Below are 56,345 nucleotides of genomic sequence, written 5' to 3'. Positions count from 1 at the left end.
AATGTTGTATACCTCACCTCATGTCTTTCTCTCTGTCCTCTGGTATTTCATCCACCCCATCATGGAGCATTTACCCCCAACTCATTTCTCAGTTGCAGACTCATACACTCAAGAATAACTATCTTGTGATATGTGAGAGGTCCCATGCCTTCCACCATCTCATATGTCCTTTATCTTTGGTAAGCACAGAACCTTCCAAATTTATTTGGTTACCTACCCACTACCATAGGTAGCAAACCAATACCTGGCTTCCCTTTTTACCTCCATGTTTGCTAGTTGATGCTCCAATAGCATCCTGAAAGTCCTTCTCTGCCCCTGTCTCTCTCTCACATCTAAGAACTTGGAGGATTTTCTTTAGATGCATCTATTACAAGCAAGCATTGTTTAATTTACAAATACCAAATATGATCCATCAGATTATGTACCAGCTCAGTTTTTTTGAATCAGTGCAGTTTCCTTGTTCTTTATTGATATTTTTAACTTTTCTGGACAAACTCTGCAGCTCCTGTTTTATCAGTTTATAGATTTACAGTGATGAAATCCTAGTATTATTTCTTCACTGCAAAACTGTTTTGATTTCTGTTTTACAATTTTTCTTCAGTTATATCACTAATAAAACTCAAAGTAAGAATAGGGAAACATTTTTATTCAGCAGTTAATGTGGCCTGGTTGCTGAGGACTTAGGATTCAACTGACATTACTGAGCCTGACCAGATTATTTCAAAGTTCCTCTGCTCCATAGTGTACGCATCTTAAAGCTGTGGTATACAGTATGTGATGTGATTTGGAAGGGAGATAAATAGGCACTGTGTATAGCTTGCTTATTGATAAAGAATTTTAAGTTGTTTAATTATTTTAGTTAATTTCCACTTTTACTACAAAGTCTACAAAGTAATCAATTGTGGTTTTGAACAAGTGAGGAAATAAATAATTAAGCTACAAAATAACCCAAATCTTTGCTATAAATTAAAGTCTTATCAAATTACTTTATAAGAGAATAATTAAATATACTGTATGCACCAATTAATGAAGCCTGTCTAGTCTAATTTAAGGCCACATTGGGGTGGAGCCAATGGCAGATGAATACAAGACAGAAAACAGTCTAGGACAGATCATACAAAATACATTCACACATAGAGTGCCTGTTTAGAATAATAAGCCAAACTGGGATGTATGAGGTAAAACTTATACATTTTGGCAGAATGTGCACAGTGCCCAGGGTAAAATTTGAACCAGGGTCTCTGAGTCTATGAAGCAGCACTGTAAAACGCTGCCAAACCATACTTGAAATTAAGTTACCTGTGGAGTTTCAAATAAAAAGTTAATAATTTAAAACTGCAAAAAAATGAAAGCTAACCTTCATAAGAGGTAATATTTCTTTGCACTGGAATTACAGGCTTTACAAAAAAAACACCAGTAACATGGCATAATAAACTTTTTTTTTAATTTTATTGATTTTATTGTAATCATTCCATACAAATAGATCAATTTTTACAAAAAATAGGATTGAAAACAAAAAAAAAAATGTTCCAAAATAATTGTATGCTTTGCGCATATGGAACTCGAGTGAATTCTCTGCATTGCTACCTGTGGCATAATAAACTTTATATTGTTTCCAAATAAATTATTAACCAGCAACCTCTTTTGCAATATTGAACTAGATTAGGTTCACCCAGCAATGGTCAATAAATTCTGCATGGCAAAGAAAGCATGACTTTCCATGAATGTAGTGAATCACATTCATTATAGTAATTTATTTTCCAGTTGGCAAAGCTTAGAGAACACTGAGGATATTCTGCATTCTTGGGACAAATTAGAGAAAATCAATTGAGCAAACTTTCATTATAAAGGGTGACCTGAAATTCTTAATAAAGCTATTTTTTATATCTTTTGAACATTGTTTTTTTATTTTTAAGAAACATGTGGATAGTGCTTATAGAAATTCTTGGTTTTGAGTGAGATAGTATCTAATATGCCATCATGTGACACATGCTGCGATGGTAATATGTCACCTTCCTTGCAACAAATGCTTCCAAGATATCCTTTAGGTACAAGCAATGCTGATTTGCTCTATGAATGTTTGAAAAAAAGAATGAGCAATGTTGGGCATTCTTTCAGAATATTCATACAAATATGTGTGTACAGCATATACATCTAAACCATAACACTAGTATACCTATATTTTTTAAACTTATTTTACATTACAGGATTGTTGGAGAAGAAGCCAACCTCAGTATAGGTCAGGATCAAAGCAGGAACCAGACTTGAATGGAATCCCAGTGCAGGTACAATCACATTCAGCAATCAACTTTAATCTAAAAAAAAAGAAATTACAGGTGTTATCATAAGTCTTTTGTGTTACAATATTGTAAAATGTCTATCACATACTGTATGTGAACATATGGACTGTTATTAACTGTGCAACAAAAACTACAGAAAAGTGGTGGAAGAATGTGTGGAATAATATAAAGTGCATTTTAAAGTATGAACGTCAGAAAGTCAGTGCTACTTTTAACACTTCAAGAATATAAACTACTGTAAATAGACATCAGTGTGGATAGGCAAGTACAGGAATTGTTTAGTTCTAAACTTAATTTAGTACAGACTGAAAACAGAACTAGTTCTTCTGCATTACATTTGCATCCCAAAGATGTACATGGTAAACTGAACGGCAACTCTAAACTGAACTTTTGTGAGTATGCTGATGGTCTGATGCACAGATGCTGCCAAGATAGGCTCCACCCTTTTAAAACCCTGGATTAGATTATGCAGGCTGCAGAATGAATGGATACATTTAACACATCATACTGAAATGATTGAAAAATGTTATGTTACATTTTGTAAAATGCAACCTGAAATATCTTTAAATTGTACAATTTGCTTCCAACGAACACAGATTTGCCTTAAACAGCTTCACGGATTAGAAAACAGGGAGGTGAATTTTTATACAAAAGAGCTGCAGCCGCAAGTAATAACCGAGAGACGCTAGCCATTCACTATCACCTAAAAGTTCAGCCTGAGTCCACAGGCTAAGGAATTCCTAAATAAAGAGGCGACTTCGAATTTGCGAGTCTATGACTGGTGCGCTTCTATGTACGTATTTGACATCCTTGAGTGCGATTGGTTTTCGTAGTTGTCACTTTAGTGTGACGAATTTGTCCAGTTATGTCATCGTTGCAGTTCGCCATTTTAGACAGTCAAGAAACTGAGGCGAGGCGATTTGTGATAGTGTAGCAGAGGGGTAATTTGTAAAGCCCCTTTGTTGAGGTTTTTATAAGAACCGTCTGGCGTTGTATTGTAAACAGAAAAAAGATGTCCTCGGAAAACCAAGAAACGGAGACACAACAGGAATCCGGGGAAGAAAAACAGGTATGAAATGCAAACACGTCGGGAGTTGCCTTTATTATTCTCGGTCTGTTGATGCTCACTTTTCTTTCTAAATATATACAACAGCAAACAATGTGCATGATATAATTTCAGGTTTGTATGTTGCTTTATACTTTTATTTCTGGAAATGTCTTATTTGGTTACATCTTACAGAGTGTTTCCGCGGAAATCCCGCCCTCTTCTCAAGGCTTTCCCCGTTGTAACTGGCTAGCACCCTGTCTGTCACCTAGCCAACGCGTTGTGATTGGCTACGGGGAATCCGTCTTCGTGAGGCCCAGAACCTTTCCGGTTCTAATGATGCGAGAAACATAAATAGGGAAAATATTAAATGGTTAATCAGTATGTAATGAAACTTAAAAAGTTAAATTGAATAACAACCTGTGTATGTGTATTGGTTGACTGTTACATTTGAGCATATGACTGTGACAGTAGTTAAATAATGTTTTGGAAACTTAATGTAGGGGAGTAGTCGCCACAGGTTATTAAAGTAGGCAGAGTCGTTACTCATATTCAGCACTTTATTATGCAGCAGATGTATGAACCGTAGTGTCCAGTTAATCGGATATCATCAATTCTTTTGACTTTTTATCGCAGTTTGCCTAATCGTCGAGAGAATAATCGCTGGGTTGCGATATTCGCTTAAAATTGACATTTGACCTAGAGGCCATTCGCTTAAGCAATGTGAATTATGTAAAAGAGCAAGTAAAAATAATGTGTCGGTGAAGAGTAGCGCTGGAGTATTGTTAACGTGTTCTTCAGTGTAGATTACTTTTTGTTAAATATTTTTTTTGCAGTGTATAGTTAATTACTTCCCAATACAGTCTGTGTACGTACATTTATTTATACATGTATTTATAATTTATATTTATAAACTCCAGTTGTGTTCCAACCTTGTGCTGGATGTTGTTTAATAAACGTAAAGCTCTGCAACTCTCTATGGGACTAAGCAAGTTATGGACAGAGTTGTAAAAGTACTCAAGAATGATACTTGAGTAAAAGAAGAAGCACTTTGTCAAATGTTTACTTTCACAGAAGTAAGAAATATTACAGTTAAAAAAAAAAAAAGTGTCTGCTTTCAAAAGTACTCAAGTACCAAAAGTAAATGTACATTTTATAATAATGGGAAAGTGCAAGACTTTGTTTAGTGAGCACAATAAATTTATTTTAAAGAACACTCAAAATATTTTTGCCTTTGCTCAGCATATAACCACAGTCAGTGTCATAGTGATGACCTGAAGTGTAGTGCCAGTGAGTGTGGATATGACTTGCACGGTGCCTCCTCTATTGGGATACCCGGCAGCAGGAGATGAGGCATCCCTAGTTCAGAGAGAAGAAGAGATAACAATGAAAAATTAAGTGAACAGCTCACAACCTTATCACTTGCATAGATGCACAATATAAAAAGAAGAAAATGAGTGAAAAGCAACACAAGTTGGGTTTATTTTACTTCACTGAAGTAAAGGTAGATTTTAGAAAGTTGAGTATTACATTAAGTAATATTACAACAGTTTCAGAATTGGTTAATCTTTAACACAAATTCTAATAAAGAAGTTGAGGATTTGTGGACAGGCACAGTTTGTCCTGGATGTACTGTGTGCAAGGTATTAAATAGCTGTATAGATGGTGTCAACCCATAGTAGGGCCCACACACACTCGTTTTTGAATCTCTTTTAAAGGTATATGCAGGTTAGGAAGGAAGTACTGGACCTGAAGGAAACACTACACATAAGTGAGGAGAAAAATTCAAATTCGGGAAAAGGTGCAGGATTTGAAGCCAGGATCTAGTATAGAAGATGTGGAGGCAAAACACCCTCTTTGCTTTTGTGTTGTTCTCTTAAATGTATGGTTCTTTTTATTCCAAACCATCTTTTAGCACAAATTGTTTAATACACCGAATTAGTGTACTTCAGTACCCAGATTTATTTCTTTCCTGAAATTAATACTTATACTACCAATTAATAAACCAATGGACATACGTTTTGAAAATAATTAGTGTGGGTTGATTTGGAAATGCTGATAATCGAGTAATTCATGTTCAGTTCAAAAATAACTTGATGAACAAGCAGTTTGTCCCAGTGATGTCTTATTTTTAAGTTAAGCTTTGTTTTAATTTCAGACTGGACTAGTAAGGCTATTTTCTTTAAATGAGCTTTAACTCTGCTGCTACTGTAGCACTGTTACAACTACACAGGTATATATTTTTAAGTGTTGTGGTCCAGATGCTATCTTCAAAATTACACACAAATATAATTCGATTTAATTATTCTTAAAGGCTTGGATTTCTTTCCTGCACACATTTAATGCAGAACCTTCACCAGATTGTTGCACAGAGAATTGTGTATTCTATCTATAATACAGTGAAGCATATGGCAAAACAATACACATAATATATGGATATGCCACTGGGCTTAAAGTAATTGTTTATATTGTCACACAAGTATAATTTATTTTATATCACAAGTAAAAGGACCTTTTGAGAACAAACGGACCTTCAAACATTGGTACCATTTAAGTTATGGCTGAAAAAGCAGCTATTCATTAAAAAGACAAGTGCTGTTCTTTTTTGTAATTCATCATTATTGTGCTTCTCGTTTCTCTGTGACACTGCAGCAGAACATTTTGGCCTATGCTAAAAGTTACATGCTGCAGACTGGGCAAAGAGAGAGACAGAGTTGGATGGATAGGCCCTTAATTGTATATTCCCATAAAGATACCACTTGCCACATCAAAGCTAAATAGATGACAATAGGACTGCAAAATTAACTGCTGGGGAAAATCAAGTAATTGACAATTCTTAAGTAAGTGGATATACTTTCATGGTATTCTTGGAGAGGAATAACGCTGAGGGATTTCAAAAAGATGATGATTTGTGTCTGAGCAGCTGACATATTTTAAATTGATTTTAACTACGTTTCACAGTTTTTTATTTTAATGTACACGATGTCTTTCACTGAAGTGGATAAATTTACTAAAATGTCTTGTCCATTGAAATCTGAGAATTATGCCATTTGTTAAAAGCAAAATAACATTCTAAAAAACGAAAGCTGTTCCTGGTAGCAGTTAGGCACAAGACAGGAAATGTACCCAGACAAAGTTTTTCTCAACTGCAATAGGGATGCACCAATACCAAGGACTTGAACAAGTAGTGTTATTAAAAAGAAAATAACAATACAGTACTACATTTTCAACAAAAATTTATATAAAAATACATTTTTTATATTTATTAAAGTATAGACTAATTGTAGTAAATTTTTCTTATTTAGCAAGCAACAGATGCAAACTCAAATTACAGTTTTAATTTTTTTAAAGGTGGCCTTATTGCTATTCTTAAATACAGAGATAAATTTTAACTTACCTAAGCTTTCAAATGTTAGAGGCAGATTCTTTGTAAGAAATCTCTTTTAGCTCTACTACAAATCATCATGTTTCTTCTCTTATGAACGAAATCATTACTAAATCAAGGTATGCTTATGACCCATGCACTGTTGCTTAAAAACACACATAGAACAACAACATTTATTTATATAGCACATTTTCATACAAAAAAATGAAGCTCAAAGTGCTTTACATAATGAAGAATAGAAGAATAAAAGACACGGAAAATAAAATAAGTCCGCATTAATTAACATAGAATAAGTAAGGTCCGATGGCCAGGGTGGACAGAAAAAACAAAAAAAACTCCAGACGGCTAGAGAAAAAAAATAAAATCTGTAGGGATTCCAGACCATGAGACTGCCCAGTCCCCTCTGGGAAGTCTACCTAACATAAATGAAACAGTCCTCTTTGTATTTAGAGTTCTCATGGAAGGACCTGATGATGATGGTCACGTAGAATTCTAGCTTTTAGTCCATCAATGTTGGAGCATCATGATGCTTTCAGTAGGTGGAGGTGGCGCAGGCTGCCACCACAAAAAAAAACGGAAAAAGAAACAAGAGAGAGAGCAGGGGTCAGTACAGATTTTAGAGCCACCATGAATAGTTATTATGATGAATTGAACATAGAGTATTAGGATTAAGTTAAAGTGAAGTTATGAGACGGCCATGTTAAAGTAATGTGTTTTCAGCAGTTTTTTAAAGTGCTCTACTGTATTAGCCTGGCGAATTCCTATTGGCAGGCTATTCAAGATTTTAGGTGCATAACAGCAGAAGGCTGCCTCATCACTTCTTTTAAGTTTAGCTTTTAAAATTGTAAGGAGACACTCATTTGAGGATCTAAGGGTTACGATTTGGAATATAGGGTGTCAGATATTTCCGATATGGAGCAAGATTATTTAAGGCTTTATAAACCATAAGCAGAATTTTAAAGTCAATTCTGAAAGACACAGGTAACCAGTGTAGTGACATCAAAACTGGAGAAATGTGTTCGGATTTTCTTTTCCTAGTTAGGATTCTAGCAGCTGCATTCTGCACTCGTTGCAAATGATTTATGTCTTTTTTGGGTAGTCCTGAGAGGAGTGCGTTACAGTAATCTAGTCGACTGAAAACAAAAGCGTGAATTAATTTCTCAGCATCTTTCAGTGATATAAGAGGTCTAACTTTACTTATGTTTCTTAAGTGAAAAAATGCTGTCCTAGTGGTCTGATGAATATGCGATTTAAAATTCAGGTTACAGTCAACTGGTTTTTACTTCCGTGTTAACTTTTAATCCTAATGCATCAAGTTTATTTCTGATAACCTCATTGAATCCATTATTGACAATCACTAAAATTTCAGTTTTCTCTTTATTTAGCTTAAGAAAATTACTATTCATCCATTCTGAGATACCAGTAAGACATTGTGTTAGTGAATCGAGAGAGTCGGTGTCATCAGGTGCTATTGATAAGTACAGCTGTGTGTCATCAGTATAGCTGTGGTAACTCACGTTGTAACCTGAGATAATCTGACCTAATGGAAGCATGTAGATTGAGAAGAGCAGCAGACCCAGGATAGAGCCTTGTGGAACACCATATAGGATACTGTGTGTTTTTGAGTTGTGATTACCACAACTAACAAATAATTTTCTGCCTGCCAGGTAGGATTTAAACCAATTTAAGACACTGCCAGAGAGGCCCACCCATTGACTAAGGTGATTTCTAAGAATATTGTGATCAATAGTGTCAAATGCAGCACTCAGATCGAGGAGGATGAGAACAGATAAATGGCCACTTTCTGCATTTACCCGCAAGTCATTTACTACTTTAACGAGTGCAGTTTCTGTGTTGTGATTTGTTCTAAAACCTGACTGAAATTTAGAAACTGCAGCTTTAACAAAGGTCACACTTGAAAACACATCCTTTCAGAAAAGTGTGAATCTCTGCAAGCACAAAGTAAATTAGCCGAAGAGAAAGTGTTTTGACATTTTATCCTCCTTTACTGGCTCATCCTAAACTGTTAATTTTACTCTGACATAAAGTGACATCAGTTATATGTGCACTAGTAGTGCTGGACATGTACAAACATTGACAATAGGCTTATTTATGTAAAACAAGACACCAGATTTTTATAATTGAAGCATTTTACGTACGCTGGAAGTTGCATTGCGAAATAAGCTAACCATTCAAAAGTACAAATAAACATATTGTTAGTGTTAACATATACACATATGCTAACATAGTGGTTGTATTGTCATTAATGGCATCTCTGCATAAAACAAAGATTAAACACTTTAGGAAATCTAACTTATATGCAAGTGCTGTGTGTTTAACAAGGATTATTTTGTACAGCTGGTGTCCTTTTTCTACAACAAAAAAACAATTGTGTGTTTTTCCACAGCTGCATACACTGCACTTCCCATTTGTACGAGAATAAAATTCTTTCTTTCTTTCTTTTTTACTTACAGCCACATTACAGTTGTACAACATTTTGTATTTTATGTTGGGTCCCTTATTACATTTTCTCCTGCCTAACCTTCAAGTCCAGTACTTGTTTGAAGTACTTGTAAAAAGCCATACTATGGAACTAATATTGATTATGAGTACCTAGTGGGCAAAATCAGAAAAATATGAATACCAGCAAATAGTATCACTACTATTGACAGTTATCCCCATAGACTTGTTAGTGTTGTATAGAAAAGTGGAATACTTGAACGAGAACTCCCACATGGACATGGCAGAGTGTGGAACTGGAACTAGGGATGCCAGATCTATTAGGCAGCATTGTTATCTACTACATCCCCCATTCTACCCAAAGCTAACTTTAAATCATTATAAACTCTAGTAATATGTTGTGTTTTTGTGGCCTGGATGAGCTAGAGAAAAAAAAACTAGAACTACCACAGGGAAAGGAAAAGACATAGTTGTAAATAGACTGTTAGTTTAAAGGAAGACTCCACATAGAAATTATACATTTTTTATGAGTTGCTTACCCTTAACGATGGCCGAGAAAAATATTCCCTTTCATGAAGAAAGAAGATAGCAAAGTTTCTGATATAATTGACTTTTAGCAGGAACCAACAAGGGTAAATGCTAAATAATTATGTCCATATATCAGCTATCCAATTGTATGTTCACAATGTCCAAATTGCAAGTATTCTTTTGCTAAAATATCGCCATTACACTTTTGGAAATTGAGAGTTTTGCAGGAAAGTGACACACAGTCAAGTAAATTTTAAGTTTTGAATTGAAGACTTGCCATACTCCCTCATTCATTGGTCAAAAGCCCTGTCTTCAAGTCCAAAGCTCAAATTCATTTGAACGTAAATATTGCCTAAATCTCTAGAACTTCAGTAGAACCAGATTGAAAATCATTATGATAGTATCATAAAACAAGGGTAAAAATACACAAGCAATATACATAAATCCACGCAACATAATGTGTAATTTGTTAATTGACACTATAACCTAGAAGCTGGGAAATGACAGCTTATTTAATTAAGATAGGACTCCTATTGAAAGTAGAAGTTATTTGCAATGAATACCTGCAGCAACAGAAGGCCCTAAAGACTGAACTTGAGAACTACTGAGTTAGGTGGTGAACTGCTTGTTCATTTGTCATTTGTATCTCATTGTTAATAGACAGCTGGTTAAGAAAGCAAGAAGTGCTAAAAAAAACAGAATGCATCGGTTTGTGACTAAGAGAAGCAATTAAGGATTGGGAAATTTAACAAACAAGTTAATTAAAATGAAGTACAAAAATGTTGCATGAGAAATATTTGCTTCAGCAGCAGTAATTGGCTTTGAATTAAGAATGTCAATTGAAACAGAAATCTACAGCCATGCAGCCCTCCAGGAAGTGACCATGAGGACCCATGATGCAGTATATGTTACAGCACGTGCATATACTTTAAGTAATACAGACATGTGCTGCTTCGTAATAGGAAGTGCAGTAAAACTGAGAATTTCTGCTGTAGTATAAGGCACGTACAGTATGCACATGCACTACCAGTAACATAGCAGTATATTGCTTAATAAAAGAATTACAGTAAAGTGAAATATAGTTGGGAGTGAGTGCAGGGGGGTGTTTTCCTTTTGTTTATATAAAGTTCTCGCTGGTTCTTTTTAATTAATTGTCTTGAAACACTGAGAATCTTGTTCTCGCACAGGATTGTTAATGAACCTCAGGATAAAAACATAAATTTGAGAAATGAATAGTTGCCATCCCTCAGCAAGTCAGAGGGACTATCCCATGGAGGTTGTTTTAGACCCATTCTGGAATTTAATAGTTTGGATATGGGGCAATGGCATCACTATCATACATAAATACCAATGCAGCAGTCTGAGCAACTTAAAAAGTCACTTTGCTCTGATGCAGTGTCTGTCATCATGTAGACTACAGTTTACAAACCCCACATAATGAACCACTAATATCATTGATCGGGGGGGTTGCGTTCCAGAACCCCCCGCGATAGGTGAAAATCCGCAAAGTAGAAATCATATGTTTGTATGGTTATTTTTATATATTTTAAGCCCTTATAAACTTTCCCACACTGTTTATAAATATTCCCCACACAGTTATACAGCATAAACCCTTTGTATTCTCTTAAAGATATTAGGTAAGATTAATTGAAATTATGTATGTAAACACACTGTTTATATACGGTAAAACCTAAATATTATTTTAAAGATATCGAGCGCCTCCAATATCACATATGTTGCAGCTATTACGATAGACAGGCCACCAGCAATAAATATGTACAATGCAAGAAAAATTGTATACAGTAAATGTGTGTACAGTGACACTAAACGTATGTACATGTACTATGTACTGTAAGTAGAAAATTAATTATGATTACTAACCAACAATGACACGATGACTTGTCCGATAACGAGGAGTTTAATTTTACTGCATAACAAAGGAGAGCGTTACAGCTCTTCTTAAGGAGCCACTTCAGGCGATTGTGTAGCACCGCCGTTGTTCTTCTTCTGGCAGTCTTCAATCCAAATCCCTAAAGCAGATTCTATCCGGACTACTGCCTTATTACGTCCACTTACAACTCGTTTTGCGCCCTGGTTAAAAGGACACTGAGGCCGTAGATCTTTTATTCTTTTCCTCCTTTTTAAATAAAAAGAATCGTGGACTCATTGATGCCTTAATGGCGTCCTAAAGCGGTGCAGCTTTTCCCTTCCTTCAACATATCCAAAACTTTTACCTTTTAGGCAATCGTTAGCATCTTCCGTTGGCGCTTGGGCACGGCCCCTGAAGCAGTGGCAGGAGCAGATCATTTTGGAGCCATAACGAAGGGCTTGACTACACACAAAGATAAACACAAAAGAGCACAAAAGTTAACTCTTTACACAGCGAAACACATTGATGATGAATGAGCGAAACGAGACTTCCTGGTTAACGCCGCAGAATCGAATTCGGCGCTCCGCTGAGCCAGTCAGCACACAGGAACTTAACTGCATGCTCTGATTGGTTAGCTTCTCAGCCATCCACCAATAGCGTCCCTTGTATGAAATCAACTGGGCAAACCAACTAAGGAAGCATGTACCGGAAGTAAAAAGACCCATTGTCTGCAGAACCCGCGAAGCATCTGTGTTATATATTTGCATATGCTTACATATAAAATCCGAGATAGAGTGAAGCCGCGAAAGTCGAAGCGCGATATAGTGAGGGATTGCTGTACTCTTAAACATCTCTAAAACCAAGGATATAGCTGTAGATTGTACATGTTCCCCTCCTCCTACTATCTCAGCAGTGGACACTGTAACGCAATACAAATTTCTAGAACAATCTTGGATAGCAGGCTGACCCTTAATCTTAATATAGAACAAACCTTTCTTTTCTGTCTAAGGGACTCCGTAGTTTCAAAGTGCCCAACACTAATGACACGTATTTTTTATTGAGTCCGTTTTCACATTTGCTTTTATATGAACTAAGAACAAACACGGTCGTAACACTGACAGAAATAGTAGTAAACTAGATTCTTCTTAAGGCTAAGTTTGATTAGCTGTGCAGAACTAGGTTTACAAGGACAACATATTTTTTCATTCCCAGAACATTTTGCATACCTTTTAAGGATTGTACCGAATTCTGAAATATATTGTATTCTGTTCTTACTTGTAAAAATCCTGCAGGGGTATCTGCTGATTATAACAAGGTTGTCATTTTGTCTCATGGCTTACTTTTTTGTTTCTTGTGTAACGATGTCTTAAATTTGTATGTTCTTGCAGCAAGCAGATTCCCCTGTAGAACAATAAGTCTTGATTAGCCAACCTACCTTCCTACCTGCCAAGGTTTGATCCACCTGCACTTTACACCTCCTCGCTGTTTCTGTGTGACTTTCCTCCCACATCACAAAGATGTATGTGCATGTTATGTTAATTGCCTCCATGTTAATTTGTATGTGAGTGTGCCCTGGAGTGGAGCAATGCCTGCAGAATTGTTTTGTAGCTTGCTTTATGCTGCCGTAATAATAATAATTATTTTACTGTACTGCTACAGTTCCTGCATTTAGGCCAGTAATGAACATGTTAAAAAATGGCTTGACAGGTAATATACATTTTCTGTAGCTATATTGATGTTTGTGTGTGAAGCTTTTAATATTCATTATTTTAAAACATCAGCAACAAACCATGAAAATGCGTCAACAAACTGATTTGTACATCTTATTCTGCTTTTTTATATACAGTGTATGTTAATCTTTTATGATATAGAGAGATTCACTTGACATTGTAGTATAATACACTTTTTTCTGTTTCTGCTTAGTATGGATTATTTCTTATAATTCCAATACCAGACCAGTTTGAAATTAACAGTTGGCAAAATACACCCATTTTAAGGATGACATGAGAAGAAAATGCAAATTCCACACAAGGAGTGGGCTGTATGGCCAAAGATTAAAAAGGATCACGATTATAATATTTTATAAAGTATAACTATAAATGTGTGTGTGCATCTACTTTTCAGATTGTAACCAGTTTAGGTGCTTCTGTTTGCCCATTTTCATTGGTTAACAGTGGGTAGTTCTACTGACATTTCTTTTCATAAGGAAATTAATGAATTCCAAAATATGTGTATTGTGCAAAATAATAAAATGAGAAGAACTGAACAAAAAATACATTAACATATAATGCATATGGTTCTTAAGACTGTGACTCTTGGAAAATGTGTATGTACTGTGTAGACTGTACAGTAAAAAAAGAAACAAGATTGATAATAAAAATAAGTATTAAAATAGCTATTCTTCCCAATTCCTTTGTTTTCCCATTCATTGAACATAAACAAGCGAGCCTAACTAGACCTTAATATTGCATTTCTAAAAAATTTTATGAGCATGAAGAAAAATTATACATTTTCTTTTGTTTGTTTTTATAAAGTATATATCTACATTGACGGAGTACTGCCTAATCTCAATTACTGAAATTAAGTGATCTCAAGAGCATACTTTTTCTAAATTTTCTTTTTACAGAAATCTAATCTTGAAGATATGTAGCATTTCAACATACATAGATCAAAATATGTAAAAAAAATAATAATAATAATGCTTATTGTTGCTTACTTATAACTTTATACTCTTACTATTGTAAAAAATTGGTTCCCAAAGCACATGATTATTTTGCTTAATGATTAATCTAGGGTAACCTTATTACCTGAATTTGTAAAGATGTTTTTTTTTGTTTTGTTTTTTAAATGCATCACATTTGAAACAGTTGATCCAAAGTTAAAAAGATTTTGTGGCACAGCAAACAGCACATGGGTGTTGCTGCTGGTAAATTGGCTTTTTTAATAAATAAGCACAATTTCTACTGCAGTTTAGATTGCAAATGTGCTGACTATACAGCTCAGCAAAATCCTAGTTTTAACCTTATGACGGTATAAATATAAGTACATCTTAATTAAAATGGTTCTGGGCTCTTTCCACATTCTGAAGTCAGACTGGACAGGCCAATGAACATCCAACTGCCCTCACGTCACAGGGAAGGATCACCATGTGCAAGTTATCCTGAATTCTGCTTATGAAGTGTGGGGCTTTGTAAAGGTTTTTTCCTGTTTCTTCTGTTTGCCTTTTAATGTCTGAAACCAAGTACTTTTAAGTAGGAGATGTTCTGAGAGAATTCGGTTGTGTGTTGCACAGGATTTGTGATGGATTATTAATATGCACTTACTTGAATGGTAATTACTGATTAAGACATCAAATAGGTTGCTTTTGAAAAAGTGAAAAATTGCAGATGAACATAACAGTTTTTACTTATATAGTACCTTTCTTATGCTCCAAATGCTTAGATGTATTGGGCACATGTTGGAATTCTCTGATAGCCCTAAGTATTGGCTCCTGACTGAAGCTAACCTTGTTTCTCCTAGATCTATCTCTTTCTCTCGCATATTTTACCCCTCTGAAACTGCACTCACTCAGCTGGATTCAGTGGTCTTCTACATGCTATGTGGTGGAACGTGGAGACAAATGTGCTGTAGAACTATGTCCAGAGTTTCACCCCAATGCACCCTTCTTCCGCGGTTCAGTCTTTCTTGATAATGTTGGGGGTGGGGCTATATGCAGACAATTCATTTTGTTTCCTGGTCTAGGAACGTTGTGTTATTGTCACAATTGATGATAGGTTTTTTTGACAAAGAGGGACTCGGATCATTCCAGTTGCTGGTCTCCTTGTTTTCTATAACATAGATAGATACTTTATTAATCCCAAGGAGAAATTTACATAATCCAGCAGTAGCATACTGATAAAAACAGGGGCGTAAACTATCTCCTCAGTCTGTCTGTGGAGCAGGACAGTGACAGCAGTCTGTTGCTGAAGCTGCTCTTCTGCCTGGAGATGACACTGTTCAGTGGATGCAGTGGATTCTCCAAGATTGACAGAAGCCTGCTCAGTGCCCATCGGTCTGCCATGGATGTCACCCTGTCCAGCTCCGTGCCTACAATAGAGCCTGCCTTCCTCACCAGTTTGTCCAGGCGTGAGGCGTCCTTCTTCTTTATGCTGCCTCCCCAGCACACTACCGCGTAGAAGAGGGCACTCCCCACAAGCGTCTGGTAGAACATCTGCAGCATCTTATTGCAGATGTTGAAGGACGCCAACCTTCTAGGGAAGTATAGTCGGCTCTGTCCTTTCTTGCACAGAGCATTAGTATTGGCAGTCCAGTCCAATTTATCATCCAGCTGCACTCCTAGGTATTTATAGGTCTGTACCCTCTGCACACAGTCTCCTCTGATGATCATGGGGTCCATGAGGGCCCTGGGCCTCCTAAAATCCACCACCAGTTCCTTGGTCTTGCTGGTGTTCAGGTGTAGGTGGTTTGAGTCACACCATTTAACAAAGTCCTTGATTAGCTTCCTATACTCCTCCTTCTGCCCACTCTTGATGCAGCCCACAATAGCAGTGTCGTCAGCGGACTTTTGCTCATGGCAGGACTCCAAGTTGTATTGGAAGTCTGATGTATATAGGCTGAAGAGGACCAGAGAAAGTACAGTCCCCTGCGGTGCTCCTGTGTTGCTGACCACAATGTCAGAGACGCACATACTGAAGTCTATCTGTAAGATAGTCCACGATCCATGCCACCAGGTGTGAGTCTACTCCCATCTCTGTCACCTTGTCCCTAAGGAGCAGAGGTTGGATGGTGTTGAAGGCGCTAGAGAAGTCCAAAAACATAATTCTTACAGCACCACTGCCTCTGTCCAAGTGGGAGAGGGATCGGTGTAGCATATAGATGATGGCATCCTCCTCTCCCACCTTCTCCTGGTATGCGAACTGCAGAGGGTCGAAGGCGCAGCAGACCTGTGGCCTCAGGTGGTGAAGCAGCAGCCAGTCCTTGGTCTTCATCACATGTGACATCAGAGCGACAGGCCGGAAGTCATTCAGCTCACTAGGACGTGATACTTTTGGGACTGGGGTGATACAATATGTTTTCCAAAGCCTCGGGAATCTCCTTTGTTCCAGGCTCAGGTTGAAGATGCGCTGTAGAGGACTCCCCAGTTCCAGCGCACAGACCTTCAGTAGTTGTGCCAATACTCCCATCTAGATGCACTGCTTTGCTGGCACAAAGTCTCCTCAGCTCTCTGCTCACCTGCGCTACTGTAGTTGTGGGTGGGGATGTCTCTCCTGTGCTGGTATCAGCAGAAGGATGGTTGGAGGATGCAGTACTCTGAGGTGAGATTGGGTTAGGGTGGTCAAACCTGTTAAAGAAGTTGTTCATTTGGTTTGCTCTCTCCACTTTCGATGGTGGCACCCCGCTTCGAGCTGCAGCCAGTGATGATCTTCATCCCATCCCACACTTCCTTCATGCTGTTATTCTGCAACATCTGCTCCAGCTTTCTCCTGTACTGCTTCTTCGTCGCCCTGAACTGGACTCAGAGTTCCTTCTGCACGCGCTTGAGCTCATGCTGATCACCGCCTTTAAAAGCCCTTTTCTTCTGGTTCAAAAGGCCCTTGATGTCACTTGTAATCCATGGTTTGTTGTTCGCATAGCAGCGTACTGTTCTTACTGGAACTACAATGTCCATACAGAAGTTGATGTAATCAGTTGTGCAGTCAACAGCCTCTTCAATGTTTTCACTATGTGACCCCTGCAGGATATCCCAGTCGGTAGTTCCAAAGCAGTCTCTCAGAGCCTGCTCTGCCTCAGGGGACCACTTCCTGAATGAGTGTGTGGTTGTAGGTAGCTCCCTCACTCTTGGTTTGTAGTGAGGCTGAAGCAGAACCAGGTTATGATCTGCTTTCCCAAGCGCAGGCAGCAAGGTGGCGCTGTATGCGTCTTTAACGTTTGCATACAGTAGGTCAATAGTCCTGTTTCCCCGGGTGTTACAATCCACATACTGGGAGAAGGCAGGTAATGTTTTGTCCAGCGTCACATGGTTAAAATCTCCAGCGATTACCACAAGCGCCTCGGTGTGCTGTGTTTGTAATTTAGCAACCGCGGAATGGATGACGTCACTCGCTATCTCCACGTTCGCTCGAGGGAGGAAGTAAATAACAATAACAATCACGTGTCCAAACTCTCTGGGCAAGTAATAGGGACGCAAACTTAGGGCCAACAGTTTGATGTCCCTGCAGCAAGTGGAAATTTTAACGTTTACATGTCCAGAGTTGCACCATCTTGTATTGACATAGACAGTGACACCCCCTCCTTTCTGCTTCCGGCAGATACTTGTGTCTCTGTCCGTTCTAACTGTGCTAAACCCGGGTAGCTCCACGTTAGCATCTGGGATGTTAGTTGTTAGCCACATTTTACTAAAACACAGCAAACTGCATTCTCTGTAGTTCCTGACATTTTTCACCAGTGCAGCCAGTTCGTCGATCTTATTTGGTAGCGAGTTCACATTTCCCAGGATCACAGAAGACACCGAAGGTTTGTAGCACCACTTTCTTGCTAGACGCTTGGCTTTTATCTTAGCACTGGTTCTGCTGCCCCGATACTGCCTTCTTACCTCGTCAGGTAAATAGGGAACCACATCAGCGTGCACATTTGTTCTCGGCGCTTGAAGTTGACTACTTGAATAGATGAGTCTCGGTGTGTAAAAATCCATCTCCAAATAGTAAAAAGTGTCCAGGGAACGAGTCCACATAAAAGAAAGTGGTAGGAGTTAACAGTGAAATAAAGAAAAATAGAGAAAAGGATAGAAAGATAAAGTCATACACAGAGCTGCTGGAAAGGCTGCCACTCACATCGGCGCCTGAGTCAGACATGCTCTCCCTCTTAGCTTTCAATATTATTTGTCACCTTATTAACTCTTTTAGGGATAAGTTTTTTTTTTTTCTTTTCTCCCAGTACAAACTTTTAGCACAAACATTATTTTAGTTTTGTATTGGATAAAGCAGTATATGGAAATAAGTGGGTGAGTAAAACATCCCAACTGGCTTGGAACACCTGAGAATTCTCCAGGAAAACCTGGAACCTGTAGCTGGAGACAGGGAAGTCTGGACTAACCTGCTTAACCTGCTTTGCCTGCTGCTGCAATGGCCTTCACCAGGAGAAGCAGTTTCAGATGATGACATGAAATACAATAAACCCCTTTGCAACACATTTATCACTCTATTGTGAAAAGCTAGAATTGTTCCTAAAAATACAGTCTGGGACTGAGTGGTGCAGCATGTAATGGAAACTTAAGAAGATAAAAGCAATATCTTCTTTTATGAGAATCCAATTTTGAATTGTACCGATTATTTTTTCATTGAGTGAATAAATGTAGTCTTGCACTGAAAACTTTTTGACTTATGAAATTGTAATTTTGTTTTAGAACCTCACAGTTCATTGTTGAATGTAGTGTTTATAAACATTTGTTTAATCACAATTTATTTAGTCGAGTATAGACTTGCTATTATTTTGATGATAATGACTGCTTAGAAATAAAAATAGCCATGCATTTCTGAATTAAGTATGACAACTCAGTTAAAAATTTGATCTTAAATAAGTAAGAAACTGCACTAGTTTTATTGTACTCCTTCTAAATTTTAATGCTCTAATAATATCTTGGGCATAGGTGGATTAAAAAATACCATCTTCTTGTATAGTTTTCATTGGTGGCACATTGAACAATAAAACTTTTAAAATATTGAATTTAAAGCAAGGCGCTTATGTGATTACAGTTTAGTACTCTGTCAGTTCATGTACATTAAAGTAAAAATGTATAAGCAAGAGTGATATTGACATCTTCCTTCAATAATAATTTCTTCAGTCTTTTAGTGTAAATACTTGCTGTAAAACTGTTGCTTATAAATGAATAATTTTTACAGTATTATTTTGTATATGTACAGCTTTTTAATTCATGCTCAAGGCTTTTAGTGTATGGTTATAAAAATGTGCTTCTCAAATTTGAAAGGATAAAGTCTATGCATTGTAATAGATTTGGCTGTGGCATCTGACAGTCACTGACAGTTCCTGCTACTGTGCTCCATTATACTATTGGCTACTATTGATATTTGATGGTTTCTGCCTCTAAGATGGGGGTTCGGGGTGGGAGGGTGCTGTATGTTCTGCCCTAGTATTAACAATGTTCTAATTCCAAGAAGCAGGCACAAGGGAACGATCTTCTTCACCTATATACACAAGTCATTGGAACTGTAAGAGTTTTAAAACCAGTATTAGACAGTTTTTTTAAATTGCCATCTATTATTAGTTGTATCATTAGCATATTCTATGTTTTCTTGTTTGAACTGCAGATGATGATTAATAATTTTGTAAGACCTTGGAAACATTAAATACAGGGAAAAAGTAAATACACCACGGTATAGTGAGCATAGCCTGCTATATTAGCAACTTGTTGACTAGCTGAAATTAGCTTGTGACTGTATTCACAGGACATTGCTGACATCCAAAATGAGGCCCTTTCGCTTGTAATTGACACACTGGAGGGTGGACACATGTTGGTCCTTTGAGTTGTGTTGAGCTGGAGACCATGGGGAAAGGCCTGACTACCAGGCACTCACCGACAAGTCCAACCATACCTGGCTACAGGCCAGTGCTCTGCTGTTCCTTTTGCAGAAGAGGTTACTGGATCCTTGATTTGACTTTTCATGAGTAATTGTACTGCACTTACTCTGCTGCCTGACCTAGGACCAATTTGCCATGGGTGAGCCTAACGGGGCAATTGCCCTAAACAACATAGGCTTACTTGAATACACAAGCCCTCCAGATCATCTCAAAAATACACACACAGGACAAAGCCATGCTAGAAGTGCACTTTATACATCCAGAAATTTGAAGGAGCATGGATATCCTCTCATCAGTTGATGACTGTCAAAAAGTTGTATAAAAAAATAAGTAATTTTTAGTGAACCAAGCAGTAAAATCTTGAATGTCTGTTTTGGTGTTTTGCTCTATATTTTGTTCATATCATTACATATCCTAAACTTATTTAATATAATTTAGGGTTGGGGAGAACTGCATTCAAAGCAGGAACTAACCGTAGAAAGAGGCTCATACTTGAATTGGGCCAGTTTAAAGTTGCCAGTCAGCTGATACAGACGTCTTTGGGACACTGGAGGGAAACAGTAGTGCTTATAGAGTAACTTGCACAGATATAATAGGAATGTGCAGATGTATTAAATACAAACTATCTGGGCTAGAGTTCAAACCCAGTGCTCTGGATATGCGACACTACAACACTAACAACAGCACCATTCCATCCTGTATATTTTGATATGCTGTATTGACCAGGCCAAGGGGACTCCCACGTAACACCTGGCTGTGGCAGATAGATGGTCATTTCCAGATGGTGGGACTGCACCGCGTGTCTGCCTGGGGGGTTGTCAGCCAGGATCCCGAGCTGTTTCATCGTGTTGTGGTTACAGTAACGCGCTGTACCAGTGCGTGCTCCCCAACCTGACCTGTATTGACTGCATTATTCCAGTTTTACAGAGGTTTTTGATTAAATTCAAAGCAACAGCATCCTAGTCCTCAATATTTCCAATACAGATGAACTAATTCATTGTGGATGCTTGAAGGTACAGACTGAAACAAGGCTCACTCTTTATGTCTGCAGCTATAGAAGAAGTTGTCTGATCCTTCATAGTGGTTGAGTTATAAATGACTGAGCTGTACTGGACCTAGAATTGTGAGGTCAGATCACCTTGAAAAGGGGTGGACAGTGGCAGTGGCTGCACTTTTAAAGATCCCTGTAGGAAAGGGATTTATGAACAAAAAGTAATTTGAAACTTTTTATTGTCATATAGACAATATCTTGACTGGAAGCAGCAATGCGTAGTATGGTAATCCAAACATGTCATTCAGAATGTTGTGAGGTCTTTACAGAAAATAACAAAACCTGATTTAAAATCATTTGAACTTATCTTTTTTGTTTTTTTAAATGCTGGAGAAATAAAGCTGCTGCCATTATATAAAGTTACATCCACTGCAGGACCAAACTGCCCTCACTTTTTTTTTTGTCTAGCTAACAGTACTATAACATCAAAATCCGGACCACGTTTCAAGAAAGAGTATATATTTTGTATTTCATGTGACACCAGATTGACAGGCCAGTTTTACTAGTTTATTTAAACTGCAGAATTGTGTAAATTGCAGTGATGTGTTCAGATTTCCAGTATATTGTATGATTTCCTGATTTCTTTTTTTATGTGGTACTTTAAGAACTAAACACAAATAAAAATTTCAGTATACTTGGAAAGTCCAAAGTGAAATACAGTATGTCACAAGGCAGACTGCTCCTACACACTTACCTGTAACTGCCTTCTGAACAAGCACAGCAGCTGTCCAGGGTTTCAGGTGTTCAGAATCGGAGTCCCCGGTTTGTGTCAGGTACAAGAGTTTGTTTTGGCACATTTCAGGATTGCTGAATACAAAATATCACACGTGCAAAAAAAAGAGGATTAACTTTACAGACATAGTCAGTCTGGACAGCATGTGGGACAATTAGACATTACAGGGTATACAAGACCCTGCATTAACATTTTGAAGTATAGTGCACTGTATTTATAACACACGTGGCAAAGGTCAAACCATGTATGAAAGTATAGTCTTGGAAAATATTTGCTAAAACATGATGTCAGTCCTTGAATGAGATCCTACAGGCAAGAAGTGATTCCATATTCTCCCCAGATTATCTGTTTGTTTAGATTATGAAGATTGGAGTGGCCTTATAACATTTTCACTATTTGAGTTGACCTTCCCCACCAGGTCTCTTTTTTTTCTGCTTGGGCCCAATCAACACTGGGACTTGTAGTGTTGCTTTTTAAACAGTGCCATCCTCATGATTGCTGAAAAAAATCCTGGAAGAAGTGTAGGCTGTAGTGAAACAAGAAATAAATAACTGAGATGAAGAACACAGGCAGCTCCGTTCAGAAGGTAGAATTCACAGTTTGTCAGGCCAGTTTTTCCCCTTCCATATAATCACAGTGATTTGTAAGGGAATTATTGAGTACTATTTTGTGCAAGCTACTACAGATCATTTCTCCTTATTCATCACATTGTTAAAATTCTGGTTTGTCTCTAATAATAGTTTGTTCCCAAACCACACTCCTAAACCCTCACACTGTAATAGCAGTATTAAAGTATTACATGACCTGCTAATGTAAGCAGTGCTGATTAAGCTTGCTGGCTGCCCTAAATTAACTTAAGGCAAAGTAAGAAAGTGGCTCACCTCCGATAGTTTACTGTACCATCAAAAAATTAAGGTTGTTTTTTGGGGATATAAAGTAACATATAGCGTAAGAATTATTTGCTTTTTTATTTTATAAAATGCCAAAGTTTGAGCGAAATGTATTTTTGAAGCTTTTCAATTAGGTCTGGGTGATAAAACGATAAAGATAATTATCGTGAAATAACTTTTGCTTAATAGAAATATAAGACATGGTCGGTACAACGTTGATAGAACTCATTCCATCAATGTTTTGTCAGATAACATTAAAAGCTAAACCAATCATGCGGCTAGAATAGAGTTACAGCCATGTCCAGTTACGTTGACGCACGTAGTACTGAACGTAGGATTGGCAGCTGACAGCAGCACAAATGCTTCAGCAGCCATGCATTCCAGTATGTCAGGAGTGGGTGTGACATAAAAGAGAAAATGACAACAGAAAATGTTAATGAAAACTTGGGAGGGGGAAAAAAATCAGCATTCCTGAAGAAGACACCCCTGTGGACACAGCTCAAAAGATGAGGACACTGTTGAAAAGAAGGGTCAGGGGAGTTTGGTAGTGTGGAGATTTTTTTTTTTAGTCCGACAAGAAACAGAGTAGCATGCCCTGCAAATTGTGTTGAAATCATGTTCCCACAAAGATGGGAATATCGCTAATCTTTTGTACCATCTGAAGCAGTACCAGCCTTTAGAGCCCACACAATGCAAGACTTTGTAGTCTCAGACCCAAGTAAGTGCTGCACTAATGGGGATTTCTTATGCCTTTCTTTTTTTGCCTTGGAGTAGATGTGTGTGTGGGACCTTTTTTTCTCCATCACGCACCCACCAGCTCTTGCACATACTTGGCCTAATTTGTCCTGCTCCCTCCCACACCCTAACAGTTTTGTCCTCCTCCTGCCCACGGAAACACATTGCTTCCATTAAGGGCAAAAATTCATGTATAGTTGATAAGCCTTTTTAACATGATCTTATACAAGGAGGCGGCTGAAGGTTCCCCTCTTTGGCCCAGTTATCCTTTTCACTTTTTTTACAACCATTCTGCTTCATCAGTATTTAATACAGATCTTCCGGATCTTTCTTCTTTTAGTGTTAGTTGTTACTTTTGACAGATTTGGCAAGAATGTCAGTATAGTCTGACGCTTTGCTACTGACATGCATGGCACTTTAAACCTGAGATGCCTGACTTGTGTCCAGTGTATGTTAGCACATTTATCACAGCAAGCAAATATCACTTGGTTGCCATCACTATCAATAACAATTGAAAATGACTACCAAATGTCAAACCTCCCTTCACTGAGTTTTGCAGTCTTGTACTCTCCTTTTTTTAATGCTTTTTCCACCACTGTGGATTTAACACTGTCTCTGGGCTCTACAACCTTGAGAAGGCAAGACAGTATATGCGTGCATCCTAACTGCTTAGGTAAATGACTTGTATGAAATGATATATAGAATAAGTATATGTTCTATTTTAAATTCAATTTTAATTTTCCCAGACTCTGGCTCCAACCATCTCCCCCACACATGGGTGTTGACTTCCCACTCCTGCCCATAATTCTGAAGATCAGTTACCCATCGCAAGCAATTGCATTGGGACCCACGAGCTGACTACAATTGAGTGAATATGTTGGTTTTATTTATGTTCTGATTCGTTTACATTTGAAAGCTGCTTGAATTTGAAGTGAGGATATATGCAGAATGTATTTATTTATAGATTTGTTTCCCAACCATTTAAAACAGTTTGAATCTATACAAAGAAAAGTATAGAGGTATATATTTTTTTGAGATTTTATTTTGTATTAATACCTATTTAATTTTTACTTTATGAGTACAATACATCATAATGCAATAATAATGTTACAAATATGACATTTAAAAATGAAATCCTTATGGGAAAGTGCTTGTTTTAAAGTCAGCAGTATTTATTAATGGTAACTACCTTTTTCCTTTCTTCACGCAGGACACTCAGGAAAAAGAATCCAATCCTGTCAAAGCTGAAGAAGCAAAATTGAAAGCCAAATACCCCAATCTTGGACAGAAACCTGGTGGTTCAGATTTCCTCATGAAGAGATTACAAAAAGGGGTAAGGTGTAATTCTGATTTATCTTCTGCAGAAAAAAACACCATTATGTTGTATTAGTAATATTTAAAGATTTCCTCATGTAGAGTACGTTCTTATCTTAAGCTTAGTCAATTTCAGTGTTGTAGGGAAGCCACACTATGTACAGTGGATTTACAAAGTATTCAGACCGTTTATTTACAGCACACTTCATTCTGTTGTAGGTTTAATTTTAAATATGTACATTTTTACTGGATGTACTGCCTTAGTGGCGACACAGTTTGTGTGTCTCTTGTGTGTTTTGTCTTATTTATCTTTAATAATACTTGTGAATGCTTTATTGTTAATTGAACTAGATTTATAAATCATAACTTATAAACAAAGGTGCAGATTGCTACAGTTTTTCCAAATACAAACTTTGTGACTACCTGCACCAAGTTCACAAATGGCCTGCTGGAGAGCAGCGAAGCAGCCAACCTGATAACAAACAAGATAGACATACTGCTGAATCTAAAGTCTGTAGCCTCATGTTTCGGTCACAGGGAACTTCTCAGTACATCCTTTAAACTGGTACAAATCCTCAGAGCAAGCAAACATAGCGAAAAAGGACAGTTACAGTGTCAGATGAAGAAGAAACCTTTCGATTAACCACTTCCAACAATTGTATAGGAAACATACAAAGTATTCAAAATAAATCAGATTAAGTTCATGCCTGTTTGTAACAGAAACTGACCCCAACTCTGCTGTTGACCTAGTAGGAGTCACTCTAGTTAGAATGGATCAGGATCTTAACTCAGTAAGCGTAAAAAAGTGATGAAGTGTTCATTTATGTTAACAAGAAATACTACAACCCATTAGACATCGCAACAAAACACCAGGGATATACAAATGACATTGAAATATGAGGAATTAATCTTAGACCATATTTTTTGCCCAGAGAAATCTTTCAGGTCAGACCCTTTACTGTTTGCATTCCCTTGTCTGCGGACACACAACCATTTGACAGCACCATTCAGAATCTTGTTTATTTAGTTGAGGAGCAGTTGCCAGATGTGGCCAATTTGATTACCAGAAACTTTATAATTTTTGCAAGATAGAGGAATATTTTCCAGAGTATCATCAATATGTTCTGTGTCCTATATAGAACAGTGCCTGCCTTGATTGTTGCTACGGCAACATAAACAAAGTGTATTGGGCAAAGGGATTACCTGGTCATGGTTTGGGTGGAGGCTCTGATCTAAATAATATTACAATTCACTTCAATTTAACAGTCAAGGCTGCAACAGATCTGAGCAAAGAAATCAGAAATTAAATGGCAGACAGTTGAATCCATAAAAGCACTTCACGGGTGTTTTGAATGCATTATTTGGGACATTCTGATGGTTGGAGCCAATGTCAGTGATGAAGCAACAGTCACAATTCTCTCCAAAAAAAGTATTAAAATATATCCCAATAATAAACCTTGGGTCACTTTGCAGCTGAAAAACCTTCTTAACCAGAAAAAAACACCTGTTTCAATCTGGAGTCAATAGAGAGGAAAGGAAATTGTTACAAAGGGTACATACAAAAACAGATTAGAAGCATATTTCAAGGTTTTAAAGCACCTAATTCCAGAGTTTAACCCTCATCCAGTTTGCCTTTCATGCAGGAAGTCAGGTGGAAGATGCACTTTTGGTTTGCTAAATAATATCCTTGACATCTGGAATATAGGAAAGGCTTTGCTAAGATTGTGTTTATAGATTTTAGCAGTGCACGTAATGCTGTCCAGCTGCATCTGTTAGTAAACAAATTGTTGGCACTGTGGACAAACGTAACACTTCTTATCTAGCCTTTCAATTTTCTTATAAATTGCACCCAGCAAGTTAGTTTAACAACATTGTCTCCACCCCACCAATGGTTAATACCGAAATGCCCTGAGGCTGCGTGTTATGTCCTGTACTGTACACTTTTAGAGCAAACTAGTGCCTGGCTTAGTTACCAACCTACACCTTCTAAAAATATGCAGGCAACACGGCACTGGTCTTAAATGCTGATACTCTGTCCAGTCAGCATTTAGACAGAAATGTAAAAGACTTAACTACACTGTTCTGTAAAAATTTCCATGTAATGTAAGTAACTAAAGAGATGGTAATTAATATTAGGAAAATAAATGCAAAGATCCCACATGTAGAAAATAATGGCAAACTAATAGAATGAGTCACATCCTACAGATATTTAGGGGTGAAGATTGATAACCCGATGAAGATTTAATGAAAGCACTTTGGGTACAGCTAAAAAATTAATCAAAAGAATTTTTTTCCATAAATTGAACAACTTTAGTGTTCTGTATGTATTACTTGTCTGTTGTAAAGTGTTCTTTTTTTTTGGTTTAATTTGCAAACATCTTTGATAACATGTGCCCAAGGTGAAGTCAAACCCCAGAGCCTTTTAAAGGCAGAGAGTAGGGTTATTGGGGTGTAACGAAAAACTACAGTATATGAAGTCCTGGTTCTTGAAAAGCTCCACCAAATTTTCAATGATCCTACATTCCCAATTAATATGTCCAGTCTAGCGGTGTATGGATTATTCAAGATGTCGCCTGACAACAACTAGGGCACGAAGGTGGTGTTAAGTGGAGTTGCACTATCACAACATTATATATGATATTTCTTAAATATAAATTTTTTTTAATTGGCAGGATTGATTTCACAATGGTAATATTAAAGTTGGGACAAATCTACTGTAAAATGTGAGAGAGAAATCTGGAAAATTAAAGCATGAATAGTTAAGAGAATTTTGAACTTTGAATTCTCCATTAAATATTACTCTTCAGAACTTATTAGCCAGCTAGTACCTCTTCCATGTACTGCTCACAACACAAATGGAAACGTAAATCTCATAGCAGCCTGACAAAACTTGCTGATAACTTGTTTTTTAATAGCATCTTTTTACAAAAGAGGCTTAATAGAGATGGAATGAATGAAAGTGTAGGTTTTGTTATTAGACAAATAATAATTTTTGTTTCAGCCTCCTCCTCTCCATTTTAGTATGGGTTAGAATTAAAGAAAGTTAAGATTTGATTGAAATTTCTTTGCATTAAACAACTATATCAAGTCTGTAGTTTGATAATGTCACCAAACTCTTACTTCATTTTTATTTCTTCCAAGATGTTTTTGCCAAGTGTTTCATTCAGCAATTTTCAAATGCTGTTTGCTTAGTGTTTGATTTCTGACTTCTTTTCAGCAAGTGAAATGTTTGCTTCAGGGGATTTAAATCAAAGTGTCTGACTTGGAATGTTCAAGACTTCACAGTTTTTCCTGCAATAAATACCTTAGGTGTATTGGCAGTTTGTTTTCGGTCATTTAATTAGTGCACTGTGAAATGCTGACAAAGGATGAGAGGGAAATTTTCTGTTTTTGCAGTCATTAAATACAGCAGCAAAAAAGTAAGTCAGTGCTAAAGAAGTGGTTGTGCATAAACAGGCCTTGACTTTACTTACACTTTTTTTTACACTTTTGATCACCTTTTGTCCCGTGTGCCTTGTGCTCACCTTTCCACTAATTTGGAGATTCTGTTTCTTCATTACCTTTTGTTCCTTAACTTTATGGGTTCATGTGTGTTCTTTTATTGCAAACTGGCTGTGCTATCCATCTAAGATGGCTTGAAATCTAAGTAATCAACGTAGACCACCATGTTAATCTTTATAGTGCACCATGCCTTGTATATGTCTCTGTTATATGCATTTTGTTACATGATTTGTAAAAGCTAGCTTAATAGTTGTGATGCACTGTCTGTTGAAATGACCACTGCAATGCATTTTATTACATTTTTGTCAGCAGTGTTGTTAGGCACCACAACCCACAAGCTAGACAGCTTCTTTTCTCCTCACTTGGTGGGTCTTTTCTACTTCTTGATTTGTTCGACTCTCAAGTGAATGTGCAGAATGACTTTTATTATTGGAGTGGTGGGCAGTGTAAGCAAGGTAGTTAAATATCTGCTCTTGATATTTGTGTAATTTAATTTCATGTGGAAAAAGAAGAGATGGGCACATTAGACTTGGTTAAAACTGCAGATGGCCCTGAACACATTACCTATCGAAGTCAGTTAATGGTAACATTTCAGACATTGAATAAAAGCACTCACTGCTTCCTGGATGATTATAGTCCAAGAAGTGCAGCCCAGTCACAATTTTCCTATGAACAAAGAAAGCGAGAGAAAACTATAAAAGAACAATTCTTTAGTTTTTGAGGCAACGTTTTAAAAACTTGCATAATTTCATTTTAAAAGGCATAAAAGGGAGATCAACCTACTGGTCAGTGCACCCACCTGCTTGTAAGCAGAAAAAGCAGCCAAGCTACAAACCAAGCCATCGATGCTTGTAAATGTTAAAGTAGGAAGAGATCACTGACAGCTGTTGTATATTATGATAAACAATGCTTATTGTCTTCCCATTATTGTGTACTTAATCTAAGAAAGTTCTGAATCTTTATTTTTTTCTTTTGTGTGCCCATACTAATTGCTCCAGTTCCTCAGTCACAGGATTGCTCTCTGCTTTGTTTGCTCATTGTCTGGGTATATCCTTAACATTGCTTCCATGCCTGTGTTATTTATAAATTCTCATTGTGCATTGTCATTAGAGTGGGCAAAATGAGGAGAAAGAGTTCCACAACCCATTTTACCTGGGGCATGTCGGGTACCTTTGCTACTTAAAATACTTGATTCATTTGTGCAGTTTTAATTTATGGCATTAATATGCAGTTTAACAAGAGAGGTATTTTGAAATCTTGTCTTCTCTATACAGTGCATTGCGATTGGAGGGGTATGGGTTGAGGCTTAGGTACTAACGATTTTGTAATTTTCTAAATTGTTTTTATCTTCAAATTGGCTAAACATTCAAATGTTTTTATTCACATCCCTAGTTCTTATTAACTGGCTTATGTAATGCAGTCTGAAGATGACCACACTCTACTTTTCAGTAGCAACTAGAGAAATACTTTAGAATACTGCACATTCGTATGAAAGGTTCAAACTAGCTTAGTAATCAGATCTGTCTTTTTTGAAAATTTTAATGATTTTAACCTTAGTATTTGAAATTTAATACACTGAGGTTTCCCTTACCTTTACTTTGGTGGCAGCCAATTTCAGTTAATGTTAAGATACTAGCACAAGCAAATTGCTAATTGTGTTTTTTTTTTTTCTTCACAGCAAAAATACTTTGACTCAGGAGACTATAATATGGCCAAAGCAAAAATGAAGAATAAGCAGCTTCCCACTGCCGGGCCAGACAAGAACTTGGTGACGGGCGATCATATTCCAACGCCGCAAGACCTCCCACAGAGAAAATCATCGCTGGTTACCAGCAAACTTGCTGGCTAGCAAAAGCACAAACCTCCTGTCCTCTATTTTCTCCCTTTCCATGATACAAATCCATTATGCTACCTTTCTCACCTTGTATACCTGGTCTTGCTTCACAAAGGCACAGAAGAATGAAAAGTCATATGGGGCCTAAAAGTTAACTTTTTCTTTGACCTGGACTGTTAAGGTTCAGGTGTGCTAGAATACTTTAAAAAAAAAAAAAAAAACAAACTTAAGTGCGTGCGAGTGTGTAGGGTCATTTACTTCCTTGGTACAGTGAGAAGACACCTTGGTCTTATTCACAGACCAGTTATATTTCTGTTTATTAGTATTACTATGAACACATTTCTTCCATTGCTTGATTACATGTATCCATTTTACTGTCAACGCATGCATCTCTAGGGCTCAGTGCCCTGAATTATATCCCGGCATAATTGCCGTGGGGGTTTCTTTTTTTTTTTGTCCCACTGCATTAAAATGTAGACCTGTACAGTTTGCGGATAATGGCTGTTAGCTTGACTGTTTTTCATTATATAAAGGATTAGGTCATATCTTAATCTCAGAACTGCAGTAAGCAGTCATTTTGGGTAACACGAAGTGATCCATGCCAGTCATTACACTATTTTCTTTCGTGGGTTAACCACAATGTCTTTCCCACATTCTGTTCATTTATTTATTTATTTTTTTAAATAATGGCATTGGAATGGATTGTCATTTATTACTCTGCAGCAAGGTCGTTCCCTAGTTATTGCTGCTTTTCAAATAGACAATCTAGAGCCATCCAAAATGAGCACTGCATGAGAGAGAGTTTACAGTACTCTGTCTTGCTTTTCAATAGGGCTTTGAGAAATAGAAAAAAAATCTTCTTGTTAGTTTATTGTTACTTTGTGAGCTTTTATTTTAAATTACATTAATGTAAAGCATGCATTTGCCACATTTGTAGGTGTAAAAATAAGTAAAAAGTGAACATAAATTGATCATCCCTTGCTACTCACACCAAGAATGGCAGACAATATATATATATTTTTTTTCTTGGTTGTCCCTATATAAGATGTATATAAGTATTTTTTTTTTTCCCCCCCTTGTTTCAGAAGTATCCAGCTCATTGCAATTCAGAGTTGGCAGTGGTTCTAAATATCAGTTCACCAATTAATATGAGACATATGATTGTGCTTTTTATGGGGAAAAAATGCTTCAGCCAGATGTTTCACCCTACAAGGAATGAATATGTTTAGTGCTATTTTGGTTTAATTTGTGCATCATGTTTTAAGTGGATTTAATGAGTTTATAGCTTCTGCTTGGTTTTTTTTTTCCTCCTTTTTTTGGTGTATGCAGGGACCTATGCCTATCAACACATCTTGCTGCCTTCTGTTTACTGTTCTTCTGCAGGATGATGTGAACTGCCCGGTAGCAAATTATTCAGACTGAGGTCGCTTTCAGTAGAACCTCTTGGAAACATTATTATTCATGAATCTTTTAGCAACCAGCAAGGAGCTGGTCAATTCTGGATAATACAATGTTAAAGATTGCAAAAACTCCCTCATAATTTGACTTTAAACAATGACCTGTTTTGCAGTTTTGTTTTGTTTTTTTTTCCTCAGTGATTCTTAGGATTTAAATTTAAATAGCATAAGGGACATTGAAACATATTCATGTACATAGAAAGATACATTGAATTGGTCAGTTCTGTCAGTTATGTGAAGAATTGAACAAACCCAAGCTTTATTTGTATCTGCTGCACATGAAACGTGAACAATTGCACTAATCCCAACATACCAGTGGATACTTAATTATTGTATGTATAAAATGTTACTTGACTTTCTTTGACTTTTTGTCAGTTTTTATTAAAAAGAAGCTTGTAGTTAATTGTATCCAAAAACAAATGTATCTTCTGTGTCATATGTGTGCTGTAGTCTCCAGTATTTAGCTGAATTGGTTTGTTCATGGACAGAAAACTATAAAAGCCTACTTTAAGGTTTTCAGAATTGCTTTGAAGTTTCTGTTTTACTGAAATTTGAGTTAAACAAAAAAAAGTAGTTGATCAAGTGCAAGTTAAAAATTGTCCAAGTTTATATCCAGGGAAACAGTAAGGTGTAAAACATTTTTTCAGTTGATGATTTTATTAGACCATGAAGCTTAATGTAATAATGGAAGAAATTGTGTGTGTGTGCTTGAATGTATGTAAAATATACTGTGTATATATGATATTTACACAGTATATATATTATTTTGTTTTTTACACGCCTATGGCACTGTTGAATATTTAGAGTGCAATTCATCTCCAAACAATTGTTGTTGCACTTTTTGGACTGCAAAGCATAAACAAGATAGTCAAATATTGTGAGATGTCGACTGGCTCTGCAAAACTTAAAGTATACCTTTCTTTCTCTGGGAGTGTGAAAGAGTAATGGCGTGCTTTTAATGGACCTGAATGTGTTTAATCATAGTAACCAATTTGCCAAAAAATAAACCAAATCCTCTTTGGGATTCTGCTGCAGTTTTTTCCCTTTCCAAAATTGGCCGAAAAAGTCTGAAAGCCCCCTCTTCTGTCTGTACAGCAGGGTACATTGTGACAGCAATTTTTTTTTCTTTCTTTCTGAATATAAATTAATGTGCTTGGAAATTTACAGAGTAGCTTAGTATTCTGCAGAAGTAGAGCTAAAGCTCAACTAAAGGAGTGTAAAAGAACCCTAGACTGGACATTTGACAGTGGTGCTACGTCTTGGGTCTCTCTGTTGAGGCATTGAAGGGGCTGGTGGTGGGGCTTTGCTGTGGGAAGTATAGTGTGTGTGAGACTGAAAATGCTGGGTATGGGTATTCTGTTTTTCCCACTTGTGGTTTTTAAATCTTTTTTTTTTTTTGTTTTGTACATTGTAATACTTAATAATGCAGAGTTGAAATGTAAATATCTGATAATGAGTCTGTGTAGAAGGCAAATTTTACAAGATTCCTTTATTTGGATGGTGATTTCTTCCCAAAACATTTTTTAAATAGATACAAATAAATGCTTCTGTTGTCCATAATTTTAAATAAAGATAATCAAATTTTCTGCTCTGCCTCAAACCTAGGAAGGATCGCTCGAGCTAATATGAATGAAATGCACACTGCTTGTACACCGGAATGTGGATTTTAGAAAGTATTCTTGGGAATAAGTAATGATTAAAAGTGGAGAATGTGAAAGGGCATTTTTGTAAAAGTAGACTGACAAGGCACCATAGCACATACATGAAGGTGAGAATCGTTTCCTTTTAGTGTCATTTCTAAAGAGACTGTGCATAGCATATATGTGTGTGTGTGTCTTGAATCAGAGTGGTACGTTAGCACTCCAAAACTGTTGTCATTCTTGTACATGAATCTAGCAGGTTAACGTTTCAATGCCATTGGTCTCCTTTTTAATGCTAATTATTTTTTTAAAAAGGCAGTTATTTGGAATTTTTACATTTTTGCCACAAATGCAGAAATTTGAAATTCTGTATACCAGTGAGAAGTATGAGCCCAGTAACCCTGATGTACTGTATTCATTAGCAGAGATCTACAATGTTATTTCCATATCTGTTATAACTTATGCCATAAACGTGTGTTTTGACAGAATGACTATCCAGAAGGTAGAAGCAAACGACATCCTATTTGTCAGCCTGCTACCGGTGCCAGCTCTGTGAGAGAGCTGGTGTCTGGTCACAGTCTGCTGACGGGGCACTTACACGTATGCCACCTGTAAAAACACGATGTGCACAGACTGGAAATGGAATTATTACTTTATCTCATATTTTGTACAGCATCTTGAACTTGCTTTGATCCCAGACGCTTTGTAAATAGTTTCCTTTTTTTCATTTGTAATTAATATGCAACATCTTCCACAATCCATTTACTCTTCTGTTAATTTTGTTTGATAAGATGTTGGCTTCCTTTTTATTTTTTGTACACTACTATATTACCACTCTGACTGACTTGTGCTGCAGGTCAGATTCTAGAAGATTTAATGTTAATGCTGCTGGTTTAGTTAGCAACTTTTACATTTGAGGACTAAAAAAAAAAATCTTACGGGAAATTAGGCAAATTGCCTGTTTGCAAGGAGATCTGGTAGCGCTGGAATTGTACTTTTAAGGGGTGCAAGCCACTGAGCAGAATTCTGTGGGCAGAAAAAACAAGGGTTTAATGTCTTTTGTTGTGCTTGTAGCTCCAGCTAATTTGTAACTTAAGAGATGTAGTTTTTTTCTATTTATTTAAATCTTTAAAATCAATTCAAGCTAGCATTAAATATAATCTTAATTTAACAACAGACTTTAATGAAGATTGTCTCTTACTACTCTGCATGTGACTAGGTGTGAATTTTGGCTGTGACAAAAGCTGTAGTTTGCCCATTATATGCGTCCAGAAGTTTTTAAAGCAACATCTTAATTTTTAACACACTCCAAAGTCGTCTCTTTTTCTCTCATTAAATGAGAAGAAGCTTTAGCAGTTTGCTTGAAGAAGAGAGGCTTACACATGCACTGTAGTAAACCCTAATTCTCTTACGAGGACAAAGGAGCCAAGTTTATGAGAAGAAGAAGAAGCAGCAGAAATATTGTAGACAACTCAAGTAAAAGTAACATTTCACTTTCAAAATGTCTATTGTTATTTTGTTAGCTTATTGTCTAAGCAAAAAATTTTATTACACAAAACATAAATGGGAAGGAAAGGCAGATTAGCTAATCAGAGACATGTTTTCCGATGGTTTTAATGTTAAGCTCCTAAATTTATATGCTAAATTGTAGTACCAAAATAATTTTAAGAGGTGTTGACTGCCTCTTTGAAAATGCTAGTTTTGTTAAAAGAGAATCTTCTGTGTAAAGATCTAGTAATTTGTTATTGGATATTAGGCAGTCTTACATGTGCCGTTCAATTGTAAAATAAGCAGGTTTGATTCTAGGCCTCCGCCATCTTGTCGAGTTTTGTTCAGATGAAGGTTCTCTCTCTGCATTCTGAGGTTGGTATTCTACTTGCTATTGGAAATTTGACGGCCTTTACTGGGGTTTGTTTTTTTTATTGTGATTTTTTTTTTTATTATAATGCCACACAGCATTTTAAATGGAGAGAAGCATTCCCTTTACCCTTTTCAGTCCACGAATTTGAACTGCGAAAACAAAATAAGCAAGAACACAACTATGGACATTTTGAGAAAGCATATTACAATACAGAAGAACCTTGAAGGAATCGCACAAATTTGATTTGTAAAAAGCATTGTTGATCTAGCCTTCAGAAAACTGTTCACAAAATGTGGAAATACAGCTAAATTGATGTAAAAGTTTGCAAATTGTAAAACTTTACCCTCAATTCATGGGACTGTTGAAAGGTTGAGAATCTTGCAAACCTAAAGTAGATATTTTGATGTTTAAAAAAAAAAAACTGATGTAAAAATGCTGTTTCAAAATTGTAGGAACAGTTCAGAGGGGATTTTTGTCAGTGTTTCAAATAAAGATTTTTGATTAATTTAAGTTGTCCTTTTTTGACAAAATGTCAAAATGATTCAAGTTAAGTTAATCTGGGTGGGGGGGGGCATAAAAATGAAAGGTTGTTTTATTGATTTGGGATATTAAAAGAAATAAACCTCAAGAGTTGGACAGGTATACTAGTTCACCTCCCTCATATGAGTGTGTATTCACATTGTGGGTGTGTAAAAATGGACTTGTCATTAGTTAAGACAGGAATTGCCTCACCTGACATCCAGTAACCGCCCAGGTTTTAATAGAGAATATTATATTACATTTCTGGAAATAACTTTTTTTTATTATTCTTCTTTAGCAGAGCTCAACTTTGACAGACGTCCAAAGTTCAATTCAGAGTTGTGGGTTTTCGGAGTCTACATTGGCAGTTGAAGTTACAAATTGGAAACCCCCCCTCTATGACAAGGGTCTCCAACTCCGAACCTGTAAGGCTGCAGGTTTCCACTGTTTTCTTAATTAGTGACCCGTTTTTGCTGATTATTAATCTTTTTTCCTTATTTTTTTTTAAAAAGTCCCTTCAATTGTTTCTTTTTTCCTTAATTACTGGCACACAATGAGCCAACATGTGAACAGCTAAGCTGTGGCCATCATGCAGTAGCTGAAAGTGAAATTGAATTTTTCAGTAATATTGATCTGCTCAGGTCCAAAAAATGTTTTGATGCTGCTCTTAGAAAAAAGGAAATCAGCCATGTTGGCAACTTCTGCAGTGGTAGAATGAGAGCACCAACAAGCCATGGATTGAAATTAGTTTAATTAACAAGAATTGTCTTCTAATTTAGAAAACTGGTCCGAGTGTAAAGCTCCAAATTGATCTGTTGTGTTGCTTCACGTCTCATTTTTGTTTGGACAAAAAAAAAAATCGGAGGACTTAAAAAGACGATTGAAATAAACACAAAAGAAGTCAACTAACAACAGGAATTGATGACTACTTAAAGTGGCAAGAGGGAAAACCTGCAGACACCCCTGCTCTACAGAAAACACCTTCATTGCAGGGTCTGCTCCTGAACACTCTTGCAAAGGCAGAGATGGCAGGTAACCTAAAGCTGTGTCGTTGGATTGTGAGAGGAAAGGCACCGCATTTGAAGACGTGGGGAGAGTGTGCCGCTTTCACACAGATGGAGACTGGCTGGGTATGGGGTTTCAACTCCGGATGCTGTAGTTCAGAGCGGACCATAAGCACTGTGCCTATATGTTTATGGTTATTGTCAGATATCTTGAATATGAGTTAGAGCATATGGACATACTGAAGCCCCCTTAATCGAGTTAAAGTTTGCAGGAGATGAGGGCCTGTCCTGGCAGAACTTGCAACAACCAAGGCCATCACAGGACCCCCTCATGTGCACACCCACACTTGGGCCAGTTTAGGTAAAGCAGCACATGTTCAGTAAGGGCTGTGTGTGTGTACGTTGTAACCTTTTGCAGACTAAGACATTGAGAATACGAATGGCTGCTATCGTCCACTAATTTATTACCCATTAATGTTGATCAGCATAATTCATTCTTTATGCACCCGTCCAACAGTAAATATAAAATTAGGAAAAACACAGATGTACAGTGTTGACAACAATAGCTAGAGTTGAACTAATTAATTAGGGGGGAAGTTGAGGCTGACGGTCCATCCCAGTCTAGGTGTTGACTTCCAGACTTCCATAATACTCAACTGTGATGTGAAGAAAGGCTGCTGACATATGACAGCTGTGCTCCATGAAGAGCAGTAGAGGCAAACCAGAAAACTGTCTTCACTAGAGAACAAATTACAGAAAGCGCTACTTTATAGAAGAAACAATGAGTGTGTCTGTTGAGAAAAAACTTGAAGGGGCTTTCACCCATCTCATCCTCCCACTTTGATCTTTTCACATGTCCTGCCAGAAACCTCTAAGGTCAGTTGATGTCCTGCTCAGTCTTTGCACAGAAATCAAATTGAGTCCATTTCTTCATAGCAATTAAAAGTGGGGGTTATTTGTTATGCTGTATTAATCCTCGAGGAGTGTTACTTAGCTTTAAATACATAACCACAAAATGCCATTTCTGGCTGATGTGATTTTTATTATTTTCTTTACTTTTGTATGGTTTGTTATGTTGAGAGATCAACATTATGTCACACCTTTGAGATTTCCAGTAACAGAATGTTTCCCCGGATTATGCCTTTGGAAGCAGGCACCTGTGCATTCATGTGAAATGTCTCACTGGGTAGTTTGTACCCTCGTCATAGCGTGTGAAAGCAGCAATCACCACACTTACCCCAAAAGAGTAAGGGATTCCGTTTGTATCTTTGGAAAGGTGTGCTAAAAGTATTATTTAGTTAAACTAGTGGTTCTCAACCTGTGGCGTGGGTCCCCCTACGGGGGCGCGAAGATGTGAAAAAAAGAAAACAAGAATCAAAAATATGAATAATACATCTATTGAAACCAAAACAAATTAACTTAAACTACATTCTGATACTAGAAAAATAAATCTAGAGTTAGATAAATGTCGATAAAAGTTAAGCACGTATAATAAAATATGCAACTATGATATATCATTAATTAAAAAAGAACAAATTGATATTAGTGGGCTCCTTTCAAAAAAACACTGGGGCTCAATTAAAACTTATTAAAACTCGGGTCGCAAATACGTAAAGGTTGAGAAACGCTGATTTAAACGATTGAATGTTTTAATCACAAACTCCTAAAGGAGATATTTAAAAAAAAAAATAGTTCAGCTGGCTCCAAGTAACTCATGGTTACTTTAATCCTTCCAAAATGAGAAATTCAGTATAAAATGACATGGTTCCAGCCAGGCTTACACAAGTGAAAGAAGGCCCTGCTCGAAAGGCTCAATAATTTGAGTTGTAAACTTGACAAAGTTGATCTATACTAATCAAAGGCAAAGCCCTCACTGACTGACTGACTGACTGACTCATCACTAATTCTCCAACTTCCCGTGTAGGTAGAAGGCTGAAATTTGGTAGGGTTATTCCTTACAGCTTCCTTACAAAAGTTGGGCAGGTTTCATATCGAAATTCTACGCGTAATGATCATAACTGGAAGCTATTTTTCCCCATTTACTGTAATGGAGTTGAGCTCGAAAGCCGTGGGGCTGGAGTTTCGTGTGACATCATCACGCTTCCCATGTAATCACGTGAACTGACTATCAACGCAGTACGTAGAAAACAAGGAAGACCTCCAAAAAGCGCTGAAGAAAACATGCATTATATAATTGAGAAGGCAGCGAAACAATAAGAAGCGAGAAAGTGACATATACTACCATATTCATGAGTGCTGCTACTTCGGAAAGAAAGCAAGGTGTAAACCTAAAGTGTAAATTAAGTTCATAGACGGGCTGCTGCTGGCGTTTGTCATGCCCACGGGTAATGTGGGATACAAGTTTAATGAGAGGACGCAGGATATAAACGAGAATTTTGATCACTTTGTAACAAAGTTAAAATTGCAGGTAAAGGGGGTGGAGGAGTGACGTCATCCTCTCCCGTCCCATTTACCTCATTTCGCTCTGAGCTGAGCTCCGCGGCTAATGCCGTCTTCCGAAGCAACTTCGTCACACTGCCACCAAATACTCACAGAAAAATCCACAAGTTAATACACACGCTGTCTCTAAAGTTTCTCCACACTGAATCCTCCAGGCACTACTTACAAAAGGTTACATTGACAGTTGTGTTACGTTATTTTTAAAATGTTTCCTTTTCTTAGCACAAGCACAGCTGAGAGACTTCGATGCATGTGCTTCATAACGAGTTAAAAAATCACGCATTTAATCACACTTTGCATTCCAAGCAAAGGGGAACTTCTGTCAATGCATGATTTCCTGGTACACCGATTACATTGATGCACACATCAGAGCTACAAAAATGTAACAGTCGGAAGAAAGCGCGTTGCTAGGACTGATTGGAGGAAAATTTCATTTCAAAAGACTACCCGACGGAAGCCTTGATAAAAGCGTGGTTTTGTGCACATATATATATATATATGTGTGGATGTATATGTATATATACTGTATATATGTGTGTGTGTGTATATATATGAATGTATATATATATGACAGCAACACTCATGACAATGACAATGTCAATCATGTTACGTTATTATTAAAATGTTTCCTTTTCTTTTTCATTACTTCTTTAACACACTACTTCTCCGCTGCGAAGCGCGGGTATTTTGCTAGTAGTGAATATTTTCAAAGCATGGAGCAAGAACTGTTCCTATTACATTATGAAGGAAAAACAATTAAAAAGCTAAAATAAAGGGGGAGCAGAGAATAGGAAAAGTACCACAACATTGAGAGTGAGCCGCTGGGGGTCCATTTGTGTAGATTTCATCAAGGAAATAATAAATGGGTGCTGCTGGAAAAGGCAAACATGCAATAAACATTCAGCCAAAGTATTTTTTTTTTCAGGTGCGGGCTGCTCAAAGGCAGCAGCTAGAAGACGTGAGAAGCGACTGGTGATTTAGGCAGTGGATGAGGGGAGACACCAAACAAGTTTCATCTACCACCCCGTGTGTACCAGAAAGGGGAGTGAGCTTTTTGTGTTTTATAATCTGTATTTCTCTGTTGCTTAAAATACGAGTTAGCAGTAGTGCATCTTGTGTGCGACTAATACTGTACAAGTTACGCCTATCTACTGGTTTAATGTGTTATCTGGTGAGAAGGAATATTTTTGTAATATTGCAACACTGTCTTGACTGCTACCCTGAGTCAACATGCCTTCCTAAGCAGTTTTACTTGGGATCCATCCAGTGATCTTCACGTATCCCTAAAGCAGTTGGTTTTCATGTCAGCCATTTTATTGTAAGGAGCCTCACTTGATTTTAATACTTGTTTAAATTATTTTAATTTGAACCTAACATTTAAAGGATAACTTGGGTATTTTTTCAAGTCAGTTGGGATCCTGAGGTGGTTCGTCATGTGGTGGGTATGGCAACGTGCCGTATCAGTGCATGCCCCCAACCTAACCTGTTTCTTTATAGTCCTGGTATGTATTAATTTGCTACATGAAATTATCTTCTAAAGTGATCATTTTTAATTTATAATATATATATATATATATATATATCGATCTATTATAAAAGAAAATCTTGAGACAATACTATTACCAAGAGATTTTTTCAAGTCCCTCCCTCCTCTCAAACATTTTCAACCACGCCCACGGTCCTCTCCTCTCTCATTCGTGTGAATGCTTTTGTCATACACAGTTCCTGCACTCTCAGCTCTTATAACTTTACGTTTTCCTCCCTTCAAGTTCCCAATAAAAGAAGACATTATGTCCAAATCTTATTGAAGAATTTCATCCTGAAGGGTTACCAACAAAAGAAATGAGTACACGGGCAATCCTAGCACCGAGAAACAATGAAATCAAGCAAATGAACGCAAAAACTGTCAATTGGTTACATGACAATGACGTAAAATTTTAACGGGCGACAAGAAAGGTAATGTAGTACATCTTCCGTGGATAACATTAGACACCAAAGGAGATCTTGATATGCCATTCGTATTAAAACATTTACAGTTTCCCATTAAAATAGTTTTTGTTATGACAATTAACAAATCACAGGCACAAACATCCGAAAAAGTCAGTTTATTTATAAGAGAGAAAGAAACAATATTCACTCACAGGCAGTTATAAGTTGCATCCAAATACAGAATCAAAATTCAATGCAATATTGACGAAAAGTTAATTCAAAAAATTGTTTTTACTGAAGTTTTACAGTAACCGTGTAAGTTTACAAAAGCTAAACGGAACAAAACGTATAACGCAACAAATTTCTCTAGCGCAACATGAAACATAATTTACTTTCAAATAATTAAGTTTTACTATTTTTTACTATGGTTAATTTGCTCTCTGTAATGTAAAATAGTTAGTTCTATTATGCATATGTAACAATTCCCTTGAAAATAACAATCCGCTTCCTCATACGCAAGTGGCAGATCCGTGAAGTGGCCAGTGTTTAGCTCCCGCCCGGTGGTTGGCAAGTGGCAGAGCCCCCTCGTTTAAAAAAAAAGAAAAAAGCAAACTATCCCGCTCTTGTGTTTATAAGGCAGCCAATGAGTACCACAGTGTGATTTCAAACCCTGCGGTTCTGAGTTCAAGTCTAACTACTGACACAGTGTGCCCACGAGCAAGTCACTTCACCTGCCTGTGCTTCAAATGGGGGGAAACAAAAACAAAAGAAATGGAACCAGTTACAAAGGCTTTGGCCAAATAATAATAGCAGAGTCCCAATGTGAAGAAAAGTCTCAAAACTCGCCAGATATGTCCACTATGAAGCAGCAAAGGTCTTTTGATTTTAGAAAATGTGCCTTCCCCATTTCCAAGGTGTGCTTGTGAGAACAAAAGTAAGCGGATTAATTTTTATTAGAGATTCTTGGCACAGTTTTCTCAGGACAGTGATACGTTTCTTGCTCACTTCACTTGTGTTGGTGGAGTTATGACAACTTGTGGCATGCCGTGAGCACACACAATAAAGAAAAAAAAAAGAGCCAGAAAATGAAAAAAATCAGTGTTTGTGATAGAGCAGATTGACTTGCCACAAACTAGTTGTCAATTTTTTTCATGCCGGATGAGTTCTTTTTGCTAAGGAGATGGGAATAAATGAACTAAGGACAATATTTTCAAGTGAAAACTCACCAACACTCACTGTTAGTTTTGGCAAATTCAAGTCCTTCGAGTATCTTGCCATTGTTATTCATGGAGTTTCTCAGTGTCTAGTATTGTCTGTGTATAGATCTTCTAAATACATTGCGTCTTTCTTTGAGGAATTCTCAGACTTGGTGTCAATTGTTATTATGCACTATGACACACTCCTAATAGTCAGTGACTTTAACTTTCATATCGATAATCAGTGTGACCTGAAAGTAAAAGAATTTATGAACCTTTTGGACTCTTTTGATTTAAGCCAGCACATTAATCAGCCTACACATAAAGCAGGTCATATGTTAGACTTAGTAATTACCAAAGGAGTAAAAGTTGACGTGAAGCAGATTGATTGGTCTATCAGACCATTTTCTTTTACTATTTAATATAGAAATAATGATTGGCATATTGTTAAAAAAACGCTTCTTTGATTCATCAGCAGCTTCCAAATTTACAAACCTTCTAAGCAACCAGTCCATTTGTAGTGGTTACTACAATAGTGAGAATAATGTAAATAGTAAGGTGGAAAATTTTAATACTAAGGTAAGAGCTGATGCTGACATAGTCGCACCTAAAAAGACAGTTATAAAATCTTCTAGCATTGCTATACCATGGAAGACCCAAAGAGTGTCTGATCTAAAGAGAACATGCCGGAGAGCTGAGGGCAAATGGAGAAAAACTAAACTGATTATCCACTATGAGATACTGAAGGTTAAAATAACAGAATACAACAAACTAGTCCATCTTGAAAGGCGATGTTATTTCTCTAGAATTATAAATAACAATGCTAGTAATCCCAGAGTCTTATTCTCTGAAATTGATTGTCTGCTAAACCCAGGTCACTCAATGTAATGCCCCCAGAATACTTTCAGTGAAACCTGTGAGGCTATTGCTGTATTTTTCAATCAAAACATTAATGATATTAGAAATAATATACTATATCTCCCCAGCACTGATCCTCTTAAGCCCTAGTACTCCATTGTAAACAAATTAAATTCTTTCACTAGGATAGATTTACCTGATTTATATTAAATAATTTCTCAACTGAGACCCTCCACCTGCGTCCTTGACCCAATACCAACAAGTTTTTTCAAAGAAGTATCGGGCGTGCTAATTGATAATATTTCTGACATAATAAACTCATCATTAGATATGGGGGTCTTCCCTGACTGTCTTAAGACTGCTGTAGTTAAACCCCAGCTCAAGAAAAATAATCTTGACTCCTCTGCTTTTGAAAATTTTAGACCTATCTCCAACCTGCCTTTAAGTAAAATCCTAGAGAAGACAGTCATTTTGCAGTTAAATGACCACCTCAATAAACATGCTGTTCTTGATAAATTTCAGTCGGGTTTCAGAACAAATCACAGCACAGAAACTGCACTCGTTAAAGTAGTAAATGACTTGCGGGTAAATGCAGACAGAGGCCATTTATCTGTTCTCATCCTCCTCGATCTGAGTGCTGCATTTGACACTATTGATCACAATATTCTTAGAAATCGCCTTAGTCAATGGGTGGGCCTCTCTGGCAGTGTCTTAAATTGGTTTGAATCCTACCTGGCAGGTAGAAAATTCTTTGGTAGTTGTGGTAATTACAACTCAAAGACACACGATATTCTATATGGTGTTCCACAAGGCTCTATCCTGGGTCCGCTGCTCTTTTCGATCTACATGCTACCATTAGGTCAGATTATCTCAGGGCATAACGTGAGCTACCACAGCTATGCTGATGACAGGCAGCTGTATTTATTAATAGTACCAGATGACCCCGACTCTGTTGATTCACTAACACAATGTCTTACTTGTGTTTCTAAATGGATGAGTAGTAATTTTCTCAAGCTAACTAAAGAGAAAACTGACATTTTAGTGATTGGCAATAATGGATATAATCAGGTTATTAGAAATAAACTTGATGCATTAGGATTAAAAGTCAAGACGGAGGTAAAGAATTTAGGGGTAACTGTTGACTGTGATCTGAATTTTAAATCGCATATTCATCAGACCACTAGGACAGCATTTTTTCACTTAACAAATATAGCAAAAGTTAGACCTCTTATATCATTGAAAGATGCTGAGAAATTAGTTCATGCGTTTGTTTTCAGTCGTCTAGATTACTGTAACGCACTCCTCTCAGGACTACCCAAAAAAGACATCAATCAATTGCAACGAGTGCAGAATGCAGCTGCTAGAATCTTAACTAGGAAAAGAAAATCCAAGCACATTTCTCCAATTGTGATGTTACTACATTGGTTACCAGTGTCATTCAGAATTGAGTTTAAAATACTGCTTATGGTTTACAAAGCCTTAAATTATCTCGCTCCATCTTATATTTTGGAATGTCTGACACCTTACATTCCAAATCATAACCTTAGATCTTCAAATGAGTGTCTGCTTAGAATTCCAAGAGCAAAACTTAAAACAGGTGTTGAGGCGGCCTTCTTCTATTATGCACCTAAAATCTGCAATAGCCTGCCAATAAGAATTTGCCAGGCTAATGCAGTGGAACACTTTAAGAAACTGCTAAAAACACATTACTTTAACATGGCTTTCTCATAACTTCATCTTAGTTTAAACCTGATGTTCGCATATTCAATTAATTATCATAACTGTTCATGGTGGCTCCAAAATCCGTACTAAATAGGGAACCATTCCCGAGCTCCCGATTACCGGGATTCCTGGACATTTTTAATTCTCGCATTCCCGGAAATGAAACTGCTGGAATTCCCAGGTGAACAGGAATGGCCAAGCTTGCATATATAGCATGTAAAACTCAATCAAGAAATAACAGAGTTATAGTTGAAAATAATTAAGTGGCACGGTTTTTTGGCCCACGGTGTAGTGTGTTGCTCATCAATTCATTCAACAACAGACCAGCAGCAGTCAGTCTCCCGGCTCCCGCTAAGACTGAGCAAGACTGGGGGGTGTCTGCACTTTGTAGCTCACGAATGCCGGGACGGGGCAGAGTTCATTGATGTCTGTGCTCTTTGAACAGCAACTTGAAATTGCAATGCGTCAGTGTGTTGCATCCGCATTATCTGTGCCAAGAAACTTCTCATCACAGAATGATGACAAGAAACGGGATGCATCAGTAAAAGCTGAAATGCCGATGTTTCAGAGCAATGGCAAGCGCGTTGTTTAGAACAAGTGTATCAGTATCTGATGATTGTGCCGCCTACTTCAGTGGCTGGTGTACTCTGCACAAAGGTGCGCTCTCGTCTGGACGACTGCATGCTGGACACGTGCTTTGTACGCTCTTATCACCGCAACTACCTAGATACATGTACTTCTATGACAGCATGAACTGCTTGTAGATAAGGTTAGTCTTTTATTGGTGTCAACATATTGCAGTAGTTTTATTAAAAATAAGTGTCGGTCATTCTAGAACCGTTCACATGTGAGATGCCCGTGCACTGTGTCATCCCCGGGAATGACATGCAGGATTCCGATTCCCGGGAATGGATTCCTTAGTATTAACTCCTACTCTCTCTTCTGTTCTTTTTCCGGTTTTCTGTGGTGGCGATCTGCGCCACCACCACCTAAGCAAAGCACCGTGATGTCCCTACATTGATGGATTAAAGGCCAGACGTCCACGTGACCATCATCATCAAGTACTTCCATAAGAACCCTGAATACAATGAGGACTGTTTTCATTTATGTTAGGTAGAATGCCTAGAGGTGGCTGGGCGGTCTCATGGTCTGGAACCCTTGCAGATTTTTATTTTTTCTCCAGCCTTCTGGAGTTTTTGTTTTGTTTTTTCTGTCCTCCCCGGCCATCAAAGAGAGAATGTGCAGAAACATGCAGTCTACTTGAAGAACCTGGCGCTGTGAGGCAGGAATGAAAGCTCTGTGCAACCACTTTGTCTGTTAAAGCACCTTACTAAACTTACTAAGCCTCAACCTGATTAAACTTGGGGGAATTGGCATTGCTAAAGCGGTCCATGTGTGTATGTGCCCTGCAGTGAACTGGCACCCTCTCCAGGTGTTGTTCCTGCCTTGTGCCTGATGATTGCTGGGACAGGCTCCAGCTGCCCCACAAACATGCCCTGGATAAGCAGGTTACAAAGATGGATGGGGGGACTATTATTATTATTGTGACTATAGCAGAGAAAAGTGTATAAATAGATTCATGGATTGAATACATTGAGGAAAGTAGTAATAATAATTATTATTAGTATTATTGGGCAACTCAGTGGCACAGTGGTAACACTGCTGTCATACAGTGAAGGAGACTGGAGTTCACATGTTCTTCCTAAGTGCTCCAGTTTCCTCCTACAGTCCAAACACATCCAGGTAAGGTGGATTGGCATTGCTAAAGTGGCCCACATGGGTCTGTGTGTTTGCCCTATGATAGAGTGGCGCACCATCTAGGACAGTGTTGTTCCTGCCTTGCATCAGATGCTTGCTGCATAGGCTTCAACTGCCCCACGTCCCTCCTCAGGATAAGCGTGTTAGGAAGATAGATGGATGAATGGACATCCATAATATCTGCTCAGATCTTGTCGCTTGATTATTTACTGTGTACATGCTCGATATTCTTTTCAATAAGTGTCGCATTCTTGAATGGGCGTATAAGTCAGGGTCTGATTTTATGATCAATTTTTCGGGTTTCAAGACCTGACTTATACGTTAGTATATACAGTAATGATAAACAAAATTCCAGATGGTGTGCAATCACGGTCCCTGTTGCCACTGATGGTGACTGGTGATGGAGTGACTGTGTGAGAACCCTAACTACAAAGAGGACTGTTTCATTTATGTGAGGTAGAATGCCCAGAGGGGACTGGGCAGTCTCATGGTCTGGAATCCCTGCAGATTTTATTTTTTTTCTCCAGCCGTCTGGAGTTTTTTTCTGTTTTTTCTGTCCACCCTGGCCATTGGACGTTACTCCTTTTCTATGTTAACTAATGTTGTCTTATTTTAATTTCTTATTTTGTCTTTTATTTTTCTTTTCTTCATTATGTAAAGCACTTTGAGCTACTTTTTGTATGAAAATGTGCTATATAAATAAATGTTGTTGTTGACTGGAGTTCCTGACCTCCTTGTGTGGCTAGGATTATATTGCACCCCTAAACAATATATAGTAGACACTGCTTTATGAACAGGCGGCTGGACCAGTTTAGTGATGCCAGTTAAACTAACACGCACACTTGAAGCATGGGGGGAACTTGCAAGTGTCCTGTAGTCAGTCACCAGGCTGGGACTTGAACCTTGGACCTTGCAGCTGTCATACAATAGGGCTAACTATGACACCATCTCACCTACAACATAAAGTCATTAGCTGGACAGGCTGACATTCAGGTACACAAACACACAGATGCTAAGTCATTTTAAACTGAGAAAGATATGAGCTTCTATCAGGTAACCAGAAATACAAAAAATTCTGAAACTTTTACTACCATCTTCCTGTGTAAAAATTGGTGAATCTGTGCAAAATTTGCTAGAGATGGGTTAAATGCGGTGGACTTGCATACTAGACACACAAACGCACATTCAGCTATATATATATATACTGTATATAAATATATAGGGCTGGCATGTTAAATAATGCCTGCCCTATCCACCATATACTGGGCATAAAATGATACACTTTGTCCTATATGTATTGTTATACAGGCCTTGCAATACAAATAGTCCACAAGGCTGTGCATTCTCATAGCAATGGACAGAATAATTAAATACCATACCATTTGTAAAGCCTGTGTAATCCTGAATAAGGTCGCGGTGGGCTTGGAGCCCATTCCAGCAAGCATACTGTGCAAGGCAGAAACAGTCCCTGGATAGGTCTGCAGGATAAACACACACAGATGGGCCAATTTAGCATTGCTATCCCACCCAACCTGTATGTCTTGGGACTGCAGAAGGAAACCAGAGCACCCGGAGGACGCCCACATAAACATGGGGAGAACATGTATCTTTATGATTTCAAAATTAAATGTGAAGTGAATAACGGTCCCTGTTGCCACTGATGGTGACTGGAGTTCCTGACCTCCTCATGTGACTAGGATTATATTGCACCCCTAAACAAGATGTAGTAGACACTGCTTTATGAACAGGCGGCTGGACCAGTTTAGTGATGCCAGTTAAACTAACACGCACACTTGAAGCATGGGGGAAACTTGCAAGTGTCCTGTAGTCAGTCACCAGGCTGGGACTTGAACCTTGGACCTTGCAGCTGTCATACAATAGGGCTAACTATGACACCATCTCACCTACAACTCTAAATTAGAAAAGTAGATAAAGTCATTAGCCGGACAGGCTGACATTCAGGTACACAAACACACAGATGCTAAGTCATTTTTAACTGAGAAATATGAGCTATCAGGTAACCAGAAATACAGAACATTTTGTAGTTACAAATGGCGGCCATCCTTCTGAGGAGACAATAATATACTGTATGTGGTTCAAAATGCATACCACCCAGAATTATTACGGGACACAGATGGTCCTGCAGCTCGGACAAATCCATAGACTGTCACCTGCCTGTCCTGAGAAGGGTGCGAGTCCATTAGGTCTGGTGCCTGCTTATCGTATAACATGCTAACTCAGTTCTTTCATTCCCTCCTGCCTGTTTCTCTAAAAATACTGGAAGTGTCAAACTCTGCTCTGTAAACTAAAAGCTGTCTGCCCTTTCTAACCTTAATAAAATTCCAGAAATTAGGAAAATTGTACAAAATGGCATAATTAATATGGACACAACACAATATGTAAAATTCAGGAAATATTCCACACTAACACGTAGCGTTGAAATGCACATGTGCCGTTTTGATTCCTGGATACTTGTTGTGCAGTATGAAATGCAGTATGTAAGATTTGAAATTTTAAGTGGCTTTTTTACATTTGGAATGCCAGCTCATACAAATAGTGACTCATCGAGACAGTCGTCCCCAGGCTGATGCAAGAGTCACTGCTGTTACAATATCTACAGATAGATAGATAGATAGATGATACTTTATTAATCCCATGGGGAAATTCAAATAATCCAGCAGCAGTATACTGATACAAAGAAACAATATTAAATTAAATAGTAATAAAAATGAAAAAAAAAAATTAATGTTAGCATTTACTCCCCCGGGTGGAATTGAAGAGTCGCATAGTGTGGGGGAGGAACGATCTCCTCAGTCTGTCAGTGGAGCAGGACAGTGACAAAAGTCTGTCACTGAAGCTACTCCTCTGCCTGGAGATGACACTGTTCAGTGGATGCAGTGGATTCTCCATGATTGACAGGAGTTTGCTTAGTGCCCGTCGCTCTGCCACAGATGTTAAACTGTCCAACTTTAATCCTACAATGGAGCCTGCCTTCTTAACAAGTTTGTCCAGGCGTGAGGCGTCTTTCATCTTTATGCTGCCACCCCAGCACACCACCACGTAGAAGAGGGCACTCGCCACAACCGTCTGGTAGAACATCTGCAGCATCTTACTGCAGATGTTGAAGGATGCCAACCTTCTCAGAAAGTATAGTGTGCTCTGACCTTTCTTACATAGAGCATCAGTATTGGCAGTCCAGTCCAATTTGTCATCCAGCTGCACTCCCAGATATTTAAAGGTCTGCACCCTCTGCACACAGTCTCCTCTGATGATCACAGGGTCCATGAGGGGCCTGGGCCTCCTAAAATCCACCACCAGCTCCTTGGTTTTGCTGGTGTTAAGGTGTAAGTGGTTTGAGTCGCACCATTTAACAAAGTCTTTGATTAACTTTCTGTACTCCTCCTCCTGCCCACTCCTGATGCAGCCCACAATAGCAGTGTCATCAGCGAACTTTTGCACGTGGCAGGACTCCGAGTCATATTGGAAGTCTGATGTATATAGATTGAACAGGACCGGAGAAAGTACAGTCCCCGCACCCTGTATTGCTGAACACAATGTCAGACCTGCAGTTCCCAAGACGCACATATTGAGGTCTGTCTGTAAGATAGTCCACGATCCATGCCACCAGGTGTGAGTCTACTCCCATTTCAGTCAGCTTGTCTCTAAGGAGCAGAGGTTGGATGGTGTTAAAGGCACTAGAGAAGTCCAAAAACATAATTCTTACAGCACCACTGCCTCTGTCCAAGTGGGAGAGGGATCCGGTGTAGCATATAGATGATGGCATCCTCCGCTCCCACCTTCTCCTGGTATGCGAACTGCAGAGGGTTGAGGGCATGGCGGACCTGTGGCCTCAGGTGGTGAAGCAGCAGCCACTCCATGGTCTTCATCAGATGTGACGTCAGAGCAACAGACATATACAAAAGGCACTTTGAATGATAAATAAGTAGATAGCTATGAAAGGCACTGCATAATAGATAAAAAGGCTATATTAATTACAGACAGAAGCAGCATTCTTTAAGAAGTAGGTATGTAAAAATGGCGCTATATGATATTTTCTAAAAGCATGATATACTGGGAAGACATAGAAAAGAAGTTATATAATAGGCAACTAGATATGACATACACTATAACAGACAAAAACGGTACTATACTAAATATACTAAATACTAGACATTAAGCCTGTTACAATAACGGGCACTAGAACAGTAGTGCATAAACATCAGTAGGGACAGTCTACATTAAACGGCAAAGGACCTTGACCTCATTCTGTTTGTTGTCTTAATTTTTTTTTTTTGTGAAAAATATTTTTGCAAGAAGCCCTAAGTAAAATGATAATCAAAATAAAATAGAAACGTATATGACAATACAGTAAGTATAATTAATATTGCCTTAGTGTAAAACTTTGTAAAAATCTGTAATACACAATATCTGAAGAAGATCCATCCATTTTCCAACCCGCTGAATCCGAACACAAGGTCACGGGGATCTGCTGGAGCCAATCCCAACCAACACAGGGCACAAGGCAGGAACCAATCCCAGGCAGGGTGCCAACCCACCGGAGGACACACACAAACACACCAAGCACACATTAGGGCCAATTTAGAATCACCAATCCACCTAACCTGCATGTCTTTGGACTGTGGGAGGAAACCCACACAGACACGGGAAGAACACAGGGAGGACCCGGAAAGCGAACCCAGGTCTCCTAACTGCGAGACAGCAGCGCTACCACCATGCCACCCCGTCTGAAGAAGATATTTAGGAAAAATTTTCTATTTTTTTTACCTCATGAAATGTTTCTAGAAAATTTCATTATGGACAACATTTCTTGTAAATATTCTGAGTTTGGCAACAGTTTGCCTTGTTCAGGACCATCTACAACTTTGACAACAATATCTGAAAAACTTCTAACTCTTGCTAATGCAACATATAACTGACCATGGCTGAATACTGGTTCTGGCAAGTAAATGGCAACTTTTTCTAAAGTTTGCTCTTCTGAGTCTTTCTCTTTTAGCGTTTTTCTGAAGGTCATTTTCTTTTTCTTCAATCGATCTATTTGCTCGTATTTTTCTTTGTCTTTCGGCCTTTCTTTTGTTGATGTTTACTTGTTGAGCTGACCATTCTTCCAGGAGATGTTGCTTCCAGTGTGTGTGCTTTATTTGCCTACCATGCGCGGCCGCGGCTAGGCCATTCACTTTGTGCCCAGCTTCCAGTGTGTATGCGTCCACGGTGCCGTGTGCATGGGCGGGGCACGGTGCGATGCACGGAGGCCTGGCGCATGCGCACTTCACCAGAAGACATACACAGACACGTGGACGCACACAGGGGTTTTATTAAAGAGGATACTATATTAAATGCAAAAGGCACTAAACAGATAGGAAAGGTACAATATAAAATAGATATATTCCAAGCCGTTGACTCTTGCATCAGCGAATGACAACAGCGCTGTGTCACTAATAGTAAAAACTGGCATTCCATATTCAAATAAGCTGCTTCAGCGCCAGTGGCACTGAGCTCGAGCCAGCCACAGGCACGCAATTATCAGAAGCGCAATGTTTTAAATAGATACTACCTCATTGATCACTCCGTGATAATCCAGTTGCTCCATTAGCAACAAGTATATAGTAATATAAAAATACAAACTATCATAGAAGCGTCAGAAGTATGCACATGCGGAACCGGTCAGATCATTAGGCGACACTGAAGGGCGGGCGGCGTTTATGTAAGTCAAGCGGCTCACATCAAAACCAACACCCGGTAGTAAGTACACCGAGAGGATGGCGTTTTCTTAAATCGAGGGACACATGCCCCGGGCACCCCCTGGTCCTCAAATGCGGGGTACAGACACTAAGGGGCGCCGTTCATATAACTGGGGCAACAGGCCCTTAACGTCCAACTGGCGTCGCTATGGACAGTGACGGGCGGCGTTTTGATAAATCAAGGGGGGCCTCGTTTCAGACATCGAGGCCTGAGGCTCAATTTTGTCTTCAGCTGGCACAGTGCACGTGTAAATTTATTGGAAGGTATTGTGCCATTGCCAATGTGTCCGTTGTAAATGACGGGTGCAATGGGAAATGAGAGGCAGTGTACTGATCATATAGTTAACGGTAACTCTAAAGGTGTTTACGACAAGTGCATCCTTGGAACACTTTTTTGAGTCTTGCGCCATGCTGCAGACAAGCGGTCTCTCGGGTGTGAGGTAAGATGTCTACGAAAACACATGCAGTTCTTTTACATTTTTTATTTTCTTTCACACATGAAACGTCGATATGCTGCATAATCTAAAGGAAGTCTCTACTAACAGGCTCTTTCAGCACAGTGAACCACAAGAGGGCAGTATACACTAATAATATAACTCGGCAATAGGAAGTCATACACAAGAGTTACTAAGCAACTCCTATTAAATGACGCTTCCATTAGGGTATTTTCTTGTAATTTTAAAACTAATCCGGCTATACATTTTCATTTTAGAACCTTTTAAGGAATAATATAAATAGTGCAAATCTGTTAAAAGTGAATTCGCTCCTGTCTTCTACTAGTTTGCTTACGATCTTTATCCATTTACCTTTGTGAACTACCCATGTATTTTCCGAAGTCCCTCCTTTCATCATTGGGTCGCCTTGAGACTGATTTGGTAACGTCATGTGCAATGTATGGTACATGGAAAGTCACAGAAACAGCTGATAAAACGTCACGCACCCACGGGGAGATCATGTAAACTTCCCAGATCTGTGTCCCGGCCAGGATAGGAATGGATACAATTCTATTAACTTTCCTTTCTTGTACACATGTTACAATGATAGAAATATTTTGATAATTAAAGTTGCCTTTAAATTAATATAATCCTGTAAACAATAACGAAGAATTTAGAACGATATCATAAAATAATACATTAAACAGTAAAACAGATTATAGAAAGGTCCACAATAACACAAAACTGGCATTTTTACTCCTAGTTTGTGTTATTATCGCCCCCTATTCTTTTCCCAGCCATTTCTTGATTTGATAATTCCGTTACTGGCGTGTGCTCCAAATTAAGAATAGGGCTAGATCGGTATTCTAGTGCAAAACAACACAATGGTTGAATTTTTTTATTTCACAGTGGAAAGTAACGTGAAAATCAAGGCTGAAGCTACTAATTCTTCGGGCTCTGGTCAATATGGTTGCAACATGATAAAAGCTTTTTATCTGGAGACAACTAGGTGACGAAATTGGAAGAAATCGGAATTAACGTTATCGTTATATTTATTCGTCCATCCATCTCTTTTTTACCAGCTTGTTGTCTCCAGAATCGTGGAGAGCTGGAGCACATCATACTGTATAAGCTCTGGGTGCAAAGCCATCACAGGGCATAATCTCACATACACGCCTTGACTTAGTTATGCAGGGACATTTATGAAACAGATCCACCCATTCATTCACCTATCCACTCAACCAGGAAAGAGCAGCGGGTAAACTGGAGCCCATCCCAGCAAGCCTTCTTTTTGTTAATTATACAGGGCTATATGCATTGAGTTAGGGCTTTATTAAAAAGAACGAGCCAATAAAAAGAGCACTATGGTATTAAGTGTGCGGTGTCTTATTTCAAGATTGTCAACTCCCACTATGCGATCCTATACAATTCTGTGAATACTGGAATACTGTGAATAAAAGCAACAGATACGTGTCATCGTGCAACCCAAGTCCCCTTTCTATCCGGCCATTTCCTGTTTTTGTCGTATTAATAAAAAGATTACTGCGAGACCTGATTGTAAACACCAAACACATTACGTTTCAACTGGAAAAGGGGTAAAAAATGTTTTCAAAACTTCGGAAGAAAAAAAAATCTCCAGAATTTTCCAAAAAACTCCAGATCAAAACGTCAAGACCGATCTCTGTAAAATCTCGAAACTACTAGCTCGCCTTGGTAAGGGGGTGGTCCGGAAGTGACGTCAAACGAGGTGTGGTTAATTCTTTATAAAACTTTGCCTCTCCCATTCGCTTCCGCCTCATTTGTAGCTGATCCTTGGAAGTAGTGTTTTTGAAGCGTAGTAAGTACCACAAATAAGAAAAAAAATGAATTCTGCGCTTGCAACTATGAACCGCAGCCCCGCCACCAGCCTAGTCCAGATGCTATACTGCTCTGGATCGTCCGGTTTGAATGGCGTTTTTAAGCACGATACCCTACATCTTGCGAAGGGGACTGACTTTACGGAAAGCACGCAAATGATGTCGGTGCAGCTGGATGAAGGCGAGCTAGACGATTGTTTGGATGAAGTGGATTCAGTCTCACAGCTTCACAAGTCATCGTCGAAGAATTGCTTAAAAAGTCTCCTGTTCTCGGCTGAGAGCTCAAATGCGGATGGCTCTCTTCCAGCTTCTCCGGAGACGCCTTCCAGCCCAGTGGACAGCAGTCAGCCCGGATTTACGCCTGCTGCTGACGCCCAGCTGGCACAGGAAACACGGGAGCTTATTGCGGCCTACTTATTTCGATCGGCCGGATTACCCTGCTCACGTATCAGTAATGGAAACAAATCTTTCGACACCCTTGTACGTGTTGGGGATTCTGTCATCGAGAAGCATAAATTCGCGTTTAACGGTGAGTATTAGTGTTAATCTGAAGCTGTTATTGAGTCGCCCCCTATATGGCCGTGAACAATGAAACCCGGATTGAATCGGTTACGGTTACGCTCGTCACGCTGGCTTCCTGTTTTGAAGTGCGGAAGGCAGGTTGGTTGTTTAAACTGAATTTTCAGAGTAACTGTGTTTACAGTCGCTGCTTTCTGCTGTTTCGCGTACGATGTTATTCGTTTACTTTTTTAAGCAGTACAGTGTGTTTGTTTTTAAAGGCAAATCGAACCCAGTTTAAGCCCGTCTGGAAATTTGCTCCCTGGTGCGTGTTTGGTTGCTGATTATTGCACTTCGGCGTTGAAGTGCGTTTTAGCTAAGCTGTAGATCGAACTCCGTGTTTTGAACTCATTTTCACGTATGCGTGACACAGATTAACGTGGCCTTTGCCTCGGAGCGAAGCGTGTGGTTACCTTGCTGGTTTTAGAGGGAGTGTCGCTGATTGTTGTTCCTGCTCTGTTCAAGTAGAGCGAGGAATGCTGGTAGCCATGGCAGATATATTTACAGTAAGTAGGGCCGAGGACAGAGTCACCTTTTAGTGTGCACCGAGGACACAGTGCTAGGCCCATTGATACCTGAGAGCATTGCAGGCATGGAATGTAAGGCATTTCTTTAGTCCGTAAATAAACATGAAGGGTTTTATTAATTTTTTGCAATGCTATACGTCGTGCTACAGCTTCACTAACATGCGCTTTGGTCTTTCTGGTTCCTGCGTCATTACTCCGGCTCTCTGCAGTGCTTCATTTGGATAAAAGCTCACTAAAGGGTGTGGATGAACACATACGCCTGTGCTGCAGGCATTGGGGTTGTCCCCACAAGACTAGGTTGCTTTACGTTTTTAATACTTTTTTTTTTTTCCTTATTTCAGGTAGCTTTTGTAAAGCGCTTTTCTCTTAACTGCTGGTAACGAGGGTTGTGGTATGTTCTGTCGTAAAATTCAGCTTCAGATTACTAAATGTAGAATTAGTGTACGTAAAGATACACGACATAGAAACTATTCATCCGGAAGGAAATTAATTACAGGTTACAAGCAGCAGAGAAGCTGGGCACAGATGTACACAAGAGTTAACTATAAATCTTAAGTATACTAATA

The 56,345-nt window shown here is 38.2% G+C and overlaps 1 protein-coding gene across 1 annotated transcript; it reads left to right on the top strand.

Moving 5' to 3' along the window:
• The first annotated feature begins 3,176 nt into the window (after positions 1 to 3,176).
• ensab (endosulfine alpha b) lies at positions 3,177 to 30,676 on the top strand. Its single transcript, XM_039750761.1, has 3 exons — positions 3,177 to 3,369; positions 24,803 to 24,925; positions 30,086 to 30,676. The coding sequence occupies exons 1-3, from the start codon at positions 3,313 to 3,315 to the stop codon at positions 30,254 to 30,256; spliced, it is 351 nt and encodes a 116-aa protein (XP_039606695.1). The 5' UTR covers positions 3,177 to 3,312; the 3' UTR covers positions 30,257 to 30,676.
• The last annotated feature ends 25,669 nt before the right edge of the window (positions 30,677 to 56,345 follow it).

Source organism: Polypterus senegalus, chromosome 1, assembly GCF_016835505.1.
Source record: "Polypterus senegalus isolate Bchr_013 chromosome 1, ASM1683550v1, whole genome shotgun sequence".
NCBI classification, from domain to species: Eukaryota; Metazoa; Chordata; class Cladistia; order Polypteriformes; family Polypteridae; genus Polypterus; species Polypterus senegalus.
The sequence above is the reverse complement of the archived record's forward strand: the minus strand, read 5'-3'. Positions and strand labels throughout refer to the sequence as shown.

Excerpts from the sequence above, each read along its gene's own strand:
- ensab (XM_039750761.1), top strand. The coding sequence starts at position 3,313 with ATGTCCTCGGAAAACCAAGAAACGGAGACACAACAGGAATCCGGGGAA. Across the intron at positions 3,370-24,802 it reads AATCCGGGGAAGAAAAACAG|GACACTCAGGAAAAAGAATC; the intron begins GTATGAAATGCA and ends TTCTTCACGCAG. Across the intron at positions 24,926-30,085 it reads TGAAGAGATTACAAAAAGGG|CAAAAATACTTTGACTCAGG; the intron begins GTAAGGTGTAAT and ends TTTTCTTCACAG.